This window comes from Thermobia domestica, chromosome 16 (assembly GCF_964235325.1).
Source record: "Thermobia domestica chromosome 16, izTheDome1.hap1.1, whole genome shotgun sequence".
Taxonomy (NCBI): Eukaryota; Metazoa; Arthropoda; class Insecta; order Zygentoma; family Lepismatidae; genus Thermobia; species Thermobia domestica.
This window is the reverse complement of record NC_137469.1, coordinates 158,556,379-158,628,467: the sequence shown is the minus strand read 5'-3', so window position 1 is coordinate 158,628,467 and position 72,089 is coordinate 158,556,379.

The following is a 72,089-nucleotide window of genomic DNA, read 5'->3' as shown; positions in this document are numbered from 1 at the left end:
AAAACGTTCCTCCTACGTATTATGTATCCAAGGTGGCTCAATATATGAAAATACTACTTCCTCTTCATCTTCAACATCCTTAAAACAAGACATTATTTCTTACAAGGAATATCCGTGACCTCAAACGCTCAGAACCACACGAAAATGTACTTAGATTATAAATCGCTCATCCAGAAACTATTGGTATGAGTCATTTCCATGCAAAACGCAGTTGTTGTCCGGTAGCATAATTTTATGGTGACATGTTGTACCTGCACGAACAAGTACTTATTCTGACTATGTGAATAGTATATGTGCAGTAGAAGGACTTCTTTTGGAGTATTCGATTGCGGATTAGAGTGTACAGGGTGTACATCGGTATCATGAGGCGAATTAGTCCTATAAATGTTGTGAAACTGTTAGAGGCGAAGTTGTGACGTGCTGAAATGAAAATGTAATCGGAGTCGAGGATATGATGTTCGCGAACACGTAACATGACATAATAATTCATAAATACAATGGGGATGACGCAGAAATGCATGGAGACACGCTGGATAGGTATAGTGATTTTGAAGCACAGACAGAGCCTATACCTGATGTTGGTCTGTCCAGCAATACAAGACTTCCATCTCAAACGTAGGAGATGGCACCTTCAAGTGAAAATAAGTACGAACCATCTCCACTTAAAATGCCGATGTCCAGCATGTTACAAGATATTGATGACAACATACTAGAGAACATTGCGATTGTCAAGACTATTACAATCGTAGCTTGAACTTCAACAGCAAACTTATGGGGCGCTACAAGTGCACTCAAAGCTAATTAAATTGCAAAGTAGAATTAGATTATACGACTAGGAAAAGGCGAGATCGAGCTCACTTCAAGGGAAACAGGCTGTCACAATTAAGAACTATAAAACTGTATGTAATGTCAGAATTTGATTGAGCAAGAGCGTATATATCCGTTGTCCACTATTGGCATTTGCAAATATGAACACTAGAAGCATCTAAAGAGGTTGGCCTAGACAATGTCAGAGCTTCGGGCATTTCTTCCAGGTATATTACTACATTTGCCACACGTAAGGACATACAAAAAGAGTATAATATTCATCAGAAGGCAGAGGAGTTTATAGAGGAAGTAAATTAATATATAATTGACGGAAATGTGAACAAACAAAATGTTTGGAACAGTGACAAAAGTCAATTTAATTATGAAATGTCTTCGTAACAACCAAGGATGTTATAAAATAGAGGACCTGCCCATACGTATCTTCATCATATGAACTCAATGAAGCCAAAAAACAACCCAACATCCTCTGAGCCGGAACGTCTGATTGGCTATTCTCGCTTCCACCATGATTGTTGACTCGAAATATTGCAATCTTAGAGGTGCGGAGTGGGCAGAATAGGTGTGGCGAAGCTGTGACGTATGGCATCACGAGTTTATAGTATGGGCAGATCCTCTATTTTATAACATTCTTATTGTCAACACTATCTCACAGAGGTGAGAAAACTACAGTTGGTGTACCAGTCTGTGCATACCTCTACCACACAGCTATACAATTGATATGACGTTATCAATGAGTGGCAAGTTAACTCACAAGCCCTGTATTGATTTTCAAGAGCAACAAGGCGCTTTCGGTTCAATTATTTCGAAAAAACATGAAGCAATATGACGAACAATCATTCATGTGAAGGCAAGCAAAAGTGGCAAAATGACCAAAGAACATAAGAAAAGTGTTCTAACTACCGTTCTAGATGAACGTTACATAACCATGCAAAGAGCCTATTGTATGATCCCTGGTCAGGCCATAAAAATCATACTCTATTTGATGAAAGTTTTCTGAACAAGGATGTTAACGCTCAAGATACTGCTACCGAAAACAACAAAGTATTGCCAACCACTTGATGTGAACTTCTCTAAGCAATATAAGCTCTATGTGAGAAAAATCGTTGATTTTGTAAGACTACAATGTGAAAAACCACACGCAAAGTTACAGGTTCGTCATCTCATCATTAGATTTCACTCTGTGCTATACAGTCAACTTTCTACATCGAAGTACAAACCTATATTACAATATGCTGGGAAAAAGGTGGATTATGATTCTGACATATCAATATCATCGTTTGAAGATGTCATTAATGTGGCATTTCATATTGGACTTCTTGAATGCAGAAGCATTATTGAATTTGAAAAAGTGGCGTTAGTCAGATGTGTATTTTGTTCTATTCCACTCTGCTTTGACCACTTCATCGAAATCCTACACTTGCACATTGAGGACTGAATAGCGGGGAAATACGTACTATCAGATCATCGGAAAGTGTTTGTGTTCAGATAGCGTAATTATCTTAAGCAGAAAAAGAAAAGCAATCAGTCACAACATTTTAATACATGTGTTTTTGGTCCTCTTATGTTGATATGTTGTTTCTTGCGCTACCAAAGTTCCTCTCTTAGACCTTCTATAGGTGATTATGTGTGGTGTATCTCGTGGTAAGACGTGCAGTTTTGTATGCGAATCGCTCATACCACTGTTTTGTGATGAGTAATTTATATTCTAGGCATATTTTCGTGCGGTTCTGAGCGTCCCGGTTATCCCTTGTTAGAAATAATGGTATTCCAATACTTAGGAAAACCTTCATGGTTTGGGTTCTTAAACTCCTGCATTTGCAAAGAGCAGACAAATATTGACAAACAGAATATAGCGAAGAAACACACCAAACCCAGGTAGTACCGAAAGAAGAAGACGAAAGAGAAGAAGAAACAAAGAAAACCGAGGCGAAGGGCGTTTATATGTGTAATTAAATCTGTAGACATTAGCCCACAAGTAGAGTACATGGTAAGTTGAATTGATTTTGAGTTTAACGTCCCGTTCAGCAGCGAGGCTATATGAGACGTGGATCTACTGATTAATGTGGAATCCGAACCATATGAGCTCTCGCCGGGAATCGAACCCGCGTCTCCCACGTCAGAGGCGCGTACGCTAACCGCTTAGCCACGAGAAGTCATGGTGAAGGAACTAAAGGAACTTAGGAACCAAATGTTGGCAATTGTAACAAATTTTCAATTGTTACTAGTTACAAATATAAGGAAGTGGGTTGAAAGTGCTTATGGGAACTACACTTACAATCATGTAAAAATGTATTGATTATCGTTCTTCAGATGCATGATTGCATGATTAGTTCGAAAGAAGTATAAACATTGAGAGAATAAGACATAATATTATTTGCAATATTAAGATGTATTGAATATTAATAGAGTAGTGCATTTTACTGTAAAGATAAGTAAGCTGTTTATCAGATAATAAGGGAGAAAAATAAGTATATGTAGTGGATTTAAGAACAGTTGAAAGATCACGTAGTGAATGTCGTTGTGTTTACATTATTGTGCTGCTAATTCTTATTGATGGTATTAACTGAGTTGAGTTGATTTTGAGTTTAACGTCCCGTTCAGCAGCGTGGCTATACGAAACGTGGACCTACTGATTAATGTGGAATCCGAACCACATGAGCTCCTGCCGGGAATCGAACACGGATCTCCCACGCCAAAGGCGCGTAGCTAACCGCTTAGCCACGAAGAAGCTCTTGATGGTATTAAGTATCTTGATTTGGCATTATTACAAACATATAAATTCGACTAGAGAACTTGTTGCATTCTGTATAAGAAGTAAAATAACTGGTATGGTGGCTTCTAAATATCACTAAAGGCTTCTAAATATAATACTAACACTATACAATCACCCTAACACTACTGCCAGAAACCAAGACTTCTAGCGTTGCGGCAATCACTGTAATATATATATATATATATATATATATATATATATATATATATATATATATATATATATATATATATATATATATATATATATAAAGATACAATATAGTATGAACCGATTATTCTTTTCAAGCTGAGGAACAGAACACTACTCCGACCATAACAACTATCCACACTGTCCACTAAGCATTCCAACGCCGGAAAACAGTTCAAACCGTTCATTTTCGGAATGGTACCTTTTCACAGACAAATAAAGCTTCTGAAAATCAAGAAACAACACTCATGATATCCAGTATCAGTGTTATCAGGAAACAGCTCTATGGAGAAATCAAAGAGCGAGCCAATTGTATGATATGACGAGGTGCCTGTCTGCAAAGAACATCCAAGTGGTACTTCATACCTCATACTTCAAGTTCCATCAAAGCATTAACTCGACTACCCAGACCATCATGACCTGGGTGCCATCCACTCTCATAATTATACCTACCTCCAACATACAATATACGCTCAGCAAAATCATACAAGAAACAAATACTTAACATTTGTATTGAGAAACAAATATTCAACGTCCTCAGTACTACCAATAAAGACTTGGTAGTACTTAAACACATGCGTCACAACAGAGAGAACAACAAAGTACAGAACACGACAAAAATTCCAAAGGAAATCAGGTATAACACTTAACAAAACAAAAACTTCTGAAAATATTTGTAACCTCATCATGCCATTTTCTTCTATTGCTACCTTCAACAGCCGCCAAATGATTCGCTGGGAAAGTGCTCAAACGATCGCAAAATAAAAATACTAATTATGACAGCACAAGACGCACTACACACCCACACACACCTATAAATGAGTACAACTTAATGAAAAAAACACACACAGTAGTGCATCATCTAGACCAAGATACATAAGTGTGCCACAGCATCATACGTAAACGAACCTTCAAGAACAACGGTACGATCTTCAACAACGTCAGAAAAGTTGATATTTTCTTAAGAAGAGAAACCTATTCTACGGAGAGCATATTCTTCGAAGATTACAAGAGAGTATTGCAGCATTTCATGACATTTTCTGCCAGACAATAACTCCTATTACCAACACTGCCTCCCGATTAGAATAATGTACTGAGTACTCATGATGAAAAATACTCGTTTTCTAACACTTTCGAACAAAATAAAACAAAAGCAGCTGTGAAGTAAAAAAACAAAAAGGAACTGTAAAAATAATTCTGTACAAAGTTATTTATTCATCTTCCTCTTTATCTTCCATCATCCAGTTCTCTTTTTCAGTTGCTCTATTACTCCCTCCAATATCCTCTGCTTATTAATTCTATCTCTATCGAGTCTGTTGTATGGCCGATTTCTATGGCCTACGTAGATTTCGGTAGAATATCCCCTCTCGAAATATCTTACTCCATAACTTCATCTTTTACCTGAGATTTTGTCTTTTTATGTACTGAAGTCATCTTACCCCACTTTTTAACAGTTAGTTCCTCTCTAGTATAATTATATATTCAGAGAGTTGAAATTGCTCTTGTTCTTGAAAAGACAAGAAAATCTTTCTATTTCAGAGTTAGACGTATAGTATTGTGAGATATCGAAACTGACTGGAGTTTCTTTTTCCTAAGATTGAGGTCAAGAGCTAGTTCGCTTTCTAAGGTACAAAACATTTATTATGAATTGTTATCTTCGTCGAAATAATAGTTTTTATTATGTTCAACTGACTAAAATATCTAAAACCTAGTTCGCAATTTGCTTTCAAGACCGTAACCGGCTACTTCGGTCTCAATACTTCTAATATTCCTGCTTGGGGCAAAGTTTTGTCTTCTTGTGGCAACATTTCAGTTTTTCCGGTTGCAATGTATTCTGTGAATCCCGATTGAGATAATTCAAAACAAATTGGTGTTTTCCAATACATAAATAACTGCTCGTCTCTCATGCTGGACAAGTATTTTTTATGATGCACTTGATTGCATCTCTGGCATTGGAAAGGTTTGTCTGTATTTCTTTTCTTAGACGTGGAACAATTTTATTTGAGATTTGAACGGATGACTGTCTTGGTCTAGGTGAACTTATGATACTCTTTTTCGTTTTTTTTATGTCAAAAAAAACGCTAACTGCCTTTCAGTACTTTCTACTACAGTATGAAAATTAATTGCCGCCTAGAAAGTTTCTCATCTTTTCAGTCAACAATCATCTACGAAAGATTCGCTCGCCACACCAAAATTAGCTGATGCTAACGGCGTTTGCATTTAGCACATGTTTCACGATATTTTTCGAAAAATTTGCAACACTAATCTCCGTTTACCACCTTTTTTTTTGTCTTTATTTTCATTGTTCCTTCCAATGATGATGTCCAATTTAGGTCATTCGATTTACAAAAACATAACTTTCTCTTGGGTTGGCAACACTGTTCATCCGGTGATGTTCGTCAATATACGGGCAGGTGTCCTCCTTTCTCTAGTTGCTTAGTGCAAAGTTTCGTTTCTCTGTCTCTTTGGGTTTCTCCATTATCACGGCTGGACATTCTAAGTTATATTAGAATGTGGAAACATTTCATGACTTTGTCGTCAGGTCGGCACGGGTTAACGTTATCGTAGGGAGCTGCTATTTATTTCACTAATGCGTGTTTACGGTCACAAATTTTACATTTTGTGGGTGTGCGTATCGTAACATGAAATTACCCTAAATAAGGGACACCCTTATATATAATCGCTTCTTACTTGTATGAAATAATGGCGGCTCGCGTTTACAGCCTAGTATTCTGAGTTAAATATATCCTTCCATATTATTATCTTAACTTTTCAACAGAAATATACGCAAGATTTTTCCAAGGGGCTGGGGACAAAAGACCAACGTACAGAAATGAAAATTAAATGAAATATTTAAGTTTTACGTCTCATGATTATGCCGTGTAGGCTGAAAGGAACGGCCATGAAGGGAATGAATGAAATGATAGAATGAAGGAAGTAGAAGGAAACGGGAGAACCCCGAGAAAACCAACACAGACAGTGTTTGTTGACCAGAAAGTCCACTTGGTGCGAACCTGACAAACAAGCCAAGTCGCGAAATACACGCCGTAATACACATAATACTTTTTGTAAAACAATTAACATTGATGCACATTGTGTAGTTTTATTATATAGATCAAATATATTAATTACTGTAGTGGCTGAGAAAGGAAATGTAATATGTTTTGACACGGGGCAAAGAACAAAACCTCCTTAGAAAATCCAGGCGAGGATAATTGGCTCCCTTGCTCGCCGCTGTGAATGATAAAAATAAATAAATAAATAAATAAATAAACTGCGCTCAGTTAAATTTCTCACATCGCTTTCTTGAATATTGAAAAAATATGGACCATTAAATAATTATGGGCCAGAAGTTCTCCCGACGTCCGATTCAGGAATAAAATAAGTCCAACATCATCTGCATAAATAAGTATTCCGACAGTGAAAGAATTTTTAAAATTGTTTCATTACTTTCGGGGATTGGTTTCCTAAGTTACAAAACAAATTATAGACCCGAAGTTCTCGCCGTCCCTTCCGGGATAAAATATAATTTATCAGCATCTAAATCAAATACGCTTTCCAATCGTGAAAGAATTTTTAAAGTTGATCCAGCCTTTTCTGACGAGTTATCTGGTTTGAAAGGCGCAACACAAAGTTGATCACGTGGCTTTGCTCGTTCGTCCCAACGTGTATCTCGTGCTTGTTGTAGCTATCGTTACCAGGGGCGGATCCAAGGGGGGCGATGGGGGCAATCGCCCCCCCCCCCCCAGAAGAGGAAACTTTTTTATTTTATATATATAAATAAAACCCATCTTAAAGTTTGGAGCCCTTAAAAGAAGCAGTATGACAACCCACCGCCCCCCCCCCAGAAGTCGATCCTGGATCCGCCCCTGATCGTTACAGTGCTAATGAATTGTATTTTTTAGTTGTCTGGGTGTTAGTATTCACATTTCATTTTTTTTCCTATCCTGTAATTTCGCTTAAGGAAAAAGTAACAGACTTTGACCTACTGACATCAGGTTTTTGCATTATTCTTTGACCAGCAATTTTACCTACAACTCAATTTTGCCACTACTTGGTAGCTATCCTGCAATGAGCACTTTCAGGCCCATTGCTAGTTTGTACATATATGCATATATTTAAAGGAAATCTAATATTCATATTATTTCTTGTTTATTAATACATATATAATTAGGTTAAAAACCAGCGCTGGTAAAATTATTATAGTTTGGTATTTTTTTCTATTAATCTTATATAAATTTATATATTTCATGTGTGCATTTATGTATTGCGTAATGTATGTATATATATATGTATATGTTAATCTTTAAAAGTTATTCTTTTCAGTTTAAAAAATAATAATTCCAAGTAAGGCAAAAGTTCAGTAGCTAGCTAGCTCATTTGGAAACACTGTTAAGCTCAGTGACAGTTTCTTCTCGTCGTAGCGGAGAGGGGGAAAGCTGTTAAATCGTATATAAGTAAGAAGGGAATGGTAGCGAGGAGGCAGATTTTGGATTCTTTTGATAGAATCGAGACGGAATTTTTAGCGGGAGGAGCTTTCGTGCTCCTTGGGTCTCTTTTGCTTCGCGACTTTTCTTTTTAAGTCAGAGCAGGGGTACAGCCGAAAGAGATGGCTGTGTATAGGGTCAACCTTTAGACTTGTTAAGCGGAATACGAATCAGAATATTTGAGTTCTGGTTGTATGTCCATGGGTAAGGTCTAAGGATAGGTTCGATTCCCGGTTAGGAATATTTTAAGAAATGAATTGTAGTAGGGATTTTTAGATCTATTGTTACAACGTTCCTTCCGAACGCTGTATGTTTTCGGAAATTTTCTCTATTTGGATTTTAGGGAAGGCTGTTGCTATGGCAACCGAGCCGGATGAGTAATATATACTTTTTTTTCCCTTGGTTAGTTGTTTTTGATTAACCGATTAGAAATTTCACAGCTGATTCCTCATATAAGGGGATGGTAGGCTGTTGTTTGTTTTGATTTTATTCCTACTACCGAGCCTGAGAGAAGGTGCTTTATTCCTAAATGAAGGAATTTTCCATTTCCCTTTACCTTTTTAAAGTCTGTTAGCTAGCTGATTTCCTTTAAGGGTAGTCCAATAAAGGGCGATTCCTGAATTAGGGACTTAGGCCAGACAGTTCTCAGAATGTTGGGTCTGTCTTTAGAGTGTGTGAGGTTCATGATGGCTTGTACGAGGACGCATGTTCAGAACCTCTCTTACGGAGTTTTAGACAAATTTTAAAGGAAGCTTCATGTTTGGAGCGAACTGTTATTTAAGGTTTTAAATAGGTGGGGACCTCTGGGTCTAGAGGTGTACCTGAACGAATTTTTATTTTTGATTAGAGAAATCATTTTCATTAAGGGATATTAATCTCAGAGAACTTTTTTTTGTTTTGATCTGTTTTTAAAATTTTGAATAAACTAGTCTACTTGGAAAAGTCTGATTGATATAAAATTCCCTGAACCTTGGGTATTGATTTTAAGTTTATTGTTTACTAGTTACCTAGACGATTAGTAAGCAAATTTATTTATATTATGTGTGTGTCCCAGGAATTAATTTTCAGGTTCTGAAGCGTAGTATAAGATAGTAAAAGGAACATACTATATGATATACGTGTTATATAGGGCGCATCACATAATTTTGGGGGCTACTGTCCAGGATATTAGGCTTTTCTTTTAAGTAGTATATGCGTTTAAGATCAGGGAAGATACTGAGAAACATGGAGTTCAATTCTATAGAATTAGAAGCTTTGAGACAAGCTCTGGGAATGGAAGGAACCGAACAGTTGAGCGCTGAGTCTCTATTAGATTTTATTAGGAATTTGAAAGACTCACAAAATACACGAAGAAGTAAAAACGCTAGTTGCTCGTGTAGACAAGATTTTGAGGAGGTGAAATTACAGCTTTCTCATTTTTCTGGGGATCCGTCGCAAGATCCATTTGAGTTTTTGTCTAATTTAGAAGATTTTGCGGCGCATAAACAAGTCTCGTTAGAGATTATTCTAGAAAGAGTCGTGCCAAAAGTCTTAGAGCGAGAAAGTAAGGAATGGTTCCAGTTCAAGAAGCCATTCGCAAATTTTGCGGAATTCAAAGACAGCTTCCTTAAAGAATATTTTAGTTTTAATTATAAGGAAGAGATTGAATCGCAATTAGTGAGTAGGATTCAGAAACCAAGTGAACCTCTAGCGCGTTTTGTTAGGGAGATGTCACTTTTGTTTAAGAGATTGCCTGACCCTCCACGGGAAGTAGAACAAGTAAAGAAAATTTTGACCAAGGTACACCCAAAGTATAAGGTCTATTTGCATGAAAAAGAGTTTTCGGGACTGAAACAGCTAGAAGCCTATGCTTTAAAAATACAGTCATATTTATTGGAGGAATTGAATTATGTAAAGTCTCATGAGGTTGAACAGAAAAGGTCAGACTTAGCTGTAGTTGCTACAAAGGGGACAGTTTTAGACAGTGCGCCGGAAATTAGAGCAGAAGCTCTAAACCCAGCTGTTTTTAAGAGACAAGTTAAAGTTGTAGGCGAGAATACTAAGGAAAAACAGCCGATAAAATGCTTTTTCTGCAAATCTGACGGGCATAAAAAATCAGTCTGCGAAAAGTTTAAAAAGTGGAAGAAAAATGCAGGAAAAGAGAACGTATCTGCAGCCACTTTTGTTAGGAAATTAGCGACAAGTAAAAATGCACCGCCATATATATTTGGATATTTCTATAGGCAGCCGACAGAACTTTTCTTGGATTCTGGGAGCCAAATATCTATTACAGATGGAAACACTGCTAGGAGATGGGAAAAACAGGGCGCTCGAAGTAAAAAAATAAAGCAGGAAATTTCGTTGGCCTCAGGGCATGTTTTCGCGCACAAGCTTGTTTTCCCAACTTTCTGTATAAAGAAAAAGAAATTGTCGCATCCATTTTATGTTTTAGAGTCGGCTAACATTCCCGTTATAGTTGGAAATGATCTGTTAACGAAAGCCAAAATAGAATTACACATGTGTAAAAATGGTTGGCGTTTTCAGAATGAAGAGAAACTAACAGGTTTTATTGAGCCACAAAGACATAACACTAACAAAGGGAGGTACAATAATAGGGCAAATATGCGAGCACAAGACATGGGGTCAGCCTTTTCTTCTGAAATGAAAGAAGGAGGGAAAAAGGTGTCTGGTAGCGTTGCAGAATCTCCACAGAGAGAGAGGAAATTGAGGACCGATTGGGAAGAAAAGAAAAGGAATAACGGATCAGGTCATTTTTTACGGCCGCGTCGGCCAAAGAAAAAACCTCCGGGGCCAGGGAACCACTAATAAAGGCTACTATTCTGGGGGGAGAAACCTATCTTTATGCGGATAGCGGGAGCTCTCTCTCCTATGTGTCGCAAAAGGAAGCAGAAAAGTGGGAAGCCAAAGGTTGCAAATTCAGAAAGGACACTTTGTTTTTGTCTTTAGCCCAGGGGACAGCTATTTCTCATAAGAGCACTATTGTCGATGTTTTTATTAGGGGTATCCGTATAAGACAAAAGTTCCATCTCCTCCCCCTCCTTATAAAAGACGCGATTGTGGGCAGGGATTTTCTCCAGAAAAGTAAAATTGTTCTTTATATTTCTCAGAATGGCTGGAATATTGACGATGGTTTACAGCCTGTTTGCGTTTTTGACTCTGAGAAGAAAGAAAAAAGGTCGCACTTGGAGGACTCTTTGTATATTCAAGAAGGAAAGGACACCGTTATAAAACAGATGTTGTCTCGTGTCACTATTGATAAAGATACAAAAGAGAGGTTGAGAGAAATTTTGGAAAAACACAGAGAGGCTTTTAGCCATAAACCGGGACTTACACATCTAATAAAACATAACATAAATGTTCGGAATTCAAAACCATTTTCATCTAAATTGAGGCCGCTCTCTTTTGAGAAGAGAAAGATAATGGAAGAAGTTCTTGACCAAATGGAAAAGGATGGGATCATTGAAAAAACACTTCATTCCAAATATATCAGTGCTCCTATTTTACATCAAAAGAAAAATGGGGATTATAAGCTAATAATGGACTCGAGAGTTTTGAATTCTATGACTGAGGGTCAAAAATACAGTCTTCCTAGTATGACAGAAGCTCTCTCTTATTTAGGAAATAAGCGTTATTTTATATCACTGGATATTATATTTGCTTTCTCACAAATTGAGTTTGATGAGCAGAGTAAGGAATTTACTACCTTTATTACACATAAGGGCTTATTTAGGTTCACAAAAGGCTGCTATGGAATAAAGGATCTTCCGCATAGTCTGGCTAAGCTCATGCAATTGGTGCTTAAGGAACTTTATTTTACTAAAGTTATAGTATACTATGATGACATCCTATGTGGCGGAGAAACAAAAGAAGAACTTCTCGAAATTTTAGATGAGACGTTAAAGAGAATTAAAGAGGCTGGGTTAACACTAAATCCTGATAAGGCGGTATTTTTCGCTCAAGACATTGAATTTCTTGGCCACCGCATTAGGCCTGGGTATATTTCTTGTACTGAAGAAAAAATCAAAATGGCCAAACAGTTTCAGAGGCCAAGAAATGTAAAACAGGTCCAAGCGCTTTTAGGCTTTTTTAATTTTTTTCATTTTCGGATTAAGGGGATTGCTGAAATTTTAGCGCCAATAACAGATCTTTTGAAGAAAGATAAACCGTTTATATGGACTCAAGTTCATGAGGAAGCGTTGAATAAATTAAAGGAGGCTCTAGCAGAAGACCCCATGCTTCTCCTACCTAAAATGGGGGAGCCGTACCACATATTCGTAGATGGCTCTAGTATCGCGTCGGGGTACACTCTGTGTCAAAAAGATGACCAGGGGAAACTGGGGGTAGTGGCCTATGGGTCCAGGAAGTTATCACCGGTACAGGCGAAGTACAGCGCAACACATCTCGAACTTTTGGCTATAGTATTAGCTTTAGAGAAGTTTGAAATTTTCTTGATGCATGCACCAGTCGTGTATGTGTACACTGACCACAAACCGATTTTGACTATTCTTAAGTCGAGTAAAATCTCTCCGATGTTAAGTCGCTGGGCTGCGAGAATTTCTCGATTTCCTGTGGTTTTGAAATTCTTGCCGGGAAAGAAACAGCCAGTAGATATGCTTTCTAGATTAGAAGGAAATTATACAGAAGGGCCAGAATTTGAGGGTTCCGCTGAAGCAAATGATTTACTTCCTCTTGAATCAGAAAGTGACAAGGGCTTTCTGAAGGTGGAAGTAGAGGGCCAGAAGTTGATAGATATTCAGGATCTTCCTTCAAATGATTTATTTTTCATAGATGTTCAGAGGACTAAGGAGATAAAAACTCTGAAGAAGGAACTGAAGAGGAAGCGAAACGATGAATTTCCTCTGAGTGGTAGGTCGTGCTACATTTCAGACAGGGAGAAGTTAGAGTTCATGTCTGAGTTACCTTTTAATATTTTGGCTGTAAGTAAGGACGAACAAGTTGAGGAATTTCCAAATTCTTATGATTTACAAGATTTCGAAAAATGGCGACAACTACAAAGGGCTGACACGCTTCTTGGTAAATTGATCGATTATAAATGCGGAGAGAAAAGAAATTTTTCCAGGCGACTTAAACAGACTTTGCGACAGCTCGATAGAGTTACCTTCTTTAATGAAGAGAATATTTTGATGAGGACTGTCAAAATTAAGGGGAAAGAAAAGGATGTAATATGGGTACCAGATAAACTGCGAGCCACAGTTTGTAAAGCAGCCCATATTGAGAAAGAGTCAGGGCATCCGTCCTTCATAGAAACTTTAGATAGAATCAGAAGTCGTTTTTTCTGGAAGGAAATGAAGAAGAATGTTAAAGATTTCACGAAGGCTTGCGTTCCGTGTAGCATTTTTAAAGAAAATATAAATACGGAGTTCGGATATATGGAGAGTTCCTTAGTAAAAGCACCCGGAGAAGTCCTGTATGCGGACAACCTAGGTCCTATCACAAAAACTAAAGTAGGAGGGTATCGATATTGTTTAGTATTGGTAGATGCTTTCACAAGGTTGGTGAAACTTTTCCCTCTTCGAAGGCTTCCAGCAAAGATTAGGGTTGAATGTATTCTGACTTTTTTCTCAGAATTTGGGACATACAAAAGATTAGTGACGGATAATCACAGTATTTTCAATAGTGAAATTTGGAAAAGGGCCATGGAGAGCTTAGGGGCCAGATACAGTTTTATCAGTTCATATAGGGCGCGTGCTAACAAGGCTGAAAAGGCAATAAAGGACGTTAAATGTCTTTTAGGCATATATAATGCTAAGCACGAGAACTGGAATCAGGATTTGAAATTAATTGAATTCGCTCTGAATTCAAAGAAATGTTCGAGCACTGGGTACTCTGCATTTTATTTACATTTTGGCAGGGAGCTTCGACATCCTTGGTTAGATTTAGAAACCAAGAAAGAGAAGGAAACAAATTTGAATGTCGATCACCCGAAATATGTGGCCGACTTGAAGAACAGGTTGGAGAAAGCTTACCAACGGGCAAACAAAATTCAGGAAGAGAAGCATAGAGCATATGGGAAGATTTATAATAAGGGAAGACGACTAAGTCCTTTTAAAGTAGGACAAGATATATGTCTGAGAGTCATTAGGATTTCCTCGCCTACTCAGAATATTAGCGCATCGTTGGCGAATCGATATTCTGGTCCATGGTGTATACAGAGTCAGGTAGCCGCCAACACATTTTTGGTAAGGAACAAGTGGTCCGGGAGGACAGTAAAAACCAATGCAGATATGATGAAACCTGTTTTTAAAGCTCCCGACTTTGCTAAACACGTCGTCGAATTACAAGCAGAGTACGCGAAGGAAATCAGTCCGAACGAAATAAAGAAGAAAGATGGGGGGAGAGTAAAACTACCCACCGACCCTGTAGTTTGATTTTTTCTTTTTTTTTCTCTTGAAGTTGGATTTTGTAAACAACAACTTTCCTTAGAGATGTTTTTATTTTAGCCAGTTCAATCTGAGTTCGCTTCGAGGGCAGTTCACGTCACGAGACGAGACCGTAAAGTTCAGATTCTTAGTTTCTCTAAAGTACATTCAGACAGCATGTCTCGCCAGACTAGGTCAGTATACGTAGGTGCTAGACCTAACCCTGAAGACCCGTTAAAGCTTCAGTTATTATGTCACGTTGATGCACCGAAAAACAATAAAAGAAGAGCAAGGTTTGCTCAAGATGAAACTTCAAGTTCAAAAAGAAGCCGAGTGGAAGTGGCAGAAATGACACTGAAGGATATTCGTAACATGCAGTGCGAGCGGAAAAAAGAGGAGGGGCACCATTCTTTCGAGCATCTTCCGGGTCCCTCAAGAACGCAACACGAGGACGAGGATTTCATAGACCTTTTTACGGACGGAGAAGGCATGGGAATTCCAAGGACTCCAGGGAAAAACATCAGGTTTCCGGAGAGAGAAGAAGAAGCATCCCAAATCAGGAGGAAGCTGGATCTTTAAGGATTGATTGTAAGTCAATAATTCTCTTTTTTTTTTAGGAAAGTGTTATTTGGTTCAAATTGATTCGTGAACTGTACGAGACTTTAGACTTTCGAGGCAGCCATAAGTCCTCGAGACAAATTATCGATTCTGATTTTTTTGTGTGTGTGTGTGTTGTAAATAATTGTGCTGATTGTGTGTTTTTGAAGTGAATTTCCCTCAATGTGAACGGGGGAAAAAACTGTTCCGGACTTCAGACTTTTGGGCACTCATAAGTCCCAAATTCATATCTTATCAAAGTTTAAGTGAGTGTATGTGAAATTTGTGTTTGTGTTTCGAAAGTGATTTTTTCCCTTAATGTATTCGGGGGAAAAAGACTGGAAGAGACTATGAACTGAGAAAGTTAAGTGGAAAAAACAGTTTTTTTTTCTTTTTTTTTAAAGGTCGCGGTATATGCAATGAGCACTTTCAGGCCCATTGCTAGTTTGTACATATATGCATATATTTAAAGGAAATCTAATATTCATATTATTTCTTGTTTATTAATACATATATAATTAGGTTAAAAACCAGCGCTGGTAAAATTATTATAGTTTGGTATTTTTTCTATTAATCTTATATAAATTTATATATTTCATGTGTGCATTTATGTATCGCGTAATGTATGTATATATATGTATATGTTAATCTTAAAAAGTTATTCTTTTCAGTTTAAAAAAAAAATAATTCCAAGTAAGGCAAAAGTTCAGTAGCTAGCTAGCTCATTTGGAAACACTGTTAAGCTCAGTGACAGTTTCTTCTCGTCGTAGCGGAGAGGGGGAAAGCTGTTAAATCGTATATAAGTAAGAAGGGAATGGTAGCGAGGAGGCAGATTTTGGATTCTTTTGATAGAATCGAGACGGAATTTTTAGCGGGAGGAGCTTTCGTGCTCCTTGGGTCTCTTTTGCTTCGCGACTTTTCTTTTTAAGTCAGAGCAGGGGTACAGCCGAAAGAGATGGCTGTGTATAGGGTCAACCTTTAGACTTGTTAAGCGGAATACGAATCAGAATATTTGAGTTCTGGTTGTATGTCCATGGGTAAGGTCTAAGGATAGGTTCGATTCCCGGTTAGGAATATTTTAAGAAATGAATTGTAGTAGGGATTTTTAGATCTATTGTTACAACGTTCCTTCCGAACGCTGTATGTTTTCGGAAATTTTCTCTATTTGGATTTTAGGGAAGGCTGTTGCTATGGCAACCGAGCCGGATGAGTAATATATACTTTTTTTTCCCTCGGTTAGTTGTTTTTGATTAACCGATTAGAAATTTCACAGCTGATTCCTCATATAAGGGGATGGTAGGCTGTTGTTTGTTTTGATTTTATTCCTACTACCGAGCCTGAGAGAAGGTGCTTTATTCCTAAATGAAGGAATTTTCCATTTCCCTTTACCTTTTTAAAGTCTGTTAGCTAGCTGATTTCCTTTAAGGGTAGTCCAATAAAGGGCGATTCCTGAATTAGGGACTTAGGCCAGACAGTTCTCAGAATGTTGGGTCTGTCTTTAGAGTGTGTGAGGTTCATGATGGCTTGTACGAGGACGCATGTTCAGAACCTCTCTTACGGAGTTTTAGACAAATTTTAAAGGAAGCTTCATGTTTGGAGCGAACTGTTATTTAAGGTTTTAAATAGGTGGGGACCTCTGGGTCTAGAGGTGTACCTGAACGAATTTTTATTTTTGATTAGAGAAATCATTTTCATTAAGGGATATTAATCTCAGAGAACTTTTTTTTGTTTTGATCTGTTTTTAAAATTTTGAATAAACTAGTCTACTTGGAAAAGTCTGATTGATATAAAATTCCCTGAACCTTGGGTATTGATTTTAAGTTTATTGTTTACTAGTTACCTAGACGATTAGTAAGCAAATTTATTTATATTATGTGTGTGTCCCAGGAATTAATTTTCAGGTTCTGAAGCGTAGTATAAGATAGTAAAAGGAACATACTATATGATATACGTGTTATATAGGGCGCATCACAATCCCTTCTTGTGATATCGAGAGACGGTAAGAGTATCCGATGAAACTAGCCCGGGGGAGAAGATGCAATTTTTAGCCTACCATGATTTATATATATATAAGGTTTTTCAGCTGATTTTATATGATTTTAGCTTTCTGATTTCGAATCCGATGAGTGCCTCTCTGTAAACCTTGGGGAAACTTCGCAAAAGGGGGTAAAGAGAAGTATATTCTCTTACTTTCCATGTCTTAACCTACTGGTTTATCTCAGCATAGTTTCATTTTTCTCATACGCTATTGACAGTAGAGTGTCAATTCATGCATATGTTATAAATAACCATACTAGTAAATAAGTAACGGAATTTGATAATCTTCTAACAAATGTCAGGGTTGTCAACTGTCAATAAAATTTACAGAAACAATTTTTAAACAGAACATTTAATTTTACAAAATTTTTACATAGAAAATGTTAAGAACAAGAGAAGTATATATATTCCAAATATACAATTCTTAAACTCTCATATGAGCTATGAATAAAGCCAGACGTTCACTAGAAGGGAAACAGGGAAGTACAAAATTTGACTTCTAAACATGGTTAGTACAAAAATAACACATTCGGAACAATTCAAACATATATTTCTTGTGAACTATTTCCAGTTTGTCTCTTAACAATTTGTGAATAGCCTTAAACGTGTTCGTTGTGCAGAAACTCTATTTCCTCTCTTGAACGTCATAGTTGCCAACTATCACGGGATTATGTTTTTTTCGTACTTTGAGTCGAATTTTTAGTAATAAACACGTAGAAGTAAATTAGATATGTGCAAAGTATATTCAATATTTTTATTTACTCTTCATATAATTTCAGACGAGCAAGGGACACAAAAATCGGAAATTTTGCTTGCATAAAAGTAGGTTTATTCTTTCTTCTCATATAGTATCAGTACAATAGTAACTTTTAAGATGATGTTTAAATGTTATGTATTTACGAGATTTGTAAAATTGAAGTAATATTATAGGTGTTAAATTTATTCATAACTTGTAGAATGGTGTGTTATGACATAAGAAACTAGTTATGTTATGTATGAGAGTAATTTTATGAAAATATGTCCAAAATAATATATTTAACCAACACTATTACAAATATACATAAATGATATAATATAAACAATATTATGCAGAATTACCACAGGATGTGCCTAGTATAGTGCTACGGAGTTTATATTACAAAGAGATAGTTTTTGAGTTTTTCGAGCGTTTATTTAATTGAGTGCTTCCTTTTGCACAGCATTAGGTTATGCAATTAACACAAAGCATACTCACATTAAGCTAAGTCCCTTTATGTCTGTCAGCTTGGGATGCATAGGCGTAACTTAGGGGGGGGGCAAGGGGAAGCGATTGCCACCCCCCAAAAAAAATTCTGAAGTTTATTAGGATAGTTATCCAGTGTTATCTGTGAACTGAGCTGAAGCGAATACGACACCGTTTTGCTTAATTTTATGTTTTTGTTTCACTGTATTAAGGCCTTTAGGCGACTAACCAGGCCAAGAGAAGGGAGAGACAGGGAAGTGAAAAGACAGCGACCCTGGCCTGACAAAAGGTACCAGATAAAACCTCAGTCACTCAGTCAGGATGGCCGGTCGGAACAGAGTTCGTCCACATGCTCCAGCTTTCCAATGCTGTTCGTTAGGCATACACACTGCCCAGGGTTTAAAGTGGCTTCAGTGAATAGCCGCTTCGCCAGAATGTTTATCCACAGTGATTTGCCAGAACACAGTCAATAATGAAAGTAAATAATCATTGATAAATGTTCCTGATCTGGTTTGATAAATTATATGAATAGTCGTTTCATAGACTGAACCAAAATATTAATTAAAAATTAATGCACAAAGTTTGTAAAGTGACAAGTGTTGCATACGAACTAAATTCGTACAATAGGCTGATTTTCCGGAACGCAATACCGCTGCGTCCCGGCTCACTTTAAGCTCTGACACTGGTAATAATACTTTGTAAACTGTAGTGTCAAATTCAGGATTTCTTCATTTTTCTGTTACATCGGAAATGTTTGCGAAATATTAACTTACTAAATCAAAATTATAAATGTGATATTTACTGGCTAATATTTGGATTTTCTGATAATGTGATTTCCTTATATTATTAATAAGTAATATTTCTTTCAGAAGGTGAGCCGGGTTTGCCCCCCTTACACACACTCTCAAGTGCAAAATTTCCTTCCGGCAATTTTTTTTAGAGAAAATCAGGATATCAATAAACATATGTTTAACTATAATACCCCTCTTTACTTTTAAAATACCCTTTTTGGAGATTTTTTCTGAAAGAAACACTATTAATGAGCTGGGGTAAACGAATACGTGGATATTGTGCTGATAGGTTGTTCCAGGTAATTCCTTAACATTTAAGGCTCGGGTCAATATGAGGGATTGGGCAAAGATCAGGGAAAGATTGGCTAAGCGGGTCTTAAAATGGGCCAGAACGCACCAGTTCTGCGTTCCAGTAAGTCAGTGTGGTGTCCGAATTCAGTTCCTGTGCTGTATTTGTCTCGCTCCAAATTTATAGTCTTTTCAGTTTATTATTGTCATATTTTAAGCAGATTAATATCCTACTAAAGCACGATATTAGAACTAATCTAGAACTTTTCGTTCTGGATCATTGTGTTCCGCCAAATAATTCTAGGGAAAGGCGTTCATGCTATTGACTGAAGCAATTTTTAGCACAGAGGCAAAGGTTTAATTTTAGGTCCCACCTGCAAAAACTGACGTAAAGTTAGGCTGGATATCTGCCTTAGTAGTATTTACATCATTCCCACACTTCAACTAGATACACAATGGTGATCCAAAATCAGAGAGGGTTTCTCGAAATTACGGTGAAAATATTTGGTTAAAACGTTAGAAGCAAATATATGGTTGATTTTAAAAACTGACAATTTAAAATCGAAGACTACCTGCCCAAGTGGAAATTTTTGAATATATTTTTGTCAAAACAAAGAAAAGTTTACACGTGCACAAGGGAACAATGTATATTATATACTCCTAATTACAGCCTGTGAATCTAACAGTCAATAAATATAACTTGTTGTCTCTTAATAATGAAAGAAAAGAAGAATCGAAGTTCACGCTCATACCATCTAGCTGCTATTGCAAATTCAAACTTTATAATCGATTTTATATCAAAGGCAATAATTTGAAATTTGTTGCTGCTCCCAATGTAAAGTAGGAATTCAAATCTACGCCTGGTTGAATTCACAACTTTCTATGATCAGTTGTTAATGTACAATGTTCTTTCTTAAACTTGCATAGGGAGAGAGTATATACAACTCAGAGAAGCATGGAGAGATGTATGTTTGGAATAACCTGGAGAGATGGGAAAAGAAATACATGGATCAGGAAGATGACAGGAGTGACCGATATCATCGCGAAAATAAAAGGACTCAAGTGGCAGGGAGTTGGCCATATTGCAAGAATAACTGACGATAGGTGGACAAAAGAAGTCCTTGACTGGATCCTAAGGGAACGAAAACGACGCAGAAAACTTTGTAGTACAATATGGTGTGACGAAATTAGGAAGCAGTGTGGACTAACATGGAAAAGAACTGCCGAAAATAGATACGTGTAAAAAAGAATTGGAGAGACTTTCATCCAGCAATGGTTCGTCAAAGGTTGAGAATTATATATATATATATATATATATATATATATATATATATATATATATATATATATATATATATATATATATATATATATATGTGTGTGTGTGTATGTGTGTGTGTGTGTGTGTGTGTGTGTGTGTGTGTATGTGTGTGTACGAATGTTTTGCCCTCCTCCCCCAACCATATGGGTCAAGTTACTCTTATGTTGGGATGCGCCGTGCTTCCAAAGAGATGAAAGATTGTTGAAAGATCCATGGTTGAATGATCCATAGTTGAATGGAGAATGATGCTGACTGTCTAAAAACTACCAGTTTTTATATTAGTTTGAAAGTTATTTTCACACATTAAAACAAACGAAAAGTTTTCAAATTACGAACATGCGAACTTACGTGTTGTTTAGATGATATCGTAAACTAATTTATATCTGACAGGAATAACACTGGTGCAAAATTCATGGCTGGTGAACACGTAGTAATGCACAAAAGAGTGCCTGGAATGGGATATGGACTGATCAGTTTATCGAAAGTACATATATGAGATATGGTCATGGACCGGCTGGTGTAATTGGATTTACCATGCAGTCGAAAACGTTCGGAGTATGGTCTATTTCCTTAAACGTGATTGGTCAAATTCAGAAAGATATGGACGATATGAAGAAACTGGAAAATAAGAACTTAGTTTCTCCTCACAAGGAGAAGATCGCAAAAAAATTCGTGAATTTTTTGCCAACATGTAACGATCCACTTGATAGCAAAAGCCATACACCTACGGGCCTTAGTTAATATTGTTAGTGGTCAATTTTTGCGTGAGAGTGCACTAAACATACAAGACGCTGTCAAAGTGGGATTACAGCAGCTGACTGACTTTTTGTGTAAATGGCCTGGGAGTATGCACCAAAGTATTTCCAAGAGAACTAAAACCTGTTAGACGTTACGAAATCAGTGAAGTCAGGTTCAAGTGATAATTTACCATAGTGTAATTTACGTTCATATATATTCCTACTAGTATCATCTCGTGATATTAATTTGAATGATGTGCTTGACCATGAATTAGCTCCAGTTTCAACTGCTCTGTTTAGTAAGGACAAAATGCGAGAAACCTCAAAAGTGTGATTCCACACAAACTTGCCGTAATTAAATTAGCAAGATCGCTAATAAGCACCCATCAAACTGTCATTCTTGATGGTTGTGCAATGATCTGGCACGTATCATGGTCAGCAGATCCGGCTACTGTAGAAGTACATGTAAAGACACCCACAGCAATGGTGGAAAGTTAGCTCAAACAAGCCCATATTCTGCATGCATTGTTCGATATTTACTATGAGAACAGCATCAAAGCAACAAAACGATGGAAGCGACAAGGAAATTTAAGATAGTATAAACTTACATTATCAACTCCTTTACCCAAAAGAGCGTTCGTATTGACATCAATGAACACGAAAAGGCAATTTATTTCATTAATCACAGAACTGCTAATGGACATTAGCTTAGATGAATCTCATAGGGTGGTTATCACTGAACCACAACCAGCCTCCATTGAATTGGGAGTAGAACTATGGAGTGAACCAACAACACACAAAGAAGCTGATCTAAATAAGTGCACATAGTTCTTAGGGAGGCTAGACATGCTCCTGACCAGGAGCGGATTAACCCATTTGGAGGCCTGGGGCTAGAAAAAATATGTGGCCTCTGCTGACTTCGCCTAATACTTTTTTGTGAAAGTACAGAAGGAAAGGGAAGGGAATATATTTCATATTTTTGCTCATATTTTATTTTATGGTGATGATTGTATCTTTATGAATGTTTTTAGATAGCCAGTTGTTATTTTGACCAGAGTAGAGGCCCCTGTCCACTTGAAAGTCCGGGGCTACAGCCTCCCTATGCCCCCCTTTAATCCGGCCCTGCTCCTAACCAATCTATATGGGTGAAGTGTGACGAGATGGATGTGCTGATTGAATATCATATATATGTTCTAAAGCTAACTACAGTAATCGTAATGGAAAAATGTGCTAGATCCAGGGAAGTAATTGACATAAAGGAAGTTGTAAGAGTGCACAGAATATATGGTGAATATTCTGGCAGCCCATGCTCTAACTGGCCGCAATACTACTTCATCTGTTGCTGTGATTGGTATAGGCCGATTCCTGAACATTCCATCGAAGTTTTCAAGCGCACTTGAAACTGTTAGCAATCCCAAAGCTGAAGGAAGTGTAATAGCAGAGCAGTGTGATACATTTGTTGCTCAATTATACAGCCCTGGAAAAACCGTTACCGAAGGATTACGAGCTGGACTATGGAAGAAAAAGATGGCTAGAAGACAAACACAAGTCCGCAATCTCTTTCTAAACTTCCTGCAAGTGTTGGTGCAATGCAGGGACATTATAAGGAAAATTAATTTTCAGCCATATGGAAATCAGCTTAACAAACTAATCCTCCTGGTTTCGATCCAAGAAATTACGGATGGAAATTTTTGCCATATGCTGCAGAATATGTATCTCGTATATTGCCCGCAAATACACCAATAGCGCCTGATGCAGTAGTAAACTTAATTAGCTACTCATGCACAACGGGATACTATCGTGGTTGTAGTTGCCTTAAATGGTACGAAATGCACATCATTTTTGTACCTGCCAAAGTGAGTGTATGAACGAACCAGAACAAACAGAAGAAAGTGATGAAGAGGAGTCCATTGCTTTCCCTGCGCATTGATTCTGATAAAGTTTTGTACTTTGTTTCTCTTTTCTCCAAACAACACACGTTAATGCTTTCAACAAGATATAAGTACTGGTTTTCGTTTGTTGTACTGCGTGAAAAATTGAAATTACACAGTAAGAAAAATATTATTCCATTTTACGAAAGAAGCATATCTCATATCGTTGTTGCAATTGTGGCTTTGAAGAATAACCAGTTTTCCTATGATTATAGAGTATTCGAAGTGACATGCAGAGTAAATAAAAATATTGCGTATATTTTGCAAAGATCTCCTTTACTTCTACGTTTTTATTTTTAAATAATCGGCTCAAAATACAAAAAATATAAATCTGTGATAGTTGGCAACTATGACGTTCAAGAGAGGAAATAGAGTTTCTGCACAGCGAATACGATTAAGGCTATTCACAAATTGTTAAGAGACAAACTGGAAATAGTTTAGAAGAAATATATATATTTGAATTGTTCCGAATGTGTTATTTTTGTACTAACCATGTTTAGCAGTCAAATTTTGTGCTCCCCTATTTCCCTTCTAGTGAATGTCTGGCTTTATTCATAGCTCATATGAGAGTTTAAGAACTGTGTATTTGGAGTACATATACTTCTCTTGTTCTTAACATTTTCTATGTGAAAATTTTGTAAAATAAAATGTTCTGTATTATAATTGTTTCTGTAAATTTTATTGACAGTTGGCAACCCTGACACTTGTTAGAAAATTATCAAATTCCGTTACTTATTTACTATTATGGTTACTATTATGGTTATATGCATGAATTGACATTCTATTGTCAATAACATATGAAGAAAATGAAACTATGCTGAGATAATGCAGTAATTTAAGACATGGAAAGTAAAAGAACCCCACCCCTCTTTACCCCCCTTTTGCGAAGTTTCCCCAAGGTTTATAGAATGGCACTCATCGGATTCGAAATCAGTGTCCAAAAGTCAAGTAAGATCAGCTGAAAAACCTTACATATGTTAAAAGAATCATGGGCTGTTAAAAGAAAAGAACCGGGCTGAATTCACGCATTCCGATACTATTTTCCGTGGTTACTTTCCTTTTAAGTAAGTCAATGTTCAACATTCATCAATTATGACTGTAGTGAATTTCTGACAGTTTCATCTCAGGAACAAACAACAAAATGTAAAAATGCGCTCTGCGTTGTGTGCTAAAGAAGTTAGAAATTATTTATTTCGACGACTCAAAAAGCAGTATAAAAATTACCATGTTTTGCATAGAATTATGGAACACAGTGTATATAATACCTGTGGTAATATATACAGCTCACCTTGGGATAATTTGTTTACTTCACCTTCCGCAACGATTAACTTGCTAAACGTTTTAGAGAAAAGAAAATAGTACCATACTGTATACATTTCTTTCTATATTTTTAAAGACAGCAATCTATTTCAAGATCTTAGAGTCACTTGAATACTACTGAAATTTTAAGAAGGCATGCTTTTAGATAAAATTATGGTAAGTGAATGATTGCAGAATTGGTAGAATGAAAAAGTAAGAGAAAATGGGAATACCCTGAAAAACCCACGGAAATGATGTTCACTATAAATTTACTTGAACTGGAATAGAATCAAGCACCACTAGCACTACAGGTAAGAGCTCTGCCAATTTTTTTTATTTTTTTTAATTGCTGACTTTTATTTTCTGTTTCTACCGCTATTCAGGGCTACTGGACTCGACAGGAATACGAAAACAGAAATATCGAGGACAGTTAAAATTTCGGTCGTGCTCTTCAGAGAAACTCGAACACCCGATGGATTACGCTTCATGATCCGAAATCGAACGCCCTAAATATATATATTCTGCATGCTGCTTTCGTTGTAAACTGCTTATCAGCCAAGTGAACGTCCTCACGTGGTCCTGTGAATAAAGTTCTACTTAACCAAACCCGCTCCAGTGTGTCGTCACCTGGAATCCTCAAACGTTGGCAACACTGTACATCACGACTTCGCAGATATGGTTCTACTCATAATTAGATTTTCTAGATGTTATAATTTGCTTACTATACTGTTGTGTAAAGATCTTTTGATTACTTTAATCATTTTGTAGTTCGTTTTGTGTCATTGTATCTTTTGCATTGCTGTCTTCACATGATTCTAGATCCTTCTTTCCTCTGTATCTCCTGTGTTTCTGGGTGTGGGTCCGTGAAACTTGGAATTTCTAACTTCTATTCCTCCTCTATCGATTGCGCATTGTTTGATTGGGCAATGCTACTACCAATATAAGATGTTCCCTTTGAGTCAACGGCAACACTGACATCACTGACCGCTCCCCCCTCCATACTTTCAGAATAGTCAATATTAAGATCTTTCTTTCAGTTCCCGGAATTTTAATAATTTAAAATGCGTAAAGATTATTTGAATATTCTCAAAGATTAGTATTATTCTTGTATTTTTTAAATAAATTGTTAATCCAGTCAGAAAATGATCTTATTACGAAATTTAGCTTTCTTATTGTTGAACGTCCCACGAATATAATCTAAGACAAAGGAAATCGGTGTTGATAATGAATGAAGTGGTTGTATGAAGAAAGTGGGAAGAAATGGGAGAATCCTGAGAAAATCCACGAACACGGTGTTTGTTCACCATAAAGCACTTGGCACAAGTTGGGAAAAAGTTAATTGAAATCTTTCAGTTTAGCGTCCCTTTTGGCTAAGGGAGGCGATGACTAAGGCAAGTGAATAATTATGGAAGATTTGGTGGAATGAGAAAGTGGGAGGAAACTGAAATACCCGATAAAATTCACGGGTGCGATGTTGTCCAACACAACTTACTTGGGCGGGGACAAAAGCAGGGAATCATTTATATTTGTTCATGTATATTTAAAAAATCCAAGATTTATATAACTAGTGGATACCACAAGTAAAATCAGGAAATTGGTTCAGCATCATGCATAGTTAAATAAAGAAATACATAAATAAATCGTCGTAAAGACAGTAAAGAATTTCACACAAACTAAGAGTTAAGATTTTTTCGTCAGCAAGAAAAGTTACACATCTTTTTATCATCTCAACCTAGGAGTGTTCGAAAAGGCTGAGGACCTATCGAACTTCGGGAGTGAAAATTTATCGAGTTGTTATCGGTTACTCGAAACCGTTCGAGTTTTTGGAATCATCGAATTTTGGGTATTATCGAAATTTCGAGTATTATCGAAGTTTCGGGTATTATCAAAAATACGAATATTATCGAAGTTTCGGGTATTATCGAAAGTACGAATATTACGAAAGTTTCTTGCAGCCAATGATTCTTTCTTGCAGCGAAACTAGTCAGACAATTTTTATCATCTGATAAGTTATTGGTGAGTAGAAAGGAAAGCGTGAACAAAGGGACTGCTTTTTCGACAGACACACACATGCATACACAGAAAGCTTAATTTCTTCCTGAATTCTAACTCTTCTTTGTTATTTGCTGACCACCTATTGTATCCGAGTTGCCAGACATAAGGTGTTAAATGTACAAATAGGGTAATTTGTTCTTCGTACGATATCGTAAAACTCATCTAATTTGTAATTTATAGAAAGAAAGCAAAAATAAATAAGAACGAGTAAAAAGGAAATAATCGGAGAAAAACGCAACTATTCCAAATTAATTTTCATTGCATAGAAAAGATTACTTTTCTTACTTCATTCAATCGGCCTTCAGCATTAGCCGGGAAACAGACATGCAGACAGAGCAGAAGATTGAAGAAATTCAACGAAACTGCAAGCCTAAGATAGAAACGCATTGAGGAAAGCTTTCCCATCGCCAGGAAATTGATTTGCTGAGGTATGGACGCTTCATCGCTCGAAGAACGCCATACGAAGTTACAAGTAGGACTAACGATTTGTAACATTAAGCTTTCTGCCTCTAAAACTCTCTCGCGCAAGATCTCTGTGTGCGAGCTCATCCTATTTGCTTTACTTCATCACCGAAAAACAAATTAATATGAGGAAGAAGATATCCAATATGTAAAAAGACTGTTTTATAAACTTTGGATCCTTCAGAGTACTTAGAAGATACCGTCGACGTCCTCCCAAAAAGAGGAAAGTCACCGAAAACATTGCCCTCACAGAAGAGAAGGGAAGAGATGATTGCTAGCCGACTACGATGCTGGGACCCCGACTCCTTATTGGTCACCCCACACGACTGATCTTCTAGCAATTTTGATATCCAATGAATTAGAGGGCTTTCCATTCTTCTTTATGGACTAAATAAGTGCTACCAAACAACTCCTACAAACTGTGTTAGTAGTGAAGTGTTTGTGTGAGTGTTGGTACCAATTACGACGAACTGGAATGGAAAACTTAAAGTCCGTAAGTAGTAATCATTTATTGACATAATCTGAATCTGTTGCAGTTTCTTTACAAATGCCTATAACTCTGCTCTCCCGTCTGAATGTCTGTTCTTAGGCTAAGTGTTGTTTTCAGTCCGACATTAATCAAAATTTTCCTAGAAATTAAATCCCAAATTAGATTCATTTTTAAAAAACAAAGGTACTCGCATTGAGCCTCACACACTACCTTTGCTATTAATGGATGTTTCCTTCTGCTCACATTTTCCTCCACGAAATTTGTGTACATTTTATTTAATCAAATAATCTCCCTAGTAGAATAAACATGAGAATACGTTCTAGATTTGTAGGTATAGAAACCTCATCTGGAAAAGAGCGTTTAGTGCGCGCTATGCCTCTGAGCCCAGGTAAGCCTCAGTAGCACAGTCACACAACGTGGTTCCGAAGCCCGCTCTCATCCTAGTGACCCTAAGCACACAACGATATAGTATGGTCCAACACCACAATTATATTAATCATGTACGGTGTTACTAAAATTTTGTAGAAAAAATTTATTTTAAAGCCAAATGTATTATCTTCTGTCATGTTTTTTCTCTCTCAATGGCCTCTAGTTCATACATTGCCGCAATCAGATATGATAATGCTTTGGGCGCAAACTCATCCTTTCGCCTTTCAGTAAAATAAATGTTAATCAAATCAGTGGTGAATTCAGGGGGTTGTTCAGAAGGATATTCCCCTGCGAATATACATCTGATCGTGTTCACCGTGGGTTACCAGTATTGTTGCTACTTTCACTCTCTATGTATTCAAAATCTCCCGGGGTAGGATTACCATAATTTCTCGACATCAATTCCAGATTTTTTTTTTTTTTTTTTTAGAATGGTGTGTGTTTATTGAGAAGTTAAAAAAAGTCTAACCTTAAGTTCTAAAAATGATTATGCTCAGACATATTTTTATATTGAAACATATTTTTGTATTATTGTCTTAATTATTTTTCTGAGTAAAGTATTCTTCCGAAGAACACCTTATCACTATTGATTTTTCATAAATATCAGCACAAGATAGTTTTGTAAGCCCACCACTTGAAGAAACATAATGAAATTTCCCGACCTTCCATTTTCCCTAAATTTCGCACATTAATTAATTCCAGACAATTTTCCGGACACAGATTTGAGTCCCGGACGAATGGTTAGCCTACCGGGGGAAACTTTGAAATCATCAGTGAGTTTAATGAAGATGAAAAACGGAGATAAATCTATTACCTCGACAGTGAATATATACAGTATATGTTATAAACAGTCCGCCTGTACATTATGATGAATACACACACTAGCGGATCCAAAAGCGTCGTTTGGTGTGGGCAGATTGCTTCCTAGACGAATAATGTAGGCTTAAAATACTAAGTTTTACATCAATTCAGGATAACGTGATGTATTATTTTTATATATAGGCCTATTAAAAGGTAGTCTTTGGGGCAGGCAAGGTTGACTGGACCCCCAGTCCTCCCCTGGAAATGGAAAATGCCATGGGGAGAACCCCGAGAAAACCCACGAGCACGGTGTTTTTCCACCACAAAATTCACTTGGCGGGGGCTGGGATCGAACCCGGGACCCGAAGCACCAGAGGTGAACGCTCTACCACTGAGCCACCGCGCCCCCGACCTCCAGGGCCGCTTCGCATGAGCGCTCAGGACCCAACTTCCAAATTTCAAATGGGAAGATTGGTCGAGTGATACCTCGTTCGATACATCATCAAACACTGAACAGCGTTGTGCAAAAGATTTTTCATATCGGTCACCGTATTCAAAATGGTCACCAAGACATGGTGTCTGTATCAGATAAAATGTTTACTACCATTAATATTAAAACGGTTGAACATAAATGAACCGAACAAAAACTCTAATAGAAAATTCCATGGGAGCATCGAATAGTATTGTCGCGGTGCCCGAAGGGCTGCACGTCATGGTGGTCTAGGGCCCAACTTCAAAGTTTTAATGAAAACATAGTTCGAGTGACACCTCGTTCGATAGATCTTTAAAAACTAAAGGGTAAATTAAAAACTAAAGAGCAAAATATTGTTCATATGGGTCACCGTTTTGAAAATTACCACCTAGACATGGTACTTGTATCAGATAAAACGTCCAGTGTCCATAGAATGAGAACGGTTAAAGATAAATGAACACAACAAAAATTCGAATCCCCCTTCCATTTTTCAGTTTCACTTTTTGATCTGTTCATTTATATCCAACCATTGTAATATTAGTGGTACTGGACGTTTTAACAGATACAGACACCATGTCGTGACGGCCATTTTGAAGATGGTGACCGATATGAAAAATCTTTTGCCACAACGCTAGTGTTTGAAGATTTATCGAACGAAGTATCATTTGACCCGTGTTTCTATTTAAAATTTTAAAGTTGGGTCCTGGGCCCCCATGAAGGACGTCCCAAGGTGGCATTGTAACATCACCATTCGATGTGCCCCGTAGCACTTCCTATTTGAGTTTTTGTTCGGTTAATTTATGTTCAACTATTTTCGAGATATTTCAGTGGAAGATTAAAATGGGCCACCCTCTCTCTCTCTATATATATATATATAGTGGCGGATCGAGGGTATGATCAAGGGAGGGACTAAACCATAATTTGCCGCTTTATCCGATGTAAAGCAGGATTGAAGCCCATTTTATCCAGTGTATACCTGAGCGTGTCTCAAGGGGGGCTATAGACCCCTTGGGTCCGCCACTGTCCGTCGGATTCCTATAGTTTTTGAGCTATGAACCTTTAAAGTTCTATTTTTTATGTTTTCTGCAGCCTATAACTCCGGAAGGAAGCATTTGTGCACCTAGGTTGATCTATACTTTTAGTCTTATCTTTGTGTTCGGAATCACCTCCCAAACGTTGTCGATGTTGTTTTGAAACGCCCTGTATATTTTACAAATTATCAAAAGTTTAGACACTTTTACAAGTAACAATATAGATTCTCTGAGGCCGATTTTAAGAATTGTAGCCTTTTTCTGGTTCTTAGAATGCTTCGTCCAAGTCTTACATGCAGTTTTGTGCATAGGTGGGTTGGCTTAAGATAAGGGAAGCGCTGAGGTTAATCGTATCCGCCTCAGAGGGCGCTAGGCTCGGAAAGGTTGAGGAACGATTTTAATCGGTACTGTACTACCATGAGCAAAATAAATGACGCGTCTCTTTATTTTGAAGTTTTTTGAAAATATCTCCGTTTTCTTTATATGTTCGAAATTTCGGAAGGTTTCCCCAGCAGGACAGGTTAATAACAAACCCGTTTTTAATATTTGTATTAGATATTAGCTTAAAATAAAGAAATTAGAAGCAAAAAACATTAAATCGACAGAAATCTCGAGAATTACCAACTCTGCTAAAGTGGGAAATTTTCAAGAACGCGAGGGAATTCTGCAGTTCAACACGAAGCAGCGACATCTATGTCATTGAGAGAAGCGTGGATTAGATCTACAAACGAAAATTTTAACGAAATATTTCTAGTATGTCTTATTATATGCATTATCAGCGAACTCCAAATATATGAATCTATGCTAAGTATTAACGTATAGATAGTGCAAATAGTGGAAGTTACCTATGGAAAAAGACGAATTGTTAGCCCAATCGTAATGAAAAATCGTCTTTACTGTAGAACAGGTCCAGCTTAGGCAAGAGAGCAAATAGCTCAGTTAGGTAAAGCAATGAGTTTGTATACCGAAGGTAGACGGTTCGAATCCCGTGGAAGTACTGTTGTCATTTTTATCACTAAGGTTATTTTATTTATTTTTTGTTTGGGAAAGAATCAAATTGTAACATATGTGTAAAACTCATGACGATACCAAAAAAAAAAAAAAAAAAAGAAAAGAAAATATCGTCGCATTTGCATTAGTGTCTCTAATTTTTGTTTGCAAACAGATTCGTAATTATTTCCCCTGTGCTCACTGATGCATAACGAATGTTTTCCAGTAAATGTTAATTCTAATTTGGAGAATTTTATAGTTTCACAATGTTTCTCATTACATAGTCTTCTATCTACGTGTTTGGATATGTTGATAACAGATTTCCCTATTAAATGTTTAATTTTCTCTATAAATATTTGTCTTAAATTGAAATTGTTTTGAATTTACTACATAAGCAAAGTTGCCCGAAGGAGGGGAGCTCAAGTAATAGATATTCTACGTAAAAGCAACCTATTGTAGAATGATGATGCTTCTTACCTTCAGCACATAATCTTAACGTTAGAGAGTCAGAGAGAGAAAAATCCTGGTTTTTCCTCCTCTATGACCACCCATCTTAAACCTCTACATATCATTGTTCGTCTCACATAATTTCAGCTCTCCAAAGACATTCATATTTATTATTATTATTATTATTATTATTATTATTATTATTATTATCACTAATGAATATGCCACACTTACATAATGTTGTAACTTTACACATCTTAGTTTAAAGTGCTTTCTTTAGTAATAATTTGAGCAACCACGTCACAAAATTTAAAATGTATGAGGGGGCACGACGTTTTATTTCCCCTCCTCTCTTTTCAGCACCGTCCAACAGAAGGTATATAATTTCTGAGAAGCAGGGCAGACAAAATGAATAAGAAATATATTTAGAGCATCCTTTCCTCCTTCGTGAATGTAATATCACGTAGCATTTTTTATTCTACTGAAGACGACCCTAGGCCGTTATGGTTAGGTAACAAAAGAAATACCTAATATATTTATAGCGCCCCTTATCTGTAATATTACCTCTTCTTTATTTGTTCGAGGCTTCCTTACACAACCAAGGGTGACAAAAAGAATAGGAAAAGTGTCTAAAGATTACAAAAGACTTTATATTTTGTCAGAAACAAGGCAGTATATACACAACATTGCTTTCGTTAACAAGTGTTTCACCCTTGAGTCGCTTATAAAATTATGCAGAATAACTTTTGCCGATCATTGTTCTAGAGGGATTTGTCCAGGATGGTTTGGTGTCGAGCTAATAACGATAAGTATATTTATTTACATCACTGTTAAATAAATAGCAAACTTTCTGAAAGGAACTTACTTAGGAAACAGATCTTCCTTCTACTTAGCCAGAGCCCACTCTGAAAAATTGCATCTGGCATTCTAAGTGAAAGTTCTATAGGACTATAAGAAAAATATATTCCCGTTTTCACGCTGATGGTAGAATTTCTTAAACAGTTATTGAATTACGTTCGAAGGGTAGGCGTAAATAGCGCCCCCGCAACAATGTGGCGTGGGGACCGCACAAGCTGCAAGGCCAAAAAATATACAGAAAGTACGCGGGGGCGGAGCAGGCCAAATTTTCACACGGGCAAAGTGACTTTTTGGCGCCCTTCCCCTAGTAGTAGCCTATATTTTACATTTTATCATAGTGTTTTTAATAGTTTAAACCAGGAGCGTCATTTCAGATTTTGCTTTGGGGGGGGGGGCAAGACCTCTTGATATAAGTAAAATTTCGCGTTTTTCACTGATTTACTACTATTCTAATGATAAAATCTATATACATCTCAAACTCACGGGGGGCAAATGCCCCTCCCTGCCCTCCCTAAATGACGCCCCTGTTTTAAACCCATTTTCAAAAAGAAATCCATTACCTAGGAAAAGTTCACAAAGAATATGGCCCGCTGTAAACAATACCAACTCCACCCCCCCTGGTCTAGTGGCTAGCACGCCTGCCTTCTGTGGTACCGGGTCCAATTCCCGGTGGATTACTGTTGAACGATAAAAGTGGTTCGGATTTCACTATAATTAGTATCCACATCTCCCTTGCCCATTAAGGCATAACCGTGGAACGCTAAACTCAAGCAAACAAACAAACAATACTTAATTCCCGGCACTCTTTATTCTACATGCACTCTCTCCATTTTTCGATACAGCCCCTTAGTACTATGAAACTCTCTTCTTCCATAGTGAAATGAAAAAAGATCATATAATTGCCACTACTTTACAAGAATATAAACCAAAAACGTCAGTAGAAAGCACATTATAAAATTTACTTTTTGAGGCTCGTTTTGGTGCTCCTCTTTCTCTGGCGCCCCGGGCAGTCGCCCGGCCATTAGTCCGCCCTTGAAAGTACGGACGCATAACTAAGGACTGCGGAGGAGAGGTTAACCTTCATGTTATGCCACTGGTTTGACGTGTTTGAAATGTTCAGTAAGTGATCAGTTGGTGAAATAATTTCGACGGTTACTGATGTTTAAAGTTTAGCTAAGACAAAGCTACCTAATCAAATACATTTGATATCGCGATGTCACAATTTGATTTTTCCTCACATAAAAAAGATAAAAACAATAGTAATAAAAACCCTTACTCGTACTGGGCTCCTAACTAACTAACAACCTAATTCTTACAGACTAGTTGCTCTGACCAACTGAGTTTCGATTTCTTACGCGAAAGAAGTCTGTTATATTAAGAGGCATGCTTTTCATTATCAAAACTGTTCGAAGTAATACGAACATGGCTTAAGAACAGGGACGGAACTGAATTACCACTCGATTGACCTTGAGGGCAAATCACCAAAGCGTAGCTATAAACGTAAGTTCAGCATGCATTTCTCTGGAGTTGTGTTCAGTATTCCTATCTGCCAGTCATGCTTGTTCGTAGGAGTAATATGTTACAAACCTAACCTTTCGATAGAGCACAATGACAGAGAATCAAAAATAATGAATTCTTGCCCTTGTGAACTTGGGATACCACCATGTGCAATAAAACTGTCGCGTCTTCTGAAGTGATATTTTATCGAAAATAACTCGTTTTCCTTTATATATCCGAAGTTTTTGGGGGTTTCAAAATGAGGAAACGTTACTGACAAACAAGGACGAATTTAGGGGTGGGTCCAGGTGGTCCGGACTCCCCTCTGAAATCCCAACTTCTCTGTAAATTTAGCCTAAATTTAAGGATTATCTTTTAAATTTTATTATAATTTATCCTAATATTGAAGTCGGACTTCTCCCGAAATAAACTACTGCATACGTGCCTGCTGACAATTTTCAATATATTCCTTAAATAAGTAAAATAACTAAATTAGGAGCAAAAAGCTTCAACACGGGCTACCTTTTGTCCACTGCCAATATTGTTAGAAGGGATATTAATAGCAAAAACTGCTAGGCAATGCTGAACCTTGGAACTTCACTCCGAACAGCAAGCTTATTATTGAGAACTACATAAGAAACATTTTATCAAAACTTATCTAGCTTTTACCTGGCATGAAATTATTATATACACCAAAATTCACTCTCCTAAAATGTGTATCTAAACATTGCTCTACTTATCTACGAAGCAATGAAAATTATTTATCGAAATATGTCAGCAGGGAATTCTAACAGCCAGCCATTTTATTTAAATCGTAGTAAACCCTGTAACCGTGCGTTAACGTGAAGACAAAGCTTGGTCCATTGGTAAAGTGTTGGAAGAATATAAACTCAATGTTCGTAGGTTCGAATCTATCCACTCACCATAACATTTTGTTCTTATGTGTAACGATGAAATAAGAAAGAAAAAATGTATAACCGTTAAGAAAAAACTTCAACCAAGTCTGAAGAGAACAATACTAAAATAGTAATACAATGACGTCAACCAAAAATTATTTCATGTAGCGTTTGGACGAAATTACAGCTGTTAACAATTGCAGAAATAAAAACAGGCTGTAATGCAGTCTAGACTTCTGAATGCATTTACTTCCTGAAAACTTCCGTCTCGTCATTGGTATGCCGTTAATCATTGTAAAACCTTTCAATTGGAAGTGAAATGACACAAACTAAAACAGTTTTAAATCAATAAATGTCTATGTGTAAAAGTAGGTGTCTTTTATCTGTAGTTCTGAGTTCCTTTTACTTTGAAGTGACAAATGAGAGAAGAAAGTATGGTGTTCGAAAAAAAAATCAAATTTGAGATTTCAACGAATTTACACGTATTATAGCCCCTAACACCGAAAAAGTTATTTTTCGATACATGTCCATCAGTTCGTCCGTCCGTTCGCTACACTTTTCTGTGCACTCGCCTAGAAGCCATACCTGAAGCCATACCTCGCCTAGAAGCCATACTTGAACATACCGTAAATTAGTTGAAAAATTTACGGTATGTTCAACTTATCTGCACCAAATTTTAGTTTAAGATTTTCATAGTATTTCCTATAGTTTTTTTTGATTTCCCTCCTACTCCCAAAACAAGGGTAGTTTCCTGTACGATGAAAATAAAAAAAAAGATATTTTCTCATAACTGGCTCTAACGATCTTGTTTTCTTTCTTTTTTTTATAAATCAATATTTAATTAGCAACCCTATTTTGTGGTATAAGGCATTTATCTGAGAAAAATCTACAAGGGGTAGTTTATACTAAGGGGTGAGTTTTTTCTCAGTGATTTTCTCAAAATGGACTCAAATGTTTTCGTTCATATTTCATAAATAAAGATTTCATTAATAATTTATCAATATGGCATAACTCGTTTGTCCTAAAAAATGCGAGGGGTAGTTTATTCTTGGTGGAGTGTTGTCTGGGCGATTTTCTCAAAAACGACTCAAAAGAGTTTATTCATATTTCAAAAATAAATATTTCGTTAATAACCGAACAATATGGTAAAACTCGTTTGTCCTGAAAAAATATGCGAGGGGTAGTTTACTCTTGGGGGTGTTTTTCCTTCACGGTTTTCTCAAAAATGAGTCAAGCAATTTTGTTCGTACTCAGAAATAAATTTCATTAAAAACCTAGTAATATGGAATAACTCGCTTACCCTGAAAGAATCCTCAAGAGATAGTTTATTCGGGGAGTTATTTTTCCCTCACGATTTTCTCAAAAATTACTCGGACAATTTTATTGATAATTCATAAATAAGTATTTCATTAATAACCCTATATTTTAGTATAAGTCATTTCTATGAAAAACAATTACAACGGATAGTTTATTTTTGGGGTCAAGGTTTTTTTCCCGACAATTTTCTCGAACGACAGGCGATTTTGTTCAAATTTCGCAAATAAATATTTCATTAATAACCAAAAGTATATCTTAACTCATTGTTCGAAACAATTCACAAGAGGTAGGTTACTCCTGACGTGTTCTTTTTGAACGACTTTCCCAAAGTGACTCATTTGATTTTTTTCATATTTCATAAACAATGATTGCATTAATTGGTCTATTATATGTCTAATGAAAATGTGCTCAAAGTGTGAGTTAGTTTTGTAGTATGGATTTTCTTCAATCGAAGTTTTTTATTCGATAATCTGACATTCGATGTATTTGAATAATACGATAATTTTATTCGTATTATCCAAATACACACTTCAGTAACAACTGCGGCCTAACACAGTTAAGAAATTGAATTGAAAAAGTTTAGTACGGTGGCCTTGTAATTGAATATTTTTTGAGAACCTCCCTAGCTTTTTGTGGTAAACTCAGGCTTTTCTTTTTCGAGCGACAAAAGAGAGAAGAAAATATAGTGATTGTGAAAATAATATCAAATTCAGATTTCAACGAATTTACATGTTTCATGGCGTCTACATACCGAAAATGTGACTTTTCGACACCCGTCCTTCCGGTCCGTCCGTTCGGCACACTTTTATATGCACTCGCCTAGAGGCCATACCGTTCAACTTATCTACACCAAATTTTAAACTTAGGGTTTACTTAGTATTCTTACAGGAGCTTTTCCATTTTTTCCTACCACCTAAAATAAGTGTGGTTTACAAACAGCCGAAAATCGAAAAACGCTATTCTCTCAAAAATGGTTTTAACAATTTTGTTTATTTTTCATTAATCAATATTTAATTAACAACCCTGTATTGCAGTATCAGATATTTCTCTTAGAAAAATTTACGAGGGGTAGTTTATTCTTGGAGGTGACTTTTTCTCGACGATTTTCTCAGAAAAGTCCCTGGCGAATTTTGTACACACTTCATAAATAAATATTTGACCTTACAACATGGTATAAGTCAATTGACCTGAAAAATATATGAGTAGTAGTTTATTCTTGGACTTGAATTTATTCCCAGTGAGTTTCTCAAACATGACCAGTTGGCAACCCTGTATCTCGACAACGAAGCTGAATTCGAAAACTGCAAGAAGACCATTTGTCTCCTTTTGATGTCACGAATCACCTCCCGAAGTTTGTGGACATCTTTCAGGTTCACCCTTAATGAAGCTTCTTTTCGAAAAGTTAACTATTAACTTTAGGCATTGTTTATCTTTTTTTAAATCACAAATGTCGTTATTAATTTTAAGGCAGAGAACTACTTCTGAGAGAATAGATCTTGAAAAATAATTTTAAAACTTAGACTTTTGTTTTCGAGACATTCCAGACAAGACGAGACATTTTACAAGCTATCTCGTGTCCAAAACATTTGCCTCGTATTATCTTGGATGTCACAAAGCGCGTCTTGTCTCTTTCTCGAGACATGTCTTATCTCGTGCGCATTCGTTAACACTTGGGAAGGATTATCTTTCTACTCAAAGCATTGTTTTTATAATGGTTGCATATTTATGATAATTGCTGTCCACATAAATTACAGTCCTTTCAGTTGAATTAATTTTTATTATTATTATTATTATTGAAATTGCAATATCTAGTTAACGTTGGACGATTATGCACCTACGCTAAGGGAGAATGATGATGAATGAAATGGTGAAATGAAGAAAGTGGGAGGAAAATGGAAAATCTCAAGAAAACACATACCCATGCACACGGTATTTGTCCACCTCAAATTTCACTTGGCACGAAGTGGAATCGAGCCACGGACCCCCTGCACCAAAGGTCACTGCAATGCTTTATTATTATTATTATTATTATTATTATTATTATTATTATTATTATTATTAATAAAAATAATAATAATAATAATAATTGAAGCGAGCTTAACGAGTTTCAACCGTACGACTCAACCAACGTTTGGGTGCCTGTTCGTTCGTCTGCTCCTCTCATAAAAGACATTTCATTTTAATGAAACTAGTAAGTGCCTTCTTTTAGCTCTGCGAAGTAACTATTGCTTGGAATATGAATCTGCAAACCATAAGAGGTAAAATTAACCAAATGGTGCAAGTTTCCACTTATATATAAAAAACAATTTTGCAATATCAACTACGTGAATCTTGTCCCATAAAGAAGCCGAAACCCCTACACCGAAGAGCCCTCCGAGATTTGATCATTGTCCACACGGACTGAAATTGTCATTTGAAGCCAATCAACTACGTGAATCTTGTCCCATAAAGAAGCCGAAACCCCTACACCGAAGAGCCCTCCGAGATTTGATCATTGTCCACACGGACTGAAAGTGTCATTTGAAGCCAAGACTTTAATATGAAGCCAATAATTTCTTTAAAATAGACGGAAAATTCGGAAGTTATAAGCATTTTCATATTTTTGCCTTTTCCCATAAGGGAGCCGTAGCCCCCTATACTGAAGACCCCCCCGGAGATTTGATCATTGTCCACTCGGACTGAGTTTGTCATTTGGAACCAACACTTTAATACGAAGCAAAATATTTCTTTAAAATAGAAGAAAAATTCGAAAGTTATAAACATGTTAATAATTTTGCCTTTTCTCATAAGGGGGCCGTATAAGCCTACACTGAAGAGGCCCACGAGATTTGATCATTGACCACTTGGACTGAAATTCTCATTTGAAACCAAAACTTTAATATGAATCCAAAAATTAAACTTTTACATCAATTTAAACTGACTGGGTTCCAGTTCCCCCCACTATTGTTTAGTTTAGTTAACTGGTAATTTGTGACAGTTTCACATCATCAAAAGAATGTTTCACTTCCCCTCCCCTCCTCCAGGAGTTCGTGCTGGATCCACCACTGGAATCAATAGACACTCTTCCTATTCTTTTTGTCACCCTTGATTGTGTAGGGGCTCCCTCGTAGAAATAAAGAAGCGGTAATATTACAATCAAGGAGCGCTATATATTAGGTATTTTTTTAGTTACCTACCCCTAACCGCACAGGGCCATCTTTCGTAGAATAAAAAATATTACGTGATATTCCAATCATGAAAGGGGAGAGGATGCTGTAAATATATTTCTTATTCATTTTGTCTGTCCTGCTTATCAAAAATTACTTTCTTTTGGAAGGCTACTGAAATGAGAGGGGCAAAATAAAAAGTCGTACCCCCTCCTACATGGTTGCTCAAATAAGTACTAAAGAAAGCATTTTAAACTAAGATATTTAAGATTTAAACTAGGAAACTAAGATATCCTACATTATGTAAGGATGGCATATTCAGGATTATTATTATTATTATTATTATTATTATTATTATTATTATTATTATTATTATTATTATTATTATTATTATTATTATTATTATTATTATTATTTGAATGTTTTTGGAGCACCGAAGTTTTGTGAGACGAACAATGATATGTAGAGGTTTAAGATGGATGGTCATAGAGGAGGAAAAACCAGGATTTTTCTCTGTCTGACTCTCTAACGTAAAGATTATGTGCTGAAGGTAAGAAGCATCATCATTCTACAATAGGTTGCTTTTACGTAGAATATCAATTACTTGAGTTCCCCTCCTTCGGTCTACTTACCTTATGTAGTAAATTCAAAACAATTTCAATTCAATACAAATACATTGTAAAACTTTTCCGTAATTAAACATCTAGGGAAAATTAAACATTTAATAGGGAAATCTGTTATCAAAATATCCAAACACGTAGATAGAAGACTATTTAGTGAGAAATATTGTGAAACTTTATAAAATTCTCCAAATTAGAATTAACATTTACTGGGAAACATTCGTTATGCGCCAGCGAGCATATGGTGAGCAGTGAGCACAGGGGAAATAATTACGAAACTGTTTGCAAACAAAATTAGGGACGCTAATGCAAGTGCGACAACAGCATTTTTTCTTTTTTTGGTATCGTCATGAGTTTTACACATAGGTTACAATTTGATTCTTTCCCAAACAAAAAAAAATAAAAAAATAACCGTAGTGTAGTGATAAAAATGATAACGGCACTTCCACGGGATCGAACCCGCCACCTTCAGCATACAGACTCGTTGCTTTAACTAACTCAGCTATTTGTTTTTTTTACGTGAACTGAGCCTGTTCCGGTAAAGACGATATTTCATTACGATCGTCCTACCAATTCGTCCTTTTCCATAGATAATTTCCACTATTTGCTCTATCTTTATGTTAATACTTAGCATATATTCATATATTTGGAGTTTGCGGATAATGCATATAATAAGACACACTAGAAATATTCGTTAAAAGTTTAGTTTGTAGATTTAATCCACATTTCTCTCAATGACATAGATGTCGCTGCTTCGTGTTGAAATGCAGAATTCCCTCGTGTTCTTGAAAATTTCCCACTTTAGCAGAGTTGGTAATTCTCGAGATTTCTGTCGATTTAATGTTTTTTGCTTCTAATTTCTTTATTTTAAGCTAATATCTAACACAAATATTAAAAACGGGTTTGTTATTAACCTGTCCTGCTGGGGAAACCTTCCGAAATTTCGAACATATAAAGAAAACGGAGATATTTTCAAAAAAACTTCAAAATAAAGAGACGCGTCATTTATTTTGCTCATGGTAGTACATTAAAGTTATCATTAGCTGTGAAGACGTTAGCGCATTGCTTCCATTAACGAATCACTCTATTGCAAAATAAGAAACAATTTAAGAATTCTCCTTCGTTCAAGAGTTATCGTGTGAATAACGAACGGAAGAAGTACTAACATTACAATCTTATGAGGACCACTTAACGTGATGCTAATAACCCATCTGCTCTTACGGCCAACTACGAATTTTCATTTTTATTCAATTTTAATTATGAACAATTTCAATTACATTATTATTATTATTATTATTATTATTATTATTATTATTATTATTATTATTATTATTATTATTATTATTATTATTATTATTATTATTATTATTATTATAAGTGTAATATGTTCCAGTTCCGGAAAACCGGATGCTAAACGCTATTTATTTTCTTTTGTATTACTTACAAACCCAAACTGGTCTAGCGGTCAATTGTCATATCAACTCCCTTTGTTTAGGCGCTGTATTTTCGGGCTCCAGTGGAGAAGAACGTACTGCTTAAGGGGAAATCAAGACAACGAGAAACAATATCGAGGGTAGGGGTGGACGGTTCCTGAAAACTTAAACCGCGGTTTCGGTTTGCCACTTAAACCGGTTTGAAACGGTTAACCGAAACCGAACCGAACCGATCCCAAACCGAACCGAACTGTTCACAAAGCGAACTAAACTGTCGTCAAACCGAGCCAAAGGGTTTGAAATCTGGTTTCGTTTACTATTGGCTAACCAAAACTCTGTCCAAGCGAATTCAGCTGTGTCCAAATGGAGCTGAATTTAATCTTTAACTCACTCGTAACTTACGATCAGTTAGCAGATTTGTGTATCATAAAATATTTTTACGGCCAAAATTTTTAAGTATAAACGAATTATTGGACCGTTGTGGATCACAATATTGTTAAATTTTGTATTAAATATTGTACTGTTATATACAAGTTAATATTGATCCAAACAATAACAATTTACAGAATTATATTGAACGTAATGATAATATAAATTTATTTTAATGGACTTAGTTAGGGTTAGGGGTTGACGCATATTTAAAAATTAAGTAAATAATGGTCTTTTCCACTTTCCTTTATCTAGGGAACAATATCACTAAGTCCTAGGAAGATGAAGTTTGGTAGACAGTTAGCCTATTGCTCAAAGAAGTGGATTAATATAATGTGCCTGTGAAATTCCCAAACGGTAGAAAGCGGAGTTTTTTTTTTTTTTTTTACAATCAGAATGACACACCTCAAACCCCAGAATACCTAGAAATACGAAATTTTGTAGGTAGATGTCCTATTATTCAAAGGAGCAACATAAATTATTAATTTTCTTAAGGTAGTTTTAGCACTCATTTAAATAGTATAACTGTAATATTTCCATTGTGCGGTAATATTTCTTTCGTACTAGTATATCCTTTAGTACTGTTAAAGTAATGTAGTTCCCAACTCCTCACTTTATTATTATGTAGGCCTATATATGATTCTCATAATAATATATCAATAGGTAGGAAACGAGTCAGTCTTTACTCAAAATTACTAATCTTTCCTTAAAAACAGGTAATAGTCCGATGGAGTGATATCTGAGGAATAGAGTGGATGAGGCAGAACTTTCCAGCCCAATGTTTTCATCACCTCTTTAGTAGCATTTGCCCTATGAGGTTTGGCAAGATCGTGGGGAAGAAGAACTCCTCTTCTGTTGATCAGTGCTGGCTGCTTCTGGACCAGTACAGCTGAAACTCTGCAATTGTGACGAGTAGACCTCGGCTGTTATGATTTTTCCGCTTTTTAGATATTCATAGTAAACTATGCTAACGCTGGTCCACCAAACGCATAACATTACCTTCTTTTGTTGAATGTCAGATTTAGCAACCGATGATGCCAGCGACTGTAAAGTTTGATGAAGATTCTGCTGATTTCCTCCTCCAGCTGACTTTCTAGAGGGTGAATGGACGACAAACACGATGTTTGTCTTCAAGGCTCTCATCTAGGAAGAAAAACAGAGCTCCTTTGTGGCTAACCGGTTAGCATACGCGCCTTTGACGTGGAAGAGCCGGGTTCGATTCCCGTTGAGTGCTCATGTGGGTCGGATTCCAAATTAATCAGTAGGTCCCGTCTCACATAGCCTCGCTGCTGAAAGAGACGTTAAACTCAAAATCAACTCAACTCGAAAGAAAAGCAGCTGAACCACTTTTGAATGTTTACTTACTGACGTCCCTCTAAACTCGAAGCATATTCTTCTAGCGGCCTTTGCATCTTTGTTTCCTAATTTGTACTCACAAAGCAAAATAGGCGTCAAATTCTCCCTTTCCCAGGACATGCTCTTTCGAAGATTTAGCTTCCTACAAAACCGATAGCGAAACATGCTTTGCACTGAACAACTCCCTATTAAATAAGGTTTGAAATGAATGTAAACATATAGTATAACGTCTTCAGAAACAATTGGACCACATGAACTCGACAAAAGTAACTGTTCTCAAAAATAGCACGATTTTTTTTTGGTTACCTGATAATATAGCAGCACGATATTTACCTATTCCACATACAGGGCGTAAAGGATGGTCCCTCAGTCATTTCAGGATGAGTTAGTGTTTTATTCTAAACGTAGCTTCTCCTGGAATAGTATCGACTCTTCAAGTAACTGCCTCCCCCGCCTCTCAGGGTATATCTCCTAAGTTCGCCCATGCCGTAAAGATGTCTTCCAACTGATATTAGAAGTTTTATTCCAACTTCCAAAGTATCAGTAAGAGTATCCACATACGAATTCTCAATTGTTTCAGTAATATCGAAATAATTTTAATCTGAATAAAGTTATACCGAAAAACATATCATTTAGCCTTATTATAATTTCTGGGTGGACGGTTCCTAGTAACGCAAACTGCATTTCCGTCAATTTTGAAACAAAAAAAAAACAGTCCTAGAATAGAGCCCAACAGTTCTTAAACCGAACCGAACCGAACCAATCCCAAACCGTATGGAACCGAACCGATCCCAAACCGTACCGAACTGAACCGGTTTGAAGTCCAAACCGATTGATTCGGTTTAAACTAAAAACTGAACCGAAACCGGTTTTTGGAACACTCCTAATCGAGGGTAAAAAGAAATAATACAATAGTTAGATCCTGGAGAACTATGCGCGCACCCAGAATTTTGTCGAAGCTTGGGGGATGGGTCCAATACTAGAAATCACTACGTCTATGTGGTATTGAACAAATATTATTCTGCACGCGGAAAGTAATTGTAAAATACTTCCACCGTTTTCTTTAAAGAAAAAATTATAAAACTATTGTTTTCATAAGAAAAAATTAGGTCTACAGATGAATTGTTCGATCAAATTTTCATGCTACATTAATCATTACCATATTAAACAGTATAGTGTTATCAGAAGGTGTACTAGTGTATCGTAAGTTAGGAAGTTTTAGGGGGTCTGGACCCGATGGGCCTCCTGGGGGGTGTGTCCGTATCGTAAACAAGCAGTATTCTGATTAGGATGACGTGATATTACTATGTTTGGTGGACGAGACAAGAAAAAGTACACGAAGATAACCTGACAGTGATGGGAGAGTCCATTCCTTAAAACAGGTTTGATTTTAAAATAGGAGCTTTTTTTTGTCATTGTGTTAAAGTAGGGGTAGCCAACCCATCGACTGTGCTCTACTAAACGACCGGCAATTGCGTGTCAAACTGTGTAAATCGATCTTTGTTAGTGTTGCCAACAACACTAGAAATTTCTCGACTCATCGACAAAAAGTACATTTTAAAAGAATCAAGACAAGAGGAGATGATAAACTGTACGAGTCTCGTAGACAACATTAGTTCACTTAAATGTTAAATCCCAAACACTGTTTCAGTGTTACAAAACTTATAGTATAAGACTATAAATAGATAAATTGATTGTATGAGCACAATAAAGAGCATTTATCAACGTTTGAACGATCATCACAAGTCATTACAATTATATTTTAGTAATAAATTTGGTTTAAATGTTGTTATATCACACACTTTGTGGACTTCAAGGGATTCTAATAGCATCTAGAATAAATTTTAAAAATTCAGACCGTAAATTTGTACATAAGCGAAACGAGACAAGCTTTTCGAGAATCGAAAGAAGACTCCTTCAAAATTTAAAAAAAAGAGTGAGAGGATATAGTTAGTCCCTCTAGCAAGCTACTGCACAGATAACTAAACTGAAAGTGATTTTTGAAGTGAAAAGTAGCCCTCGAACGTTAAAAAAAAAAAAAAAAAAAAAAGAAGAAGAAGAAGAAGAAGAAGAAGAAGAAGAAGAAGAAGAAGTTGGCCGCCAGTTGTTTCTTGAGACACCGCAGGAGTAAAAGTTGGTTTTGGAGAAGGAAATATCATCTAGGTTCTAAAATCATTTATGGCAACAGAAAACGCATCAAAAGTATAGATATATCGACAAACTATGCGTTAAGGCTGCAAGAAGGCTAAGTTTTTAGAATTCTAGTCTTCGGTGCCGGCGTTTTAACAAGGTTCTAATATCATACTCAACTACAGATGAATGCCTCACATAAACTTGGTGTTCAAAACGTTAATCTCCAAACAAACAAACTGTTTTGTAATTCTAGAATAAACGAAATTATTTTTATCCCATAACATAATTATCTTTTGCTTGTAACTAAAACATATCTTCCTTGACTACTTTTTTTGCAGAATATATTTCTGGTGGACAACACCATGTCCGTAGGTTTTCTCGGAACAATGCCGTTTCCTCTCACATTATCATTCTAGTAATTCTTCCATCATTATTCATTTGCCCTAATTATCCTTCTCCCTTTGTCTGAAGGGCATATTCGTGGGACCCTAAACTAAAAGATCATTTTTTTTTTAGACTACTGTATTTCATTTTACTCGCTTGAGGGTCAATCCATCTGAAGTGGTCCAAAGATGGGGAAAATGGTTGCTCGACCATCTCCGAAAATTATAAAACTTTGAGTGTGATGAACTTTCTGTATAAGAAGGTCAATAAGATCATTGACGTTGTCGTATGTAAAAGTGTTCCTGAATGGCGGCCATCTTTGTTGTCGGTGGAGTGTCCTTTTTTGCATTTGCAAGCGTTTACGAAAACTACAGTTGCTCAGGAAGTACGTATCACACGGACTCCAAACAGAAACGAATGTTTAGAGGAGAGACCTAGGTACGCGGAGAATATTTAATCTTGCTTCTAAATAAATATGCAGGGTTGCAAATCAATACATGAAATTACCAGAGAAGGTACGGAAAATTACATTTTTAAAGGGGCTGTATTTTGGAATGGCATAAACTGGGGGATTCATAAATTTTGTAGATGAATAGACCGTACCATTGTATGTAAAGAGTCTGCAGAAATATCCATAGCTATGATACTACTGGTATCGTAGATTTATGGGGATCTGAAAGTTGAAGTTTGTGATTTTGATACCATGTTTGGGGCGTAATATCTCAGGAGGGCAATGCTAAAAATTGCTACTTAGGCCACAAAGTAATTCTCTATGTGAATAAACTATTGGAAGAAAATCGTGATTGATATTATATGTAGAAAAAAGTGAGGACATGGTAAAAAAGCAAAAAAAAAAAAAAAGCACGCGCGTCAGGATGGTGGTAGCCCTAAAGAACTTAAATATGTTGATATGTTTCATGCGAGATCTCAAAAACTACTCATGTTTTTAGCAATTAGGCCTGCTTTTGGTTGTGTTCAGTTGTGCAAAAGCTTGTTAGTGGCGTTTATTCCATCTTTTTAGCTCCATGATCATTGTCACGTCTATGTATTAACGGGGTTAGCTCCCCCTTGCACCCACGACACCCATCGTCGAACTGGGTCACTTAATGTATCAGCAAATCCCAGTTATGGAAGTTAATGTGTTCACAAGGTTGCGCTACACCTATCTATTCTATCCTGCTGACAATGGCATATTTGTGGAAAATAAATAAAATGATTGTTTTTTTCCCTTCTCTTCTATAGCATTACAGCAATAGCTTTTAGTAGCTGTAATTACAAGTTCTTAAAATTACACGATTTAAGCAGTGTTACAAACTTCAGCAATGTTTATCATATCTCCGAAAGGTTTGAGATATGAAAGTGCTGTAAACGGCAAAATAATTTACACATCCATTGCAAAGCACACAGGTATATATGATATTTATCTCAGCATTTTTCAAAATAAATGCTTTCAAAAGAAATTATAATTTTCAAGCCTTGGTAACTTCATTCCCACTAATTCGAAACAAGTCATGCCATGATCAGCTATTTAACACTAAATTACTTTCGATTTGCATTATGCTGTAAGTCTCCGTTATGCTGCATTTGCGATAGAGGCTCCCGAAATTTGAATGTTTGTGATATTATAACATTCTTAGTTTGCAACACTGAATAATATGTGATATTTTAAGTTTACGTTTGACACATTAATTTGAAATATGTAATAATCTGATGTAGTGTCATTTGAAAAATTATAACTTTATATTGGGTTGACAACACTGTATGTTCAGTCTTTCTGTCTAATACATACAAAGATGTTCCACTTCTTATAGTTCCTCCACTACCCCTGCCTTTGCCAATTCTTATGGTCTTATCGGCAGACGCATCTGCCCCTGACTCTTTTTAATCTCTCTCTTTTAATTTATTATCTCTTTCCCTCTTTTTCGTACTTATTACCCAATGCAAGGGGGTGGGGCTTATTTCTTAGCCTGATTCCTGATTATTATATCAGGCCCTGTTTTGCTTCTGTTTTTTACTCTTTTTTATTTTCAAATCTAAAATGAAATTTAAAAAACTGAATATTACATTTACACAAACAGAATTATATAACAAGACACAAAACACATACATACAGTAACAACTACTTACTACTTAAAATTACTTATGAATCTGCAAATACAAAACTAAATTTTTTCCATTTACACATAAATTGGTTTTGGATATGGTTTTCCCCTGTATGAACCACGAAATTCTTCACTTAATTCTAACTAAGATTTCCTGGATTTCCACCTGTGTAATAAAGTATTGGTTTCTCACCTAGCTTTCATTCTTTCCTTCTCTCTTTATTATTTATTCATTTACTTAATTGTATAATTATTTTTAACTAGGTTTTATAGTTGCTTCCTGCATACTTTCGCTTTTTTCTCTCTTTTGGTTTGACCATTATAGCGGATGGTCAAGATAAATTAACCACTCTGTAGACATGGCAATGATCATGGAGCTACAAAGATGGAATAAACGCCACTCCCAAGCTTTTGCACAACTGAACACAACCAAAAGCAGGCTTAATTGCTGAACCATGCGTAGTTTTTGAGATCTCGCATGAAACATATCAACATATTTAACTTTTTTCCGGGCTACGACCATCGTGACGCGCGTGCTTTTTCGCGTTCTTACCATGTACTCACTTTTTCCTACATATAATATCAATCACGATTTTCTTCCAATAGTTTATTCATATACAGAATTAGATTGTGGCCTAAGTAGCATTTTTTAGCACTTTGCCCTCCTGAGATATTACACCCCAAACATGGCATCAAAATCACAAACTTCAACTTTCGGACCCCCATAAACCTACGATACCAGTAGTATAATAGCTGTGGATATTTCTGCAGACTCTTTACATTCAATAGTATTCAGCACAAGATTTACGAACCCCTCGGTTTATGCCATTCCAAAATACAGCATCTTTAAAAGTGTAATTTTCGGTACTTTTTCTGGTGATTTCATACGTTAGTTTTCAACCCTGCATATATATTAAGAAGCAAGAATATATCTTTTCCGTTTACCTCAGTCCCTCCTCTAAACATTCTTTTTTGTTTGGAGTTTGTGTAATACGTACGTCCTGAGCAACTGTAGTTTTCGTAAACGCTTGCAAATGCAAAAATGAGACTCCACCGACACAAAAGATGGCCATCATTCTTGGACATTCTTGGACAACGTACACTGAGAAAAATCCATTATCCGGACAGCGGTATATTGTACAAATACAAGGATTCGTTATGTTTACTAAGTAAATCTGTACGGAGCGTACTTTATCCATATACTACAGAGGTACTGCCTTTTACCCGCTTCGATGTTACATCATGTCGCTGCAGGATGTCTGACATCTAACAATTTTCCGTATTTTACATACGTATACGTATGTTAAATACTTCAGCTATACGTTATATACGTCCATCTGTGTGTAAGATCCAGACCGCCTATCGACACTCTTTCTTTCGCCATGGCTGACGTCATTGAACTACCGTCTTTTGCTTGCGAAACGAGGTTGTTTACAAACGGAACAGAAGAGAGGAAGGAAACAAAAGCCTGGGTAAGTACAATAGTTAACTATTACTTTAGTTAAATATTCCATTAATTATATATTCTTTTAGTGTAACTTGCTTTAATATAGTACTAAGTAAGTAATGTAGTTTATGACTACAATTCTTACTATTGTAACTCGTAAATGATTGAGGAGAATGGAATGGGTGAATCTGAATTTTGAAAAAACTTTGAATATTAATGTTTTGAAACATATTATGTTTCAAGGTAGCAAAATGAATGTTATGTGTTTATTCATTCCATTTTATATGTGACGATTTATTACTTGGTGCAGATTTACTACAGGACTGCTTAACATAATTGCTAATAAACCGTTTTCAGCGCGGAAATTTCCTTGTGTAGTGAAGATTTAGGATTTAGATTTCTGGGCTTTCGGCATCAATGGCCTTGTTACCCCATATGAGGGATGACTTTTCTCGGCGAGTACACTATCCGGGGAAAGGAAGGGAAGAAAGGATTGGGGAAGGAAGAAAACGGCCTGGGACCTATATGTCTGGTACCACTCCGGCATTTGCCTGCTGTGAATGAGGAAAACCCAAGAAAACCTCATTCAGGATGGCTGGACTTAAAATCTTTTGATACTTTTTCGACCGAGTTCTCCCCCGGGATCGAACCCGGAACCGTTCGCACCGAAGGCGAGAGCGCTAGCAACTACCCTACGCGGGGCCACTTGTGTAATCTAGAAAACTCATTTTTACTAGGATATTTGCAATTTTTTTTTTTTTTTTTTGCTTTTAGTTTAACGCCCCATGATTGTACATCAATGTAAGAGAGAAGGTGACAATGAGATACATGATAATGGTGGAATCAAGAAAATGTAAGGAAACTGGAAAGTCTTAAGAATAACCACACCTACAGTGTTCACCAAAAGGCTATTTGTCGGGAGCAGGAATCGAACCAGGGACCTAACGCGTCAGAGGTAAGCGCTCTACTACAAAGCTTTCTTTTGTTTAAAGAACTTGTTTACATTGAAATATATATATTTTACGAAGATACTGACATATTTTACAGCCTCACTGAAATTTAAAAAAAAAAAAAGTAGTCAGGGAGAGTTTACTTGTCAGATTTTTATTTTTTAATTTAATTTATTTTTATTTTTATTTATTTTTGCTTTGTTATGTTCCCTAGTTAATTAATGTTTGGGTTACTGAAAATTAAAACCTTTTTAGTATTATTGTTATGTCATCACTTTGGAACCAAAAAAGTTAGATTTTTTTTCTTGTGTTTTCATATAGGAAGTTGGTAAGTTTGTGCCTTAGCATTGGTTTGGTTTCTAGAACGTAATTGAAGGTCATGTTGAGTTGAGTCTTGGCGGGTTTAGAGTTCGTGAAGTGTCAGGCACTGCTTGTGCCCCTGTCTTCTGTCTGTGATGTTTCCTGGCTTTGGGCTGTGAGGTATTTATGTTGAGGAGTACCAACGCAGGCCGCGTGATATACAGGTAGCTACAACACAGCTTCAACAGCTACGAGTGCCAGGTGTTTGAATTTCATCTTTCGTTACGGCGTGACTAATGCAGTATAGTACTAGGTTCAAATTCTATGGGTGGTAAAAATGGTCGTGGTGTGGTAAGAAATACAACGTAATTGTTATTAGTTTATTAGTGTTTCTTCATAGTATAGTTTCACTATTTCTAGAAGGAATTAAGTATTAACGAAGTAATAAATAAGCAAAAGCACACTTTGATTGGCGTTAACTATTTCTCATACTCTATTGAGAATGTTTTGATCCTCAGTTGCGCAAACATCCAGTGTGCGTTTTTTTGTTTGCTTACACTGCCTTATAGATGAGCTCCCTCGTGGCTAAGTGGTTAGTGAACACGCCTTTGGCGTGGGACACCCGGGTTCGATTCCCGGCCGGGGGCCGCGGTGGCTCAGTGGTAGAAGGTTCACCTCTGGTGCTTGGGGTCCCGGGTTCGATCCCAGCCCCCGTCAAATGAACTTTGTGATGGACAAACACCTTGTGCGTAAGTTTCCTCGGGGTTCCCCCGTTTCCTCCCACTTTCTTCATTCCACTATTTAATTCATTGCTTATCATCAGCGTCTCCTTTAGCCTAACCGGCATAACTGTGGGACGTAAAACTCAAAGGTTTCATCCATTAGCCTAACCGGCATAACCGTAGGACATAAAACTCAAAGATTTCATTTCATTTTTTCGATTCCCGGCCGGAGCTTATGTGGTTCGGATTCCACGTTAATCTGTAGGTCCACGTCTCATACAGCCTTGCTGCTGAAAGGAACGTTAAAATCAAATCAGCACTGTTTTACAGATGCAATTGTTCGATTCCGAGTTCGAATTAAGCTTTTTACGGGCAGGGGGCGACTTTTATATATACAATCCAAGGATTTTAGTTATTAGTCAGTGATGCAATATATAGACCTATATATATTACAAAATTGAAAGTGACTATGTTTGTGACTCTTAATCTCTTAAGAGCTGCGGTGGCTCAGTGGTAGAGCGTTCACCTCCGGTACTTGGGGTCCCGGCTTCGATCCCAGCCCCCGTCAAATGAACTTTGTGATGGACAAACACCTTGTGCGTAAGTTTCCTCGGGGTTCTCCCGTTTCCTTCCACTTTCTTAATTCCACCATTTCATTCATTGCTTATCATCAGCGTCTCCTTTAGCCTAACCGGCATAACTGTGGGACGTAAAACTCAAAGGTTTCATTTCATTTTTTCTTAATCTCTTTGGAATCTTGTACTTAGGTTCACAGCGGAAGCGACGAAATAACTCGACTCATCCATTGTAGCTCTCTTCGCAACCAGTTTCCAAAATGTTGGCAATAAGTTTGCGAAACGGGATATAATGACTCCAATTTTGGGTGAAAAGTCGCTATAAAAAATAATAGAGAAATTCATTGTCTATAAGCATTGTTTTAAAGTTGTAGATGTAAACTAAACAATATGTTCTACTCACTGGCGCAAATCCGTGGGGGGGGGATGACGGATACATGTCCCCTCCAATCTTGGAACTGAGGGGGACTTCTCCCCAATAATCCGATTTGAAATGTGTTTTTTGGGAGAAATTTGATTATTTTTGTCCGATTGCTACAAAGGAACGTGAGATAAAATAGATGTCCCCCAGAATAAGCCTCAAATCTGCAGCCTCCCAACGCTGAAGACAACTCTGATCCTCCACAACATTGTTTTTCAACTTCATAAGTATTTTGGACATCGCCAAAAAAAAGTATGGTAACGGTCTTATTTCCCCCCCCCCCCCAATGTTGAAGACAGATTTGCGCCGCTGGTTCTACTCACATCTTTGTAAATAGGGCGCAACCAATCCTTTAATTCAGGGATCATTTCAGGTTGTTTCGGGTACTTTTGTTCATATTGTGGTCAAAATAGTTCCGAAATAATTAACACTACAGTACTTACGTTAAGCAATTTTTTTGTAAAAGAAAAAGTGCAGAATAATTAAAAGACCCCAAAGGACAAATATAACAAACATCTTCTTCGCCTTTATTCACGCAATCTATAGCTAATCTTGTTGCTATCGGTAATGATGTATTACGTGTGTTTCTCAACGGAAACTCTGCGAACTAAAGGACATCAAGTTTGTAGTTGTTCTTCGTTAGAGGGCAAGGGTAACATAACAATGTAGGATTGTGGGGCAGTGAGTATGCTGTATTTCCAAACTCTTCATCAGTTGCGCTGATTAAAACAAACAAACAGAAAAAAGAACGTAAAAACTGTTTTGAACTAATAATGCTTCTCTACAGATGAACATTTTGTTTGGAGCAAAAAGTCGCTAAATGTGTAAGTAGGTAAATCGTCATTTAAAAATCACCCAAAAAAGTCTCCAATCGGAAAAAAATATTTTTTGTCGCTATCGTAGGGCGACCATACGTCCCGTTTTGACCGGGACAGTCCCGTTTTAGTGGCGTGTCCCGGCCGTCCCGTCAGTAGATGGAAAAAGTAGTATTCGTCCCGTTCTATGTAAATGAAAGAAGTAAATAACAAACCAAGTATCTTTACTCCTTTTAAAAGTATTAATAATTAATAACAAAGAGGCAAAAATTGAACTGAAATTCCCTATATTAAACATACTCTATAGTTCGCAGTACTGCTCGAAAGGCAGCAGAGGTTTTAGCAGTTGGTTGTGTGTTGAACAAATTTCAACGTGTCTTTCCTTTTTCATAAGTACCCGCTCTGTAACAAAGAGAGAGAGGAGGAAATCTGATATCAAGGCACTGATAAGAACAAAGGTAGATCTAAAAGTCTAGGGTTGCAAGAACCTGTCCCGTTTTTAACTGAAAATTTTATGGTCAACCTACGCTATCGTTGAGGTCGAATTCCCCTTATTTAGCGACTTTACCCAAAATTGGCAACATTGACCCCCACCGAACAACACCCCGTTATCTTTAGCCTAGCCAGCATAATAGTGGGACGTAAAACTTAAAGATTTCATTTCGAACAACACTCCCAGAAACCTATTGTTATACCATTCCCAAAACACCCTTTTGTACAGTTCTCCCTATTCGAAAAAAAAAAATGTAAATAGCAGTGTTCATACATAAATATGGAACTCAATTTCCCTGAATTTTCCAGGTTTTCCAGGTATTAATTTTTCAATTTCCAGGTCTAGTGGAAGAAACTAATAGTACGAGAACACATAAATTTTAAGAATACTATATTTATATATTTGAGAATGGCCACCCTTCTCCCCAATGAACGATTGCAATTAAATATTGAGTCACAAGAAAATAAATAATTAAAATAAATAAAATTTAAGTTGAAAAATATGAAGTTGAGAAACCTACTAAGGGAATTATATAATACTTTTGTTCCATACTTGAATACATTGAAAATATACAAAAATATTGGCTTGGGGAAGAAAAAAGGGCCCGCGAGATTTTAACTGATTCTTATAGTACTCGACAACAGAAATAAATTACTGAAAGAATTTTCAAAATCGGCGCAGGTAAACATGCAGAAAATCGCATTTTCATGTACCGGTTCAAAATGGGGAAGAAAAGACGACCGCGAGATTTTAATTGATTCTTGTACACGACGAGAGAAATCGATTAGTGAAGGAATTTTCAAAATCGGCGCAGGCAAACATGGAGAAAATGGCATTTTCATGTACCGGTTCAAAATGGGGAAGGAAAAAGGTTCCGCGAGATTTTAACTGATTCTTGTAGTACTCGTCGAGAGAAATCGATTAGTGAAGGAATTTTCAAAATCGGCGCAGGCAAACATAGAGAAAATCTCATTTTCATGTTCCGGTTCAAAGTGGGGAAGAAAAAAGGGCCGCAAGATTTTAACTGATTCTTGTAACACTCGACGAGAGAAATCGACTAGTGAAGGAATTGTCAAAATCGGCGCAGGCAAGCATGAAGAAAATCGCAATTTTCATGTACCAGTTCAAAATGGGGAAGAAAAAAGGTTCCGCGAGATTTTAACTGATTCTTGTAGTACTCGCCGAGAGAAATCGATTAGTGAAGGAATTTTCAAAATCGGCGCAGGCAAACATAGAGAAAATCTCGTTTTTATGTTCCGGTTCAAAATGGGGAATGAAAAAGAACCGCAAGATTTTAACTGATTCTTGTAGTACTCGACGAGAGAAATCGATTAGTGAAGGAATTTTCAAAATCGGCGCAGGCAAACATGGAGAAAATGGCATTTTCATGTACCGGTTCAAAATGGGGAAGGAAAAAGGTTCCGCGAGATTTTAACTGATTCTTGTAGTACTCGTCGAGAGAAATCGATTAGTGAAGGAATTTTCAAAATCGGCGCAGGCAAACATAGAGAAAATCTCATTTTCATGTTCCGGTTCAAAGTGGGGAAGAAAAAAGGGCCGCAAGATTTTAACTGATTCTTGTAACACTCGACGAGAGAAATCGACTAGTGAAGGAATTGTCAAAATCGGCGCAGGCAAGCATGAAGAAAATCGCATTTTCATGTACCAGTTCAAAATGGGGAAGAAAAAAGGTTCCGCGAGATTTTAACTGATTCTTGTAGTACTCGCCGAGAGAAATCGATTAGTGAAGGAATTTTCAAAATCGGCGCAGGCAAACATAGAGAAAATCTCGTTTTTATGTTCCGGTTCAAAATGGGGAATGAAAAAGAACCGCGAGATTTTAACTGATTCTTGTAGTACTCGACGAGAGAAATCGATTAGTGAAGGAATTTTCAAAATCGGCGCAGGCAAACATGGAGAAAATGGCATTTTCATGTACCGGTTCAAAATGGGGAAGGAAAAAGGTTCCGCGAGATTTTAACTGATTCTTGTAGTACTCGTCGAGAGAAATCGATTAGTGAAGGAATTTTCAAAATCGGCGCAGGCAAACATAGAGAAAATCTCATTTTCATGTTCCGGTTCAAAGTGGGGAAGAAAAACGGGCCGCAAGATTTTAACTGATTCTTGTAATACTCGACGAGAGAAATCGACTAGTGAAGGAATTGTCAAAATCGGCGCAGGCAAGCATGAAGAAAATCGCATTTTCATGTACCAGTTCAAAATGGGGAAGAAAAAAGGGCCCGCGAGATTTTAACTGTTTCTTGTAGTACTCGACGAGAGAAATCGATTAGTGAAGGAATTTTCAAAATCGGCGCAGGCAAACATGGAGAAAATGGCATTTTCATGTACCGGTTCAAAATGGAGAAGGAAAAAGGTTCCGCGAGATTTTAACTGATTGTTGTAGTACTCGTCGAGAGAAATCGATTAGTGAAGGAATTTTCAAAATCGGCGCAGGCAAACATAGAGGAAATCTCGTTTTTATGTTCCGGTTCAAAATGGGGAATGAAAAAGAACCGCGAGATTTTAACTGATTCTTGTAGTACTCGACGAGAGAAATTGACTAGTGAAGAATTGTCAAAATCGGCGCAGGCAAGCATGAAGAAAATCGCATTTTCATGTATCAGTTCAAAATGGGGAAGAAAAAAGGGCCCGCGAGATTTTAACTGTTTCTTGTAGTACTCGACGAGAGAAATCGATTAGTGAAGGAATTTTCAAAATCGGCGCAGGCAAACATGGAGAAAATGGCATTTTCATGTACCGGTTCAAAATGGGGAAGGAAAAAGGTTCCGCGAGTTTGAACCGCTACGATGTATGTTCACGAATGTCCCCGTCTTCTCAAATTTAGTTAATTACTGTGACACTGAAACATGTGACACAGAGTCACATTGTGGATGACTGCAATCGGCAACCACTGCACATATACTCCTCCCGCCCCACAGTTTGATTATTTCGATTCATTCCTCACGTGCTAACGGCATGGTTCAACATCTGCAAGAAAGAGGTAAATGTAACGTTCAATTGGCAATAGCTTTTCACCAAATTAAGCTGCATGAAATCTGATTGTATATTTGACATACTGAGAAAATTCTAGTCCGTGGCCATATGTACCACATATCCCATCAATTCATAAAAATTTTGAACACAAAATTACGGTCGTCCGTGTGACGTACTCCCAAAAGGCCTAATGTGTATCACCCACCTCACATTCAATGAAACCACATCCGTGTAGAATTTAGAAAGGAACTTCTTATGATGTATACAGGATGTCTCAAACGTTCCCTGACATAGGATAACTCTGTTATTATCAGAGTTACAATAAAATGTCAGAGGAAAAACATCTCGAAATATGACGTTTTCAATCTAAAGTGAACACTTTTTTAAAAAAATCGGACGAGATGTTTGTGCTGTATACTCTTTATGCACCCAATTTTAAATGAAAATGCAACGTTGTCATTTACCTGGACCCACAACATAAGTGAATGAAGTTACTATTTGAAACGGGGGCTGGCCATCGACATGTTAGCGTAAAAGACAGTAACTTCACTCACTTACGTTGTGGGTCCAGGTAAATGGCAATGTTGCATTTTCATTTCACATTGGACGCATAGCGAGTGTACAGCGCAAACGGGTCATCCGATTTTAAAAATTCCTTCATTTTAGAATGAAAAAATTATATTTGGAGACGCTTTCCAAAGTACACTGCTCCACAAAACTTAAGCAACTCGAAGAAAGTGGCAGAAAATAAAACGACACCATCACTGCACCAAGTATAATGAACAAACCGACGGTCCAGATGCACAATGCAACACAAGTGAAGACGAACAATACAGTTAGGATGTACAGAGTGACCAAAAAGTTCAGCACAACAATACCTCAACAGGTGAAGCTGGATTGTGCGAGGGCTAAGGCAGTCAATATGGCGTGTGACCACCACGAACAACTATACAGGCACGACATCTGGCCTCCATGCTGCAAATCAGAGTGTTGATCAAGTCTTGCGGCAGATGTTGCCACTCCTCGAGGAGAGCTGTTCCCAGGTCAGGGAGAGTGCGTGGTGGTGGACTGTGCTGCGGTATTCGCCGTCCAAGAGCATCCCACACATGCTCGATGGGATTCAAGTCCAGCGAATATGCAGGTTATGCAATACGCGTAATGTCTTCGCTCTCCAGATAGTCGGAAACAAGATGTGCACGGTGGGGGCGGGCATTGTCATCCATGAACAGGAAGTCTGAGCCAAACGCTCCGCGGAAATTGCGCACATGTGTATTCAGGATTCAATCCCGGTACCGTTGTGCTGTCAAAGTGCCATGTTGCACAATATGGAGGTCCATTTTCCCATTCAGCATAATTCCACCCCACACCATAATGGAACCACCGCCATAGACGGCCGTTCAGCAGTGAAGTTTGGACGATAGCGTGTTTCTGGCTCTCTCCACATTAAAGTCCGACCAGAATCAGACGACAAACTTAATCTCGACTCATCGGAGAACATGACACGCGCCCACTGGTGTTCCCCCATGCAACATGTTTCTGACACCATGTGTAACGCGCACGTTTGTGCTCCACTTTCAACAGCGCACACAGCACAGGCCTTCCTGCATACAGTCCTGCTCTGTTGAGCCGACGACGAACAGTTTCACGACTCACGCGTTGTTCTGTAGCCTGAAACAACTCATTGGCCAGTTGAGGGCGTGACTCTTGACGGTTACGTTTGGCAGAAATTGTGAGAAATTCGTCATCGACGGCCGACGTCTTCTTCGGACGGCCTCCTCCATGACGTCTACTGACTTCACCTCCATTTTGGAAGCGACTCCACAACCTTGACACAACGCTTTTGTTCACGTTGAATTCCTCCGCCACTTCCACTTGTGATCGACCCAATTCCAACCGCCCAGTTATTCGCCTGCGGTCAAAGTCACTCAAATGTCGTCTATCAGTCATTGCAAGGTGTGTACCCCACACAAGAACCACTAACCCAATGCTTGGAGCCTCGGACACTACTGGGCTGTGTGTACGCCTCATGGCATAATTTGTTCACCGCGCTTGCAACGGTGCTGCTTATGCGATAGAACGTGTGCTCGCCTTGCCTGTGTGTCTCTGACGCATCTCTGTGTATGTGCATGCCACTAACCAGTGCTGAATGGGCCCCACACGTCGCTTATATCACGTTCTCTCGGGTTGCTTAAGTTTTGTGGAGCAGTGTAGTATAATTTAGTTTGTTTAAATTTACAATTTAATACAAGTAGATTTGGATTTATATGCGTAGGATTTTGTATGCATCTAACTAATGAATTCTTTATTTTCATGCTTAACTTAGTGACTTGGCTTTGGACTGCAACTGATTATTGTAACCCATTATTGCTTGAGAAGAAACAAGATATCCGAATCTTCATTTGGAGAAATCAAACGTCTATTGGAAAGCTGGGGATTACAATCATTAATTTCTACATTTCAAGGTGCGTAAATTATATATTCTGTGTTTGTTGTTAAATTACTATTACTATTATTGGGTTTAGAATCAATCAAGCACTTCATGATATTTTATGGGGATCAAGATGGGTGCCGGATAGATAAGTATTTGAGCGTCAGGCTCTTATTTCTTTTCAATTTAATATTTAATCAATGATTATTTTTCTCCCTCATTATTCCACCAAATCGTATTCCAAGATCATATATCCATTTTTGATCGATATATCCATATTTTTGATCTCTTTCATATTTCTATATTTTCGATTTTTGATATTGTTTATATTTCGATACTGCTGTATTTTTCGATATTTCGAACAAGTTTCGATAGTTTGTCAATATCGATTATCTATATCTAAATTCGGATATCCCAAAGCCCTATCGAACCCCCTCCGAAATGAAGTTTTTGACTATGGACCTGATTAGGGATGCGCACGAGACAAGACGAGACAGAATTTTTGTTACGAAATTCGAGACGAGATAGAGCTCTTCCAATAGAAACGGATCCAGTTTTCGAGACGAGACATAACTTTCGCGGCACCTTTTCGAGAGGAGACAATCTCAAATCTTTTCTCTTGCGCATCCCTACACTTGATCATGAGGTATCAAAAAAAAAAAAGTTAATGAGAAATACCGGTAACATGTAAATACAATATAGGTAGCTAAAACATTTTTGTTTTCATTCTTCAGTAATGCATTATTATTAATCTCAGGGGGGCGCGGTGGCTCAGTGGTAGAGTGTTAACCTCCGGTGTTTGGGGTCCCTGGTTCGATCCTAACTCGCGCCGTGTGGACTTTGTAGTGGACAAACACCGTGCTCGTGGGTTTTCTCGGGGTTCTCCCGTTTCCTCCCACTTTCTTCATTCCACCATTTCACTCATTTCTCATTATCTCCGTCTCCTGTAGCCTAACCGGCATAATCGTGGGAAGTTAAACTTAAAGATTTCATTTTTTATTAATCTCTGTATTTTATAGTGTATTCTCAAGCTTAAGGTGATGTATAATTAAATTTTGAATTCAGTTAACTTATTTTGTTTCTCAGATTGTTTTTAAAATGTATGTACAAACGTTTATTTTCATTCTTGAGAGTTTAAAGTGACGTATAGTTATTAAACATAGTATTTAATATTGTACTCTTAACGTGGAAGTGATATACAGTTAACTTTTGAATTCAGTTAACATTTTTCTCTCTGAAATTGCTTTAAAAAGTATGTAAAAACGTTTTTATTTTATTTCTTGAGTGCTAAAAGTGATGCAAAGTTATTAAGCTTACTACTTTATATTGTATTCTTAACCCTAAACTGATACACAGTGCGTTTTTGAATAAATTATGTCAAGTTATTTGAGTGACGAACACTGGTAGAAAATCCTGACTACTGCTGGAACATTTTGATTTTAAGGTGACGACTACTGGTGCAAGGATTTTAAAATATTGTTTTTCCTCCAACGGCTACTCCTTTTTTAATTCTAACTACATGGTCATTATAGGAAGGATCAGTGAGTCTTTCCAACTATGGTACAGCTCCGACAGATTCACGATGCTCAGAGAAGAGACAAAATAGTATGTTTTCAACCTTAAAGTGAGAACCACTGGCGTTTTTACCCTGCTATGCAAAAGTAAGTGAGTACTCCAATGGAGTTCCAATGCGGTACTTAATTTCTGCGTTTTAGATATATGGAAATACATGTCTCTAAAATGTAAAGAATTGATTTTTTTTTACTGAAAACTGCAACTCGGTAAGCCTTATGGATACCGAGGTATGGGAAAATAAACTATAGGTATGTGGGGCTTGCATACTTGACGCTACAATTCGGAAATTGAATTAAAATATGACTAACGGCTATCAAGATGTTGTCAAATAAAGGGAGGACCAACACAGTTAAGGGGTTTTCGTGTTAGATGCTAAAATTTCCGAAGTCGGTCATGGAAAGTTAATAAACACCAGTAGCAATTTCATCTTAAAGTAATTAGATATCTTCATGGAGTGTTAGAACATCATGGAGTCTACCAAAATTAAATTTTAAAAGCTTTTGAAAATATAATCTGACATTTGTAAACAGTATTTGAAATATGTGTTTACCCAAAACTTCCAGCTAGTACATCTAACATCTGGAGAAACACTGTGAAATAAAAGCGTACGAGATCTTGAAATTTCGGAAACAATTATTGGTGGCAACAAAATTAAATAAGATGGTACTTCTATGGGTTAAATGAGTACCTCAGTACAATTTCGATCGAAAGATTAGTTCAGTCCTAGGTTTTCTTCAGGCAATTCCAAGGGTTCATCGAGCTGTGCAAAAGAATGAAAATTCGCTGTCAATATCTAAGATAGTAACCAAGATATAAGGAATTATATATTTTATGACGTAAAAATAGAGATCTTTACGGATTTGTACTTTTGGCTCTTTCCTATAAGAAAAAAATTCAGAAAACTACTGTATATACCTTAATAGACAATTCAGTGGCGGGGACACAGTAGCTTAGTGGTAGGGTATTTAACTAATCTTTTTTTGCAGAAACTATTGGAGTATTCACTTAACCTGTAGAGATACGATCATACTTAACTCCCTATTTAATTTTAAAATTAAATAAAAGGAAATATTTCAGTGTAGCGACCCACGATTATGCATTTTAGTCTCAGGGAGATTATGATTAAAGCAAGTGAATGTTGTTGACAGAATTGATGGAATGCAAAGGTGGGAGGAAAGAGAGTACCCCGAGAAAACCCACGAATACGATGTGCACTACAAACTGACTTGACCGTGGATCGAACCAAGAACCCAATACACTAGAGGTAAGCACTCTACCCCTAAGCCATCGTGCCCTCGCCCATTTAATTGTCTATTAAGGTATATACGGTTGTTTTCTGAAATTTCTTCTTCTTACAGCAAATACTCAAAAGTACAAATCCATGTGGGTCTCTATTTTTACGACGTCATAAAATCCATAATTCCTTATATCTCGGTTGCTATATTAGATATTGACAAAAAATGTTCACTTGATTTCAGAGCCCGATGAACGCTTGGAATTGTCCAAAGAAAATTTAGAGCTGAATTAATCTTTCGATCGAAATTGTACTGACGAGTCTCAGGTACTCACTTAACCCATAAAAGTACCATCTTATTTAACTTTTGTTAGGATCAATAATTGTTTTCTGAAATTTCAAGATCTAATACACTTTTATTGTATGGTGTCTCTCTAGCTGCTAGATGTACTAGCTGGAACTTTTAGGTAAATACATATTTCTAATACTCTTTACAAATGTCAAAATATATTTTACAAAACTTTTAAAATTTAATCTTGGTAGACCCCATGATGTTCTTAAACTCCATGGAAATACCTAATTATTTTAAGATGAAATTGCTACTGATGCTTATTAACTTTACATGACCGGTTTCGGAAATTTTACCACCTAACACTAAAACCCCATAACTATATGGATCCTCCCTTTATTTGACAATATCTTGATAGTCATATTTTAATTAATTTTCTAAATTGTACTGTCTAATATGCAAGCTCCACGTACCTATGGTGTCGCTTTTTATTTCACCATATTTCGGTAACTGTTAGGCGTACCGACTTGCGGTTTCGGTAAACACACGCCTCTAACGTTCTTTAAAACGTTATTAAGACATATTTTAGAATATTTAGAAATGAGAGTTCTGGGAATATCATGGTACCCGAAAACCCCCATCAGGGCGTGTGTGTAATGTATTTAATTGAAACTACTTTTGAGGTTGTTGTAAGCCCTCGTAATTACGTTTCCGAAACTGCACCATCTAGTACGCAAACTCCACAGTTCTGTAGTGTCGCTCTTTATTTTCCCATATCTCGATATCCATAAGGCTTACCGAGTTGAGGTTTTCGGTAAACAGATGTCAGTTCCTTACATTTTAGAGACATATATTTTCATATATCTAAAAAATACAGACATTAGGTACCCCATGGTAGCCCGAACACCATTGAGGTACCCACTTACTTTTGAATGGTAATACATTTTGAGTTGTTGTTCAGCATCAATAAACACTTCATAGTTTTTCTACGTGCAACCCAAAAGTCCATACCTGACCGAACAGATTTTGTCCATTTAATCTCAAAAATGTTAAGATACTTTGTATTGTTAAGTACAACCCAATTAAGCACACTGAATATAACATTTTAAATATTTTCTGATTTTTGTTGCAGGTATTTCGTGCATCAAACCAGGATTCTGCTTGAAAGACAGTCAAAAGAAGCAGTGTAGGTTGTGGCTAAAAGTACGCCCTTTCTGAAGACAGACTCAGTTGTACTTACATTATTTTGTACGAATATATAACCCTAATAAAGATATTGTACTACAAATTATTTCTTTCTTCCATAAATTATAATAAAATATTATCTCTGTTTAAAGAAAATGATTCTTAATGTTAAGTCATTTTAATTCTTTTTCTCTGTAATAAGAACATTATCCCTCGCAATATTTTTTATCTTTGTGCTATTGCGATTGGATGAAGTAAAATTCTATACGAAGCACTATTATTTCAGACATGCATTAATAACTAATGTATTGTTCTGTATGTAAGACAATGTGTATACTGAACATGTCTAGCGAAGGTGTTGTTTTAATACAGAATCTATAACTCAGCTTTTCAGTAGTCAACTTTATTGGGAATCCGAAGAAAGAAGTAAAAAAAATGTTGGACTTACCAGCGTGTGTGTGTTCGAATTCTGGACTAATCCAAATTATCCAGAGAAATCATTATATATTTCTTTGTTGCTATTTCAGATGTATCCTTTATCCAAGTCGTATGAAACGGAGACTTCATACATCGCTATACTTTGTATGAACTATGTTCCGTATTTACTTAATCACTTTGTAACTTTCTCTAGTGTTGACAAGGCCGCAGGTGTCAATCGAATAGTTTAGTGTTTCACTCATGTCACCTTGTGACTAAGGTACGTCCTGTCGGTATATATATGGTACTGGGTTCAATTAGCGATAAAATACATTTTTAGCGTTAAACAAATGCAAAAATCTACACGAAATGAGATACCGTGATCTCTGACTTACGGATAACTCCAAGCAACTAATGGTACTGAGTGTGATTGAGTTTACTAATTACTATTTGGCTAAAATCAGTGTTCCTTTATCTATAGTTCTTTTCGTGCTTTGAATTGCAAAGTTTGAAATAACCGTTTTAAATTATTGTGTATATATATCTTCCGAGTAATTCTGAGAATCATTGCTCTTTCTTTAAGCAATGTATGAGACTGTTAAATTGCTCTTTCCTTAAAATGTTGCACTAAGAAGGATGCATCCAGGAAAGTCCAAATTTGCAGAATGTCTATAGCAGGGAAGAATAAATATGTTTAGTCGATGGCTGCACAACGCCTCCGCTGTCACACAGCGAATACAGCGGACGTTTAAGAGTATTCTGCACTTACTATTAGGTATCGGCCTGGGAACTTTGGCGCATCTACCCAGTCTCCTTCTTGGTGTTGCATTTTTAATGGCGAGTACTGAGTAGGAATCATATTGTAAGCGAATACGTTTCCGGCTGACACCACACTTTTAATTATTGCGACATTTAAAAAAAAGACATACCTGTTAATTAAAATGTACAGAGAAGTTATTTCTGGAAAATTCTATTCAGGCCTCTTGTGGTAACAACTGCACTTTAGTAGAAGATACTATTAAGGAAAAGAATGAGGTAAAATAATCTTTATATCGTACAAGCAATGGATGATAACAGCTTAATAAATGATTGTACGTAAATCTTGTTTGAGTTTGAATATAGGATTGTATAAGGCTGTGCATTTTGCATTATTATTGAAGTGCTGCAACTAACTAACTGCAAACCATATGATAAATTCTTACAGTAATATATCACATATTGATTTACTCTGTATGGAAACGAAAATAGTTTAATATATGGTTAACCTCCTTTGTGCCAGGGGCGGATCCAGAGGGGGGCGATCGGGGCGATCGCCCCCCCCCCCCACAAGAGGAAACTTTCTTATTTTATATATAAATAAACCCATCCATAACAAGTTTGGAGCTCTTAAAAGTAGCAGTATTACCGCCGACCGCCCCCCCAGAAGTCCGTCCTGGATCCGCCCCTGCTTTGTGCCCATAATTTTAAAATTAACGCTTGTGTCACTTTTCAACACTTGACTTTGCAGTAGCTTTCCAACGAATTAGCAGGAAGCCCAAACTTATAGGACACCCTGCAGGTAAATACATTTCTTTGGACAGTTTCACTGCTCCAAACTAAGATTTGAAAAGTGTAGTATTGTTAATTTTATTATTATTGGCACAAAGGAGATCAACCATATTTTAAGCTATTTTTGTTTTCATACAGAGTAAAACAATATTTGACAACATTACAGTAAGAATGTATCATGCACTTTGCAGTATGTTGCAGCACTTTAATAATGGTGCACTATACGTACACTCTAGATCCTGCATATGTCCGATCCATACATTACAAGAAGGCAATACGTATTCGATACAGGTAAAATCTGTATATTTCATATGGACAACCTATTAGCTATATACATCCAATCTATACATTACATATGGCCAACCTGTACGCGACATACGTATAATCTATATGCTGCATGCAGACAGTCTGTAAGCTACATATATGCACTCTGTATGGTGCATACGGATATTCTGTATGCTGTATCTGGACAAGCTGTGTGCGACATAAGGAAAATCTGTATAATACATACGTACAATACGTATACTGTATCTAGTCGTACGTATGGGGCACAAGTACAATATAGATGCTGTCTCGGGGTTGAACGCAAGAAACATACGTACAGACTTCTTGAAATCATGCTCCGTCCTGATAGTCAGTGTATGTCGTCATTATTAACCCACATGCTACATACGACCCTGACGTCACAAAGCTAGATATTACCTCCGTATATACTTGTTACTGCAGATAACGTCACACGAATGACGTCATTGCACTTGTGCAGACAGTACGTATAATACATACTTTTTCAGCTATACGTTTGCTGAAGGATGTTATATACGGTTGTACGTTAAGTCCAGAAACTACAGGAATTACGAATGTAACCTACTAGAGCAAGAGCCCAGACACATTTATTTAACCCAACGAGGCCAAAAGATTTGAAAGTCGATTCTAATGTGAAAAAGTCTCAGGAATTCGAAAATGTAACTCTTACAACTGTAAACCAGTCATGATACGCGCTACAGGGTGTTTAAGAAGTAAAAGTGTTACAATTGTAAGATTTCACCTCATATAATTTAAAAAATAATAACTTCATTATTGTTCAAGATAGAAACTTCTTTCTTGCTTTATTTCCGAGAATATACTACAGATCTCAATCTCAATAGTAAAAACTTTTTTATATGGCCGCCATTTTACAATATGGCGCCTGAAAACGGAAAAAAGTCATTTCTGAACTACAATTCTTGTGTTTCAGGACTAATAATTAGGAAACAACTAAGTTTTCGAAAACAACTTGAAGTAAATGTAATTAAGCATTTTAAGAGCTTCCAAATGACACCTATATCATTGCTATATCTTTAAAAATAATTAAGTTAATTAATTTTATGTAGTGTTATGTGTATTTGTTTTTAACTTAAATGTGAAAAGTTTTAGGATATTTATAGAAAGAGTCCATACACACTTATTTAACCTAAGGAGGCCAAAAGGTTTGAAAATCGAATATAATGTGAAAACGTCTTAGGAATTCAAAAATGTTACTCTCACAACTGTAAACCAGCCATAATTCGCGCTACAGGGTGTTTAAAAAGTTAAAATATTTTTAAAAAATGACGCTCTAAGAACATTTATTTAGCGCAAACTGTTTCTTGAAACTGTAAAAGTAATTCCTAATAGAGTCATGTTTCAAAATGCTAATAATATTATTTTTGCACAATATTTAACTTTTTGTGTTATACAGGGTGGTTCCAAAGATGCCTCGTAAAAAAGTAGTACTATACTTTAGTGAACTAAGAAATCTAATGTATACTCCCACAATGCGTAAAATATTTTTAAGATGCATCAAATTTCAAACCTTTTGGCTCATGTGGATAAAACTAATTTGTTAAGGTGTACAGTTTACTTAGCGCAATCATTTGTACAACGAGGTATTAAGAAGAATTTTCATTTTTTTTTCATTTCAGGTCCTGACATCAGGTCTGTACGATGAATGAAAATCCTTCACAAACTCTCTCCTGTGTGATTCATATTCATGGACAGGTTACAACTGAACATATTACTCGATTTGACGAGAGGACGTAGATTAAGGTTAAAGAAGCAGCAAATCGTTAACATAAGTGTTTCAGAACAACGAAATATGCAGATGTGATAAAATCGTTATTTGTCGCTAGTGAGGCAAGTGATGTTTGTGGTTACCATCTTTCATGCTACAAAAACTTCACTGCAGTCGGAAAAGAAAAAAATGTTACTAAGGAAGAGCAACCTTCAACATCAAATAATTTACGTTCTCAAGGTCCAGGTACGGGAGCTTTTAAATAGGTTTGTGTTTTGCAAAACAGTACAGAAAAGAAGCAAGGGCAAACTCGAGCTACTGGGAATCTGTGAGGATTTTAATGCCGAAAAATGCATTAAAGCAGCCATTAAAGTGTTGCAAGATAACGTTCTAGACACACAACTAACACATGTTGATTTTGTAGCCAAAGAAGTACGGTATCATCATAGTTGCAGAAAACAGTATTTAAACAAAGCAGAGAGAGTAGTAACAAAGCAATCTCCAAGTGTACAAACCAAAGAAACATTTTCAAGACGAGTTCATGAAAAAGCCTTTCTTCAGTTGTCTGAATACGTACAAAGTGAACTTATAGATGGAAAACGAGCAGAATTTCTCACATCCCTTCATACTCGTTATATGTTATTGGTTGATGCAGATGATGCATCTGACATCGAAAGCTATACAACTCAAAAGCTTGAATGTAAATTACTGAATCGATTCAAAGATATATTATCATCAACAAAACTATCAAACAAATATGGAAAAATCTTATATCCAATCGCTTTAGAGAAAGAAGAAGCCATAAAGCAAGCTCTTGTTAATCAGATTCGTCAAAGTGGAAAGTACTGGAAGCAGCAAGAATACTTCGTACTGAAATCCTTAAATTAAGGTCATCAGGATGCGATCTAACATCACCAGTAACTGCAGAGTCTATAGCAGAAGGTACAGCTAAACCTGCATAAATTCTACTCCATTTCCTCAGAACATTGTATACTGGAAGAGCGACTGGAACTGAGGAGTATGAACATGTAGAGAGATTTGTACAATCATCTTCTGCAGATTGCAACTACCAGAGGTCATATTAAGCCACCTAAGCATCTGTGTCTAGGATTGGGTCTTAAAAGTATGACTGGAAACAGAAAGATCATTGATATGTTAAACAGATTTGGTCGTTGTGTTAGATATCACATCGTCGAGTCCTTGGAAACTGAAATGGTGTTCGCCATATCTGAAAAAAAAATTCTCTACTGCCAGATGGCCTTCAAGCAGAAAACAATCTATCCACCTGTTTAGCATGGGATAATTTTGATGAGAATTCTGAGACACACTCTAGAAAAGGAACATTACATGATACAACAGGGATTTGCTATCAAAATATTTCAGTCAAACCTGAAGAATCAGAACATACTAGTAGAGAGCACCGACAAAAGATAACCCAACTCAGGAGAACATATACAGCAGAAGAAAGAGATCTCGAGCCTTACAGGAAGAAGCGTAAAATAACTGCATTCAATTATACAACAAAAAGCATGATTGATTCAATTACGTTTCAACTTGGGTATAAGAAGGACGCTCTTTGGATGATGTTATTTGATTGTGTTTCAACAACACCTATGTGGATAGGTTGGATTTCCAGTTACTCTAGAGACAATCTTCCTAGACAGGCAATTGGATATATGGAAAATATAACGGAACCTCCAACCAGATTAGATGTGGTTGCAGAAACTTTGAAGATAGCCCAGAAAGTTGCCAATGAATGTGGTCAAGAATATGCTGTTGCCACATACGACCTCGCTATTGCTAAACCAGCAATGCAAATTCAGGCTCAAGAAAAACCTTTGTACGACAACATATTCATATGCTTCGGTGCATTCCATATTTCAATGACTTTCTTTGCATGCCTTGGATATATAATTGATGAATCTGGATTACCGGCTTTGATTACTTCCGTTGATATTCTTGCCCAAGGTTCCCTGAAAGGTTTCATAAACGGAAAGCACTTTAACCGTTGTAAACGTTTGCATGCCATCATAATGCTTACGATGTGGAAACTGCACTTCAAACAGTTTGTACAAAGTAATGAGGCTCCTGCCAGTTCAGTTAGACACCAACTGATCCAGCTATCCTCAGATCTAAGTGAGGAATCCATTAACAATATTTTTGAGTCTGAGACAATGAGTAGTTTCCTTGACAAATACGAGGAATACACTGCTAAAACAAGATCTGGTGAACATGGTGAAACAGCACAGTTCTGGTTTATGTAAATTGATCTAGTTCAGCTATACTTGAATTTCAGTAGAGCATATCGAACTTGTGATGTGGACTTGTTCACTTGTTGTTTGGGCAAGATGTGCTATGTATTCTTTGCAGTTAACCGTCCAAACTATGCACGATGGATTACAAGGTACTTTCTAAATCTGCTTAATATGGATACAACACACCCTGGTGTCCATAAAATGCTAGAAGATGGTGGCTTGTCAGTTAAGAGAACAGCAAAGGGGTTTTCCCGTGTTCCAGTTGATATGGCATTAGAACAAACAGTGAATGCAGATGCCGCTTCTCGCTTCACAGGAATCTCAGCCTTTTCACAGTCCATATCTGAACGTAAAAGATGGATGGTTACAAGAGCAATGAGAACTTCTATTGTTTCAGTGTTGATGGATATGGTTGGAATGCAATGCAAGGAAGATGTTTCTCAAGAGTGCAAAAACAATAGAATACAGAGAGACCACCACGATGTTGATAAGCTATCTGATGTTATAAACAATAGTATGAATCCTTTTTCAGAGGATAATGTAAAAACTTTATGCAATATATCAACTGGAAAGTTTGTATCTTCTGATGTCTCGAGAGACCTTCTTGGATGTATGGAAACAGGACAAAACTGGTTCGATGGCTTTACACCGGAATGTTTTGAAGATCCTTCCAGATTTGAAAAAAAAAAACCTGAAAAGAAGGAAAATCAAGAATTTCACAACTGATTCAGTGAAATGTAGATTATCAGTGAAAAATAAAAAAAAAACTTAGAACTCAAATGCACTCGTGACCTTCTTGGAAGATTACTTTTCCTTGCCTCAACTGCAAATATTGATCTGGAATATATGTTTACATATCCTCTGACACCAGTGCCTCTTACATTAGCCCAATGTGATGGATCATTGAACAAAACAGACAAATCAAAGTTGGTTCATTATCTTGAGAAAAAGTACGAAAGCCAGCCTCCCATCCACATTGATGTGTGTCTTGTAGATGCAATGTTTTTTATTCATTCTCAGACTAATTTACCATTAACGTATTCTGAGATTGCCAAGGTATTGTTGATTTGTCTGTGTCAATTAGCACCTTGTGTACACTTCATTTGTGACACATATCAAAGTCCTTCCCTTAAGGATGTAGAAAGAATAAATAGAGGCTCGTGCTCTTCATTATTTTCTGTAACTGGTGGACAGCAAACACGACCAAAAGATTTTCAGCGAGCTTTAAGATCACCACATTTTAAGGAATCACTGTTTACATTTCTATGTATAGAGTGGGGGGAAAATCAGTATGCTACAATCCTTGAAAACCATATTCTCTATCTAGCAATACAAGACACATGTTACGAGTTTTCTTCCAACAATGGAGTAGTGACTAACATCATTAAGCCAACACTGTTGTGTCAACATGAAGAGGCTGATACAAGGCTTATTTGGCATGCAGTGTATGTATGCAAAGAACTACAGAAACTCAATATAATTGTGCGCTCGTCAGACGCAGATGTTTGTATCCTGTTGTTGTTTCATCAAAAACATCTTGAAGGTTACATTTGGTTAGATGCGGGAAACAGCAGTAACAACACAAGAAGGTACATAGATATCAGTGCCATTGCCAACATACTTGGACCTGATCTTTGTAATGCTCTTCCATCATTCCATGCTTTTACAGGATGCGACTATACTGCATCTTTTATGAGAAAAGGTAAAATTCTGCCCATGCGCATACTGGAAGCTTCAAATTGTTTTAAGCAAACTTTCGCCACTCTAGAAAATTCGCAGGACATCAGTGATGACGTTATCAGAAATTTAGAACTTTTTGAATGCTTCATGTATTCATTACCTAAGTGTACTTCTGTTAACAAACCACGATTAGATTTATTTTTAAAAAATAAATCATTTTTTATTTATCGTCATTTTTTAAAAATATTTTAACTTTTTAAACACCCTGTAGCGCGAATTATGGCTGGTTTACAGTTGTGAGAGTAACATTTTTGAATTCCTAAGACGTTTTCACATTATATTCGATTTTCAAACCTTTTGGCCTCCTTAGGTTAAATAAGTGTGTATGGACTCTTTCTATAAATATCCTAAAACTTTTCACATTTAAGTTAAAAACAAATACACATAACACTACATAAAATTAATTAACTTAATTATTTTTAAAGGTATAGCAATGATATAGGT